The 70,110-nt window shown below is 32.8% G+C and overlaps 8 protein-coding genes, 1 non-coding gene and 1 pseudogene across 25 annotated transcripts in view; 7 read left to right on the top strand and 3 right to left on the bottom strand.

Annotated features, from left to right (window-relative positions):
- LOC100037476 (granule-bound starch synthase) overlaps positions 1 to 1,815 on the bottom strand; it is a 4,520-nt gene extending 2,705 nt beyond the window's left edge. Inside the window, exons 1-5 of one of the 3 annotated variants that reach the window (XM_006582757.4) lie at positions 1,648 to 1,815; positions 973 to 1,338; positions 811 to 891; positions 592 to 690; positions 423 to 512 (exon numbers count right to left, since the gene is read on the bottom strand). In XM_006582757.4, the coding sequence (XP_006582820.1) occupies positions 423 to 512; positions 592 to 690; positions 811 to 891; positions 973 to 1,329 (627 nt within the window). In that variant the 5' untranslated portion in view covers positions 1,330 to 1,338; positions 1,648 to 1,815. Of the gene's footprint in view, positions 1 to 422; positions 513 to 591; positions 691 to 810; positions 892 to 972; positions 1,342 to 1,647 lie in introns of those variants that run through there. The other 2 variants (XM_006582756.4, NM_001249437.1) reach the window with 2 other exon arrangements.
- Positions 1,816 to 4,633: 2,818 nt separating this feature from the next.
- LOC100781953 (zinc finger MYM-type protein 1-like) lies at positions 4,634 to 6,999 on the bottom strand (annotated as a pseudogene).
- Positions 7,000 to 12,158: 5,159 nt separating this feature from the next.
- Positions 12,159 to 25,208, top strand: LOC100780869 (vacuolar protein sorting-associated protein 8 homolog). Its single transcript, XM_006583141.4, has 19 exons — positions 12,159 to 13,549; positions 14,886 to 15,197; positions 15,327 to 15,566; positions 15,683 to 15,800; positions 16,862 to 17,019; positions 17,170 to 17,803; positions 18,867 to 18,931; positions 19,075 to 19,176; positions 19,267 to 19,409; positions 20,093 to 20,148; positions 20,594 to 21,258; positions 21,368 to 21,558; positions 21,688 to 21,994; positions 22,352 to 22,639; positions 22,766 to 22,875; positions 23,100 to 23,430; positions 23,964 to 24,380; positions 24,485 to 24,725; positions 24,803 to 25,208. The coding sequence occupies exons 1-19, from the start codon at positions 12,212 to 12,214 to the stop codon at positions 24,826 to 24,828; spliced, it is 5,742 nt and encodes a 1,913-aa protein (XP_006583204.1). The 5' UTR covers positions 12,159 to 12,211; the 3' UTR covers positions 24,829 to 25,208.
- A 796-nt stretch (positions 25,209 to 26,004) lies between these two features.
- On the bottom strand, positions 26,005 to 26,076 carry TRNAC-GCA (transfer RNA cysteine (anticodon GCA)). Its single transcript has one exon. It is a non-coding gene; the product is annotated as a tRNA-Cys (tRNA).
- A 3,774-nt stretch (positions 26,077 to 29,850) lies between these two features.
- Positions 29,851 to 33,424, top strand: LOC100793091 (pyruvate dehydrogenase E1 component subunit alpha-3, chloroplastic). The gene is made up of 3 exons (XM_014777731.3): positions 29,851 to 30,299; positions 31,057 to 31,837; positions 32,926 to 33,424. The coding sequence occupies exons 1-3, from the start codon at positions 30,060 to 30,062 to the stop codon at positions 33,201 to 33,203; spliced, it is 1,299 nt and encodes a 432-aa protein (XP_014633217.1). The 5' UTR covers positions 29,851 to 30,059; the 3' UTR covers positions 33,204 to 33,424.
- Positions 33,425 to 34,550: 1,126 nt separating this feature from the next.
- Positions 34,551 to 37,154, top strand: LOC100792560 (33 kDa ribonucleoprotein, chloroplastic). Its single transcript, XM_003528718.5, has 4 exons — positions 34,551 to 35,014; positions 36,174 to 36,275; positions 36,367 to 36,672; positions 36,752 to 37,154. The coding sequence occupies exons 1-4, from the start codon at positions 34,646 to 34,648 to the stop codon at positions 36,806 to 36,808; spliced, it is 834 nt and encodes a 277-aa protein (XP_003528766.1). The 5' UTR covers positions 34,551 to 34,645; the 3' UTR covers positions 36,809 to 37,154.
- Positions 37,155 to 39,064: 1,910 nt separating this feature from the next.
- On the top strand, positions 39,065 to 43,739 carry LOC100791698 (two-component response regulator-like APRR9). 10 transcript variants are annotated; one of them, XM_041017274.1, is made up of 9 exons: positions 39,065 to 39,216; positions 39,316 to 39,529; positions 39,941 to 40,102; positions 40,191 to 40,321; positions 40,454 to 40,600; positions 40,974 to 41,187; positions 41,308 to 41,701; positions 42,406 to 43,174; positions 43,316 to 43,739. In XM_041017274.1, exons 2-9 carry the CDS (start codon positions 39,367 to 39,369, stop codon positions 43,421 to 43,423), a joined length of 2,088 nt encoding a protein of 695 aa, XP_040873208.1. In that variant the 5' UTR covers positions 39,065 to 39,216; positions 39,316 to 39,366; the 3' UTR covers positions 43,424 to 43,739. The 10 variants fall into 10 exon arrangements, with proteins under 10 accessions (XP_040873208.1, XP_014633216.1, XP_014633215.1 ...); XM_014777730.2 differs by having other exon boundaries at positions 41,284 to 41,701; XM_014777729.2 differs by having other exon boundaries at positions 40,917 to 41,187.
- A 3,090-nt stretch (positions 43,740 to 46,829) lies between these two features.
- LOC100780333 (NDR1/HIN1-like protein 12) lies at positions 46,830 to 48,683 on the top strand. The gene has a single exon (XM_003529821.4). The coding sequence runs from the start codon at positions 47,582 to 47,584 to the stop codon at positions 48,338 to 48,340; it is 759 nt and encodes a 252-aa protein (XP_003529869.1). The 5' UTR covers positions 46,830 to 47,581; the 3' UTR covers positions 48,341 to 48,683.
- Positions 48,684 to 52,650: 3,967 nt separating this feature from the next.
- On the top strand, positions 52,651 to 57,291 carry LOC100790458 (cation efflux superfamily protein). Of its 6 annotated transcripts, none has more exons than XM_014777347.3 (3): positions 52,651 to 52,806; positions 52,897 to 52,952; positions 55,863 to 57,225. In XM_014777347.3, exon 3 carries the CDS (start codon positions 55,863 to 55,865, stop codon positions 57,087 to 57,089), a length of 1,227 nt encoding a protein of 408 aa, XP_014632833.1. In that variant the 5' UTR covers positions 52,651 to 52,806; positions 52,897 to 52,952; the 3' UTR covers positions 57,090 to 57,225. The 6 variants fall into 6 exon arrangements, with proteins under 6 accessions (XP_014632833.1, NP_001242638.2, XP_040872799.1 ...); NM_001255709.3 differs by having other exon boundaries at positions 52,652 to 52,809; positions 55,863 to 57,291; XM_041016865.1 differs by having other exon boundaries at positions 52,666 to 52,809; positions 52,897 to 53,064.
- A 7,999-nt stretch (positions 57,292 to 65,290) lies between these two features.
- Positions 65,291 to 68,447, top strand: LOC100789928 (transcription factor bHLH57). Its single transcript, XM_003528713.5, has 4 exons — positions 65,291 to 65,942; positions 66,400 to 67,008; positions 67,337 to 67,765; positions 68,100 to 68,447. Exons 1-4 carry the CDS (start codon positions 65,910 to 65,912, stop codon positions 68,181 to 68,183), a joined length of 1,155 nt encoding a protein of 384 aa, XP_003528761.1. The 5' UTR covers positions 65,291 to 65,909; the 3' UTR covers positions 68,184 to 68,447.
- Positions 68,448 to 70,110: the final 1,663 nt, after the last annotated feature.

The raw sequence follows: 70,110 nt of genomic DNA, 5'->3' as shown, positions 1-70,110 counted from the left end.
AGAAAAAAATAAGGAAAGGGAAGAGTAGACATTAGATGGATATTAATAAAGAGCACATATTACAATATCCATCATATAACTCAAATGCAAGTAGCCTTCTTGCACTCAGAACTGCCTATTACTACTAAAAAATATGCTGCAAAAGAGAGTATTTCCAGTGACAAACTACATGTATTCTTATATCAATTAAAATGTGTCATACCGCCATGGAAATGATATTATGCCTACTAATTTATGTAGCTAGTACAACTGTTAAATCCCATGCCCCCTCCTCCCAAGTTGAAACATATATCTCAGGCAAAATAGTAGTTTTTTTTTATTCTTTTCTGGTAGCAAAGAAATAGTTTTCTACCAAATGTATTATAAAAACTGCAATATTTGTGAACAGAACTCTTGCAATCAAAAGGATACCAATATAGAACCTGGCAAAAGAGGCTAAAACGCAGTTGGTTGTCTTCGTAATCATTTCCAGTAGTTGGTCCATAAAGTTTTTGTCCAGTTTTCCCCCATACCTTGAAGTTCAGTCACACTAATCAGTATCTGAAAGCAAAGCAGTGAGTATATAGTAGAAAAAATAAGGAATATTCCAACCTTTTCAAGAAACCAAGGGTGATCCACAAAGACACGATCAACTCCCCTCTTATAACAATGGAAGAAGCGAACCTTTTCTGTTCTATCTCCTACTTTCACCTGTAATAGTAAGCAGCAGAACACAATGCATTTAACTATAGAACAACACAATTAGGCGAAAACCTCTTCTACCAAGATAAAATTAAAAACATGACTTCTTATATATAGTCAAGAATATACCTCAATTACAACACTTGTATCCCATGCATCTTTGTACTGGTCATAGCGCGGCACAATAGTCATTACTCGATGCCCAAAACCCTAGAGAAGGACTGATTAGAGAGAGTCTTGCACTCACTGAACACCAATATGTCAATTAATAAACAATAACAGTAAGCTTACTGCCAATGCCGGTGGTAGACCTCCAAGAACATCTCCCAACCCACCAGTTTTGCACCATGGAGCCACCTCGGTTCCTATAATTATGAAAGTCATGCCACATGTGATCATGCCTTTAGGCCTGGCATTCTTGCCTTGAGGTCCCTTCCTCATAGCTTGCACTGCATTGGTTTTAATTGGGGTTCTGTTAAGTAGCTCATCCACCGGGTTCAAAATTCTTAGTCCATTATGAGTATTTGTCTGCTTCAGAGATCTAAGTCCCATTGCTACTGCTTTAGACTCATATGAAGCAGTTGTTGGTCCATGGTGGACATGAGAATTTCTAGAGACTAAGTTACTTGAAGCAGTCAATGTCGCCATCTTTGCTACCTGCTGTGAACAACAAAGATTCCTTCAGAATTAGACCAACATTAAGGTTTCTTAGTTACTTTACTCAATTGAAATTATTTTGTAGCATCACATTTGTACTTAGTGCTATGAGTTCAAAGTTCTTAACTAGTACATATATGTTCATGAATGGTAGCATAAGAATTAAGATACCATGTTACTCATGAAACTGTCTTAATTTGTTAAGAACAATTGACACTTAACAAAATGGCACATTAAATCAGGACCACACTAAGAAAAGGAAAGAAAATAAGAAAAAATAGTTGAAGTTTGGGAGTGGAACTAACTAACCAGACGCTGAAGCAGCACAACAAAGAGAGTTTGGGAGAGAGAGGTGGTAGAACCAAGTTGCAAGGTTAATCAGAAGGGCAAAGATTTAACATGAAGAATCATCATTATATTATTGAATGAATTGCTTCAAAACAAATGCACAGAAGGCTCCAACATTTGTAGTTTGGTACCGTACACGTGGCAACCATAGAACGATCCTTGTATATTGCATCGCTTAGACACCTCAAACGTTATTTGAGGCCTACAGCACTTTGAGATCATTGAAGTTTTGTGGGGCCATGTTGCTACCTCTGAATAATTGGGATATTTTTTTGTTTTTGATGACAGAATAATTGGAATATGCCCTCGTGAGTACTAAAGCCTTAAAATATATAAAGATTTTTTTCGGGGGATTCTTTAACTTTGATAATTAAAATCATTTTTTTACAAAATAATTATAAAAAAAGTTTAGAGGAAGGCTTTTTTTTTCTTGAATGATTTTAGGGGTTAAATCAATGACTCCATCGTGTTCATTGTCATTTTCTGATTTATGGTTCGTGTGTAAAGAATGAGAACAATAAAGATTCAAGATAATACTCTACTTATCAATATTATATTACTCAAACTATTCAATACTGATGGGTAAGTTAACACTTAATGGGTGATCTTGTTTCTGTTCCAAATTGACTACTTTTTTTATTTAAATAAATAGGAAAATGGAAAAGGACCATTTTGTGATTTGATTTTTTTTGGAGGATGTAAAGTGATTCAACTTTTTTTTTTTTTTTTACGGTTGTGAAGGGGTAAAGCTAAGCTTGGAGGGAAGTTGTGAAAAAGGGGAAAAGTGTGGTGGCAAAAAAGTAGAAACAAAAAATAGGCAAGTTATTATGGCTATATACCCAAAACAAAAACGTGTTTAAAGAACTTGCTAAGTGCCAACGCTCAAGTGGGAAAAGTATATATTGGTCTTAGTCGACCAGTGATTTAGCATTGATAGATATAGATATTTGAGGTGCTGATATAAAATGTTAAAAATATTAAATAAGTATTAAAAATTATTCACCAGTTATAATAGACAGTAGATCATGAACGGTCCAAAATCATTCCATAACACTCTGGTTCAATTTATCATTTTTAATATTTTTAATTTCAATTAAATTTTAATATTTTTAATAAAAATATCAATAATTATAAATGACATGATAAAATATTTATCAGAAATCTAAAATATAAATTATATGTTTAAAAATATTTGTTTATTATAAATTTTAACTATAATATAATTTATATATTTAAAAAAAAAATTAATCTCTTGGAACTTTTAGTCATATAAAATAAATATTTATATTTGTGCATTACACATATTAAAATACTAGTTATAATATAAGTATACTAATAATTTAGCTTAGCAGTTGGATCAACCTTAATTCACTAAGTTTCAAGGCTGAACCTTTCTTTTCCAACCATCCAAATCCTCCTCCGAATTGCATAGTGTTTGTTAACTACTTAACCATTATACTGACATGCAAATGGACAATTTACACTTGTTAAACCGCAGACACGAAGTTGTTGTGATGGTGACCCATAATGTACGAAAAGGAAACATAGCACAGGCTGCTAATTTAATGGAGAAATGGATTCCATACATTCACGCTTCATAAATTTGGATGGTCAAACGAAAATCAAACAATTTATATTTTTAATGTTAAATTTACTGGAATAATATATCAATCGTCTCTTCTTCATCAAATGGTTATAATCGACCGACTATGCGAACGTGTGTTTTTTCTAACTACTGGGAACTCAGATCTAATTTAAAGGTATGTTTAGTAATATATATATATATATATATTTATTTATTTATTTATGAATAATAATTAAATTTGACTTTTAAAAATAAAAATTTAAAAAAATTAACTTTTTTTAGAGTAAAATTATAATAACAATTTCTGAGAATTTTCAGTATTACTCACAACTTTTTTTTTTTTTACTTTTATGGCAATTTTATTCGCATAAGCCACGTACCAGCATAGGAAGAAAAATGCTTCTAATAGAGATGTCCCATGATAAATTGTTGAGAAAAATATAACTTAAGTGTATGTGTTCTTATGTGATTCATGTTTTTGAGATTGTTAAATAAAAAATATCATGGTTACACTAATATTTTTGGGGGTTTTAATATAGGAAAAATGAGTAAGTATGAAGAAGATTTGAGACAGACATAACAGATCTAGTACACTCAATACCTTGTTGAGAAGCTTTAAATTTAAAATTTTAAAGTATTTTGACTTTTTTTTTATTTAGGTCATATCTTGGATTTCATAATGTGATTGGTGTTATCTTAGTGTCTATAATGATTAAACAAAAATTTTACTTTCCGTGAAGAGATTATGATAAGATTTAACATGAATCATAAAAGGTTGAATCACATGCAGATATAAGTCCATCCAATAGTTGGTAAAAATTGTTTGGCAATACATTTTTCTATTTGTAATAGACAAACAACTTTCTTTCTTGTTAATGTCCTATGGATATTCTTTTTTATTCTCCCAAATAATACTTGACCAACTAGGACGGTGGAGTATTTATGAAAGTTACTACAATATTTAAGTTGAGTCTCTGAAAGTGATAAATAAGAATCAATTGTGTCTTTATCTTAATATTCACACAATTATTTATACATACCTTGATGGGTCTTAGACCTATGGGTCTCTTTCCAAGATCTCCTCTTTATGTAATCCAAGTAATCTCTTTTAAACAAGTTGTCAAAGATTGGATGAGGTTTCTCAAACATCTAATCAGATCGAATACTTAGTAGGGATGTTAGGTACCCAACTTGACTGGGTGGTTGATACCCAGAGGCGAATCTAAGACCCTGAGTCAATGGGGGCAATTTACTTTTCAAATAATATAAATTAATAATAATTATCATTATGCATATCAAGATAAAGACATAAGTACCAAAATCATAAAATTTTAATGTATTTATTCAAATAAATTACATACCTTATAGTTGTCCTCTACGTGATTTCATGTTTTGAAATCGTTGAATGATCACTTCATTGCCAATCTTATTGAACACATCTTTCTCAATATAAGTCACTAGACAATCACTCATCCATGCATCTCTCAACCGATTACGCAACCTATTTTTCACAATTTTCATGGCAGAAAAGACTCTTTCCATAGTTGATGTGGCAACAGGCAAAATCATTGCTAAGTTCAAAAGAAGGTAAACTAATGGATAAACAATATGTCTTCCAGTTTCAACCAACTTCTCCGAAAGATTTTTGATTCCTTTCAAAGATGAAAATTCTACATTGCTACGCATATCAATGATATAAGTCTCAAGTTAATTATCAAGCATCACTAAATTAATTGCAGAGAATTCAGATGGATAAAACTTTGCAAATTCAATTAGCCTTGCCTTATCAAAAGTAGAGAATAAATTGGTTGGATTCAAACAATCTATGCAAAGAAGCAACTGAGTATTTGTCTCTGTAAAATGATCATTAAGTTCCTGAAGTTGTATGTCCACAACAGTATAAAATAATCCAACACGATAATAATGCTCAGTTGTGATAGCTTGAGCTTTACCTCTACATCGTGATCTCCCCTTAAAAAAAATATATCTTCCATATTAAGAATGTTAATGAAATGCTTATTACAAAATGAATTTACTTCCTGCAGTAAAGACTCCCATCCATTATCCCTCATAGTTTGCAATCATAGCTTTGTGATGTTAACCAAGTTCATAGCATTGATGATGTCTTGATCTTTCCTTTGCAATGCCTGTGACAATTCATTTGAAATACCCAAGACATTTTTCATCAAATGCAATGTGAATGCAAAATCAAAATCTTCTAGCAAATGTAAAAGACCATTTGCTTCAGCTCTTTGATCTGCATTTGATCCATCTTCTTTTATAATTTCAAGAACATCAACTATAGAAGAATACATCAATATCAAATTGATCAAAGTTGCATAATGTGAACCCCAACGAGTATCAACAGCTCGTTTAAGACTAGTTTCTTGATTCAAACCTTGTCCACTAGGAATTTCTCCTTTTCCCAATGCCTTTCTAACATAATTTATTTGTTTTTCACGAAGCATGTCATGTCGTTTGCAAGATCCCCCAACAACATTTAATAAAGTGGACACCAAATTAAAAAGAGAGGCAACTTGAATGTGATTTTTTGCAACAGCAACTAATGTGAGTTGTAATTGATGAACAAAACAATGTACATAAAAAGCAGATGAATTCTCCTTTAAGATCAAACTTTTGAGACCAGAAAATTCCCCTTGCATGTTGCTAGCACTATCGTAACCTTGTCCACGAATTCTTGATATATTAAGCCCATGTTTACAAAATAATTCATCAATTGCCATTTTCAATGATAAAGCTGTAATATCTTTAACATGAACCATACCAAAAAAACGCTCAACAATACTTCCCTTTTTGTTAACATAACGCAAAGCAATAGCCATTTGCTCCTTGTTTGATATGTCACGTGCTTCATCAACAATGATAGCAAATAATTCATCTCTAAGATCAGTAATAATAGCATTAGTGGTTTCTAATGCAATAGCATTGACAATATCTTTTTGGATTTTTGGAGCAATTAATTGATGATTTTCAGGAGCATTTTCCAAGACATCATGATTTATTGATTCATTGTGTTCAGCAGGAAATCTAAGAAGTTCCAGGAAATTACCTTGGTTAGCAGAATTGGTTGATTCATCATGACCACAGAAAGCTAATCCTTGCTTTAATAGAAAACAAATACAATCAATTGACACTGTCAAACGCCTTCGATACAAGTCACGAACTTGTTCAGATTGCTTAGATATAACAACTTCAATATGTTGATTTTGATTCATTAAATCTTGACACTTCCTCCAAGCAATGTTATGAGCACTATTAGGACCTCCAACATGAGATGAAAGTCTTTCTTTCTTATTCCAATTTGTGAATCCCTCTATCACAAATGTATCACCACCTGATTGCTTTCCAAAATCATGCCTAAAAAGATAACAACACAAGCAAAATGCAACATCTTTTTCTATGCTATACTCCAACCAGTTGCCAAATTCATTAAACCAAGAAGGACAAAATCTTCTTAAAGACTTTCCAATTTTTCTTTGGGAAAAATTATGTAGAGTAGGTTGGCATGGTCCTCTTTGTAAATATGCTCTTCGTATCTTATCTCGATCATTAGGATAATATGCTAAAATTTTAATTCGTTTTCCTAGATCTAATGGAAAGTCTTCCAAATTAATTTCAATTCGTTGTTGTTGGAGACTTGATTCATAAGATTTTGATGAAGATTGTTGCTCATTTGATGGTAATTTCCTCTTCAAAAATCTATTCATGATCTATTTACAATTTAAAAGAAATTAATAATTCTAAATTTAAAATATCCATAAAAATTAAAAATCTATAAATTCATCAAACATAATTAATATATAATTATATTATTTATATATCAAACTTAAGGGGAAAAAAAGAAAAAGATTTGTGAAAAAACACATAACCATGAGAGACATGTTTATAAGTTATAACAGTTATCAGTAATTTTGTACCTAAATCTTTCTTTGCTTGTTGAGTTGTTGTGATTTTCCTTGTTCTTGTAGACTTGTAGAGTTGCAGTCTCATATAACCCTCATCAGCTCATGAGCTCTCTATTTTTCTAACTCCTCTATGCAAACATGTGGGAGAGTTTAAAGTAAAAGCAGAACAACCCACTAGAAAACGTGGAAAGTAGAAGTGAAAAAGACAAATAATTTAAAGTAATGAAAGAGAAACAAGAAACGTGTGGGAGAAGGAATGAAATGATAGAAAAAGACAAAAATTTACTTTGGTTAGATAAAAATAATAATAAAGAAAGAGAAACAAATAAAGTTCACCAATCATCATCACCAACATAGAAGCCATAAATCTCTTTCTTTATTCAATGGGTGCACCTGCCCACCCTGGGATACACGTGGGTCTGCCATTGTTGATACCACAATGGGTGTTAGGTATTCTGCCAAATGGGATACCTGATACCATGGGTGATGACGGTACTCAACTAGGTCTAGTACTTGTTATTATAAATGGTACTAGGTACTCGACCTTGGACTCAATACCTATTGTCTCTTAGGATTAAACCTTATGAAATAATGAAATTATGGTGTTTGTGTATTTGACAGATTTGAATGTTGGAATCTATCATAGAATGTACTCCGGTGTTCCAAAAGGTATTATTGGAGTATAATGGGTATTCGACTAATACCTATAATGGGTATCCATCCAACAATTGGCAAAAATCACCCAACTTTGGCTTCGCTTTAAAATCTAAAAAAAATAAAACTCGAGCATCTTCGTTCAATGCCCCTGTGTGCATATTTGCATCCTCAATAGGTGCAAAAAACAAAAAGACTTTAGGGTAATCTTTGGACTCTTTAATCAACAAAACTGAATGAGACTATTATTAGCTATGAAGGATTTTCATCCCTTTTTTCTCTCGTGTATTTTCTTGTCAATTTATGCTTCTTATTCATGGCTGACTAAATTTCATAGATAGGATTATAGTGTAATTTTACCTTACAAAACCTTAATTCTTAATTTTATTTGAATTCATGGTTTATTCTATTAAATAGATTGTCTTGTTGTTTTGATTCCTGGTAAAAAGTGATCAACCTTAGCATTATGAATCAATTAATTGAACAAAATCCACACTACAAATTGTTGATGAACTTATAAGACAATTAAGTGATCAAACTATTTTTCTAAGCTTTTAATTAGATTTTAATTTTATTAATCATCCGCTTTTGTTCCATGTTTTCTGGGTTGAACTTCTACATATATGAACAAATATGAATTTAATTTAGGAAAAAATATTAATAGTTCATGACCAATAATTATTGATAAAAGTTAGAGGGAAAAAACCAGTATTTAAAGTTAATGTGGGATTATGGCAAAACTTGTTGAGGCATAGGGGTCATGGTCCCCCAAACTTTTTACAAAAATATTTATATTCTTAGTTGATCTTAATAAGAAATTTATAATATATTTAAAGTTATTTATTCTTTTATTATTATTTATTTTTTTATCCATAGAAATAAAATATAATGTGAGGAGTTTTCAATAAAAGAATATAAAAAGTTTAATTATAAATTTTTAGTGTAAAAAAGGTAATTTTTAGTCATTTATTATTATTAAAAGTTTCACAAATTAAAAGAATATAAAAAGTTTAATTATAAATTTTTAGTGTAAAGAAGGTAATTTTTAGTCATTTATTATTATTAAAAGTTTCACAAATTAAGGCAATTTTCTTCTACATTCAGGAAAATTACAATGATAAATTAGCCAATAATTTTTTAAATCACAATAAAAAAGACAATGGTAATCCTCTATGATGCAATTACAACAACCTTCCAACACTTATCCATCCTCTGGCTCTTTGCCTCATCAAGCTTCCTCGACAAATTCTTCAATTTTACCTTAACATCAAACCATTCAAAAGGCTGCATTGTTTTTTCTCCAACATTGAACAAATACATGTTTAGTTTCCCATCCAATTGTCTTTAAATGACTCTAAAAGATTCTATGACAGAATAATTTTATTTTGTATTTTATGTTTTACTAGAGTATAAATATATATAAGAGAGTTACACTAAAATATCATAAGATTAAACTATACATATTGATTCTCCAAATAAAACTTATAAGATTACATTTAAATTAAATAAATTGATTTACATGATCACAAGCTAATAATAAGGGATAATAATTATACACAGTTTCTGTTATCTCATCATGATCTCATTAGACTCACTTACCCATAACCATAAAAATAATGCTCGAGATTTCCTTTCGACCAAGAAGACAACAATAGAGCATTAATGTCCCCAACAACATTGTTACCTCCTCCTTACAATGTGCAATCTTGAATACAATGCAAAAGAAACTTTCGACATTTAACTCTGGCCTTCATGGTTCTTGCCGTTGAAGAAATGATTACCCAAATGTGTGAATTATTGTTCTACCAAGCTCTTACAATGGAGATTTGTGCGGGATGACCTTTTTATACAAAACCTTAACATAAGAAAAGAAAGAAAGGAAAAAAGATGGGTTGGTCTTTTAATGATAGTATTTCACGTTAAAATCCTTTTTTTATTAATTTTTATTTTATTTAGAAAAATAAAATTGTATTAAAATAAAGTCAAAGATACAAGATTTGTTGGATGGTTAAGGGAGAAGGAAAAAATGAAAAAGGTCATCCCACACAAATAAGAAGTTAGTCACTTAAAAATGTTTCTTATCACAGTAAGTTAGTGATTTTTTATTTTTGTTTCCTATAAATTTTTTTTTTACCTTTCATTCTTGTAAGTTGACATTTTTTTTATTTTAGTCCCTATAAGATATTTTGTTTATTTTTAGTTTATGTAAGTTTGTATTTTTTTAAATTTGATTATTGTAAAATTATAATTTTTTATGTATAGTGTTCATAAATCCGGGCTTACATGGACCAAAATTACAAATTTATAAGAACTAAAAATAAATAAATTATATTATAAGGATGAAAATAAAAAAAACATAAATTTACAAAAAATAAAATTAAAAAATAAACTTACAAGGGACAAAAAATAAATAAAAATTAAATTATAAGAAAAAAATACATTTAGGCAAAAAATTTATTTGGAGACAAAGAGTGTGCTTATTCATGTGGAAACTCATGCACGATCATCATCTTACAAATGAGGAGAGAAAACGAGGTCATATGACGAATGGTGATAGTTGTCCTAGATGTAATTGGGGTTCTAAATCTACCATGCACACCATCCGGGACTGTGACGATATTCTGCGGCTTTGGTACGTCCAATTTCATCCCACCAAATGTTTGAGCAAAATTCTTTAGTATTGCTTACATGAATGGATATCTCTTGGAACTTGAATACCAAGGAAATCACCTCCTCCAAAGGATCATGGCCAAGTTTTTTTGGCCTTAAAATTTATCATCTATGGATAGATAGAAACAAATTGGCTTTTTCAAACCAAACAACCTTGGCCTCTGGCTTAATGCAGCATGTGCTTGCTGAAGTCAAATTTATCAAAACAAACCTTGACAAACAAACCTTCTCTTAGAATCCTAAACCATAAAATCATAGTTTAAAAATTTGATCAAACCGGTCCAATTGGAACCTGATAACATAATCGGATCAGTTTGGTTATTGAACCGGTTATGTATTTAGTCTGGGATGACCCGGTTAGACTTAGTCGGTTTGGGATAAATTCAACGACTCAGATCAATTTTAAAAACTCGGTTCACGTAAAAAAAATACTAAAAAAAATCCAAACTTGTGTATTTGTGTTATTAAATTATTATTTGTACACTTGTATTATCAACTTTAATATTTCAATTGTTATTTTTTATTTTAGAATATGAATGAATTTTTCTTAATTAAATAATATTAATCATATACTTAATATAATAAATACATATATAATTTTGATTTTTTTAACATATACCGAGTTAATCCGAATCAATTAATGATCTATGAGTTAGATTAGTGATCCATTACATCAACCACGTCAATAATAACCGAATTTCATAACTTTGTGTAAAATAGTTCATACAAAGCTTCTTCTAGTAAGGCCGCCTGAGGTGGGCTAATCAAAGATATGCATGGAAGAGTCATTTGGTGCTTCCACTCCAATATAGGTATGTGCAATTCTTTCTAGGCAGAACTTTGGGGTTTGAAACTAGGTAACAAACTAGCGAAAACCTTAAATCTGCACACTGTCATTTTCGAAATGGATTCTATGGTTGTTGTCCATAAGATCCGGACTGGGGTTATAAGATCTTAGAGTTAGAAGCTTATGATCCAGGAGTTAATTGAGATGTTGAATAACCAAGACTAGATAGAGAACCTCAATTATCCATGTGCATAGGGAAGCAAATAGTTGTGCTGATTTCGATCCTTGACAATTTGGGCCATGGAACGACTTCTTTCTTTACCATTGTTGATGTTATCCCTCTGTTAGCCATGCATGTTGCGCCTGATGCTATAGGTTGTAAGTTTACCCCTTTGATGGGCTCTTAGTTTCATTTTCCCTTGTCACCAAAAGAAAATGTTCACCAGTTTTGTGAAACTTTGAGAATAAAAAATATACAATCAAGTCTAAAATCGAATAGTTGACACAACTAAAATTTTGAAAGAATCACGGCTGTGAAATGCCGGAAAAAAAGTAACATTTACATATATTGTATGATTAACTTGTGAATGAAGAAAAAATTCAGAAAAACAAAGAAAACATATATGAAAAACATAAAATTATTTTGATGTTTTAGTTTTTAAAATATTATTTCAGAACAAGTTTCCAAAATTTCAAACAACAACAATGGAAGTAGTCCGTAAAAAAAAAATAGAAGTAGTTATTAACTTATTATTATTATTTTTAAATTTTTAAATAAAACTATTTTTTTTAAAAAATTATTCAAGACCTAAAACTATATAAGATTTGTTTTTCTTAAAATTGTATATGTGAAAATAATAAAGGAACTGAGAGTTGGTACGTTACCACCGTGGAGCACACACCATGGAGCTCGACCTCCGTTCATTCCTTCACTCTCCGACCTCCACCTCCTCCTCCGACGCCGACGCCGACGACGGCGCTCCTCCCCGCACCATCGATGATATTCTCAACGACTGTGACACTTCCTCTTCCTCACCCTCCCCTCCTTCTTCTCCCTCTCACTCACTCTCCAACAATTCCCGCCCTCAAAACCCCACACTCCAACAAAAACCACTCCAACCCGCACCCGATTCGTTTTCTCGGGTCAAACCCGCTGAATTCTCCGACCGCGCACGCGTTTCGCGCCCGTTCTCCTCTCTCCTGCACGGCGTCAGGTCCAATGCCAAGCCCGGCGCGGCGCTCGCCGCGGCGGCGGCGGCGTCTCGATCCGTTCCTACGCCGCACGCGGCGGCGATCATCTCCCGTAGGAAATCCGCGGCTGCGAATATTGTCGAATCGAGTTCGATCGCTGCCACCGGCGATGTTTCTTCCAAAGGCGAGTTGGGCGAGCCTAGCGAGAAATTCGATCCAGTGCCGCCGAAAATCGAGACTCCGTCTAGTGAAAGTGCTTCTGCTATTGGTGAACGTTTTGAGATTGATGCGGAAATTGTCACTGATTTGAAGGCTGGCAGTGATGACATTCAGGTGCACACTGATAATAATAATAATAATGCTGATGATGATGATGATAATGATAATGATTCTTCTATCGTGAGTGAGGAAAAGAGGGATTTAGATGAGGTTGACCGTGATCATGAGAAGGATATGAATTCTGCACCGTTTGATGACGATGATGATCGTGGGTTTGATGGAAAAGGCGATGATGAGAGAATCACTGCTACGGGTGTAGCTGTGGAAACAGAAGAAGAAGTAGTAGTGAGTAATGATATTAGTTCTATGGAAGATGTTAAGAATGAGGTGAGTGTTGGTGGTGATGATGAGGGTAGTTCCTTAGGTGATGTTGCTGAGCTAGTGGAAGAGAGGCTTGAGGAATTGGAAAACAGAAGGGCTGCTAAGAGAGCTGAGAAGAAACGGGAGTCTTCGATGAAGCCACTTGAATTGGCCGAGGAACTGGAGAAGAAGCGTGCTTCAACTGGTTTGCATTTGGAAGAGGGTGCTGCTGCCCAGCCAATGAGGCTTGAGGGCGTTCGGAGAGGGTCCACGACATTGGGATACTTTGATGTTGATGCTGGTAATGCGTTCACAAGGGCAATTTCGTCCCAAACATTCAGGCGTGAGCAAGGTTCCACCCGAGCCTTGGCAGTTCATGCTAATTACATTGCAGTAGGAATGTCAAAAGGGCTCATTGTTGTGTTTCCCAGTAAATATTCCATTCACCATGCTGACAACTCTGATGGAAAGGTTGGTGCCTGATTCAATCAAACTTTTTGATCTAGCTCAAGTTCAAAGTTCAATGAGTTATGGAAATTTACATCTTTGGCTGCAAATATATGCCTAGTTTGATATCGAAAGTAATAAAAATTAATGTAACTATTAGAATTTGGGCTTATGGCTTAATTTAACCTCACAGAACTGGTGAGACTAAATACACCCCATCACACCTAGGCACCTAGTACCATTGTTGGTAAATAGCCGCTATAGTGCTTTTGCATTGTGGAATTCTTCGGATTTGCAATCTTGACTCCATCTGCTATTGCAGCATGTGTCCTGCATCCTCTTGTCATCTCTGGCAAGTCTCAAGCCAATTAAGCTTCTGAGTTAATATTATGCCAATTTTATGCATTTTATTTTATTTGCATGTAACTTAATTTTTTGTACGTATATAATCGATATATATCATACATTTCAACGGCTATGTGACTTCTGCTGTTTGCCCGCAATACTATCTATTATATGGTATAGTGGATTATTGACTTTCCACCATTTCCTGCCATCCGCAATTGATAACACTGCCTAGTACAATGAAGGTGCTAGAGGCTGCAATGAAGGCAGACGAAAGAGGCTGCAATTAAGGTGACTTTCCAACACACGCCTCATGCTTAGGGCTATGGGCCTGGAGTGTGGACCATGTTGGTGACCCAACAATGGATAGGGTAGACTTTGATATTTTCTTAAATTTAGGCGTAGGCTTAATTCAACTCCACAAAATTGACTTGTAAGGTGAGGACTGACTGAGCCTTAAGCACCACTTAGGTCATATCATTAGGTGATGTAGGAACATACCCCCTCACACCTAGTACTATGAAGGTGCTGGAGGCGACAATGAAGGCAGACCAAAGAGGCCACAATTAAGGCAAGCTAGGTGTGGCCACAATTAAGTCGGCTTTCCAGCCATAATGTATGTTTAATGCTATCTTTTAACTTCCAAAGTCTTTCTATTATATTTCATGTTAAAGCAGATTCTATCAGATTGGACTGAAATATCCGAGTTGCTTGACAAAATGAATGAGAAACAAAATATGGCAATGCACAAGTTTTTTGTTTTTATTTATGATAAAATTAAGAATTAAAATGAGAGAATAAAACTATCTCACAAATAAATAAATAAACAAACCATGCCTCCCCAACACGCATGCATACACTATTGGTGGTGTAGCATTAAGATGCTCTTTGAATGACCATTTGTCAATGCACACAAATCGGTAATGTTGATGCTTTATAATTTCAAGCATTTATTTGATTGAGTTTTGGTATCAGCTGTTACTTCATTTATCAATATATGCTGTTTACTTGTTAGATGATGATGCTTGCTATACAAGGTGATCGGTTGCATGCTCCAGTGACATCCATGTCTTTCAATCAACAAGGAGACCTTCTTTTAGCTGGTTATGGTGATGGCCATCTTACCCTGTGGGATGTACAGAAAGGGGTAGTGGCAAAAGTTATTAGTGGTGAACATACAGCACCAGTAGTACATACATTGTTTCTAGGACAGGATCCTCAGAATACTCGTCAATTTAAAGCAGTTACTGGTGATTGTAAGGGTCTGGTTCTCTTCCACATCATCTCAGTGGTTCCTTTGTTTAGTAGATTCTCCATCAAAACTCAGGTATATAATATTTTTCGTTAATGTGCAATGGGTTGAGTCTAGCATTGCGCTATAAAGGGGACATGAGTTATTTTAATATTCGATTATCTCGCATTTTTCTTCTTTGTTGAACTTGTGTTAATTTTGTAGTGTCTTCTTGATGGGCAAAGTACGGGCTTGGTGCTTTCAGCTTCACCACTCCTTTTTGATGACTTCAGTGGAAGTGCTTCGCCTTATACCCAGGGAAACACCTCAGCCCCAGCCAGCAGTATAAGCAGCATGATGGGAGGTGTTGTTGGCGGAGATGCAGGTTGGAAACTCTTCAATGAAGCCCCTTCTTTGGTTGAAGAAGGTGTGGTTGTATTTGTCACCCATCAAACTGCTTTGGTGGTATGAAAATCTGATGTCTGTGCTGGTTCAATGTACCTTTTGTGCTGTAATTTTTCCTTCATCTTTGTTTAGACTTCTTCTGCATTGTTTATCAAGATACTAAATCTTTGTCATAGGTACGGCTGAGCCCTACGTTGCAAGTTTATGCTCAGCTCTCTAGGCCAGATGGAGTTCGGGAGGGTTCCATGCCATATACTGCATGGAAATACATGACACAAATATGTAGTTCTACTGGTACGGATTCATTTTGTTTTTTTTTTGGAAGGCGAAATATATATTATATTATTGATTTAGATAAAACAGTACAAGTGGTACTTAACAAAGGAAATACAAAGCACCTCTGGTGCTGCCTCCCAAAATAACCCAAACTAACCCATCAAGAAAACATCACCACATAGGTTAACCAAAGGACTCCGATATGTTAGAGGACCAATGGTTGAAACTAATGTTGAAGCCTTTCTCTCTAGCTTTTAGCCAAGACCAAGCTGTAAACATAGCCTCCTCCATGACTTTAGAGTAATCAAAATGCTTTCCTTGAAAGATCAAGGTATTCCTATGTTGCCATATGGTACTAGTTAGAGCCACCCACCACCCACACCATCTGCTTTGGTTTATATTAACTCCAAATCCTTCACAAAATTGAGCTAAATGGCTTGCTGGGGAAGCTGGAAGAGGTCCTACAGCCCTGACCCATCCCATGGATTCCCACCACAGGGGCATTATCCTTTTGCAATTAAAAAAGAGGTGACCCACTTCCTCCTGCTCTTGACCACAGAGAGGGCACCCTACATCTTGGAGAAGCACATTTCTTCTTAGCAGATTACCCTTAGTGGGTAACCTGTCCTTAAGAAGCCTCCAAGTGAAGACTGCTGCTCTTGGAGGAACTTTCAACTTCCAAATTAATTTGAAAATGCTGACATCCGAACCTGAGGCATTGTTGTTCAGCATTGATCTATAAGCTGACTTGGTGGAGTACACACCACTAGATTCAGCTTTCCACCTCATAGTGTCCTGCAAGTATCTCTGGATAAGAATAGAATTAATTTCCTCCATAAAGTTGACTGCCAAATCATTTTCATGGTCAAATAAATTCCTCCTCCATTTGAAATCCCATCTCCAGCTATCTTCATAGAAGGTCCCCATCTTTGAAATGATACTATGCTGCTGTCTGCTAATCATATAGAGTGGATTATACTTCTGCTGCAGAGTGTATTCTTCCCCTAACCAGCTGTCTGTCCCCATCTTTGTTATAATTGATGTTGACTTCTTTCTAAATATTTCTTGCTCTCTTGTAGAAAATATGTCTGCAGAAGCTGTTGAAAGAGTTTCATTGCTTGCAATTGCTTGGGAACGGAAGGTTTTGGTTGCAAAGTTGGTCAAATCAGAATTAAAAGTATATGGAAGATGGTCTCTTGATGGTGCGGCTTTAGGTCTAGCATGGTTGGATGATCAGGTATTATATCATCTTCTGTCTACCTATATTAGCTAGAAGTTTGGGCACTTCTTTTTGTTTGTGTACTGTTGTTTCCTTTTACACTCCCTATTGTATCTCTTTGCTTCTTAGCTATAAGGTTAGTTAAATTTATTTATTTTACTTGCTCAGATGCTGGTAGTTCTCACTTCAAGTGGACAACTGTATTTATTTTCCAAGGATGGAACTGTGATTCACCAAACAAGTTTTTCTGTAGATGGTATTGGAGGAGATGATCTAGTCTCTTATCATACTCACTTCATCAATATATTTGGAAATCCTGAGAAAGCTTATCATAACTCTGTTGCTGTAAGAGGAGCTTCTATTTATATACTGGGCCCAACACATCTTCTTGTTTCTCGTCTTCTCCCTTGGAAAGAGCGTATTTCTGTTTTGCGGAAAGCAGGTGACTGGATGGGTGCCTTGAACATGGGAATGACTCTTTATGATGGCCATGCTCATGGAGTTGTTGACCTTCCTAGAACCTTGGATGCTGTACATGAAGCCATAATGCCCTTCTTGATGGAGTTGCTTACATCATATGTTGATGAAGTGTTCTCCTATATTTCAGTGGCATTCTGCAATCAAATTGGAAAACTGGACCAATCCAATGATTCAAATAGTAGAAGCAATTCAGTGCATTCTGAGATAAAGGAGCAATATGCCCGTGTTGGTGGAGTTGCCGTTGAATTTTGCTGTCATATCAAACGGACAGACATTCTTTTTGATGAAATTTTCAACAAGTTCGTGGATGTTCAACAGAGAGGTAACCCATTGTCTTAGTGTTGTGCGGTAGTATCTCTTTTCATTTCAGTTCTTGTTTTGATCCTTTTCAGCACCCAGCTTCAATTATTTCTTTTGGTTAACAACTTATTTTAGTCTAATAACTCAATGATTTTTTAAATTGACATCGAATAGCTCTAAAGAAGGGGATGCAGTGAAAAAAACTAATCCACTTTGTAATTTAATGTTGGTAGAAGCTCATTCTGTACTCACCAAACAAAAGAGTAATCATAACATCTTATGATATATTTGGTTGTTCTCTCTCTCTCTCTCCATGATTGAAACAAATGCTCTGAATTCAAAAACATAAAAACCAAAAATCTTCATTGCCCTGTATCATCTTCCTCTGGCAATGCAAAGAATATTGTAATCTATTATGAGCTAATTAATTTTGTCTCAGTAATATATTCATTGTTATCGGTTGGCAAAAAATAGTTTTGTTGAAGACCAGGTCCTCAAAGTGGATATTTAGATCTAATTCCTTTTTAATGGTTTCACTTAAGAGTTTTTTTCTTGGTTTTCTTCTACCATTTATGATTAACTTTCTTATGGGGCTTCTATTAATCTTCTTCTTACCTGGCTGAACCATCTTTTAGGCACGATTCTATTCTACCATTTATTCCTCAATGGCTCAATCTGTGTTACTCCTTTTCTCTCTTTGATGCATTTATTTGTGATCTTAGCTAATGCATTCTCTTCTTTTCAACATTGAGATTATGCTCTTATTGGCACTTTACTTCCCAGGTGCCAAACATTCAGTAGCAAACAAAGACCTAAAAATAATCATGGAAAGAAAACCAATTGAAGATTGAAGATTCATTTGGAATGATTACATTGTCACCAATAGTTTAATTCTCTTACTTTTCACTGGTTCATGGCTGTGCTAGTTAAAAAGATGCTGACTAAAGCTATTTTTCACAATAAATTTATTAAGTTTACTTGCACCAGGAAAGATGAATAGTTTGTGTAGATGCTCTTACATTATTAATCTAGTCTTTTCCAACTTCAGATGGATACCAGTGCCAATAATTTGTAATTTTTTCCAGAAACATTTTTGGAGCTTCTGGAGCCCTATATTTTGAAGGACATGCTTGGATCTCTACCTCCCGAGGTATTGGACCATGTCAGGCTTTTTTGGCATAGTTGAATACTACGTTATCAATATTAACTTTTTTACTTTTAAATGTATATTCTCAACTGTTAGTTCTTACAATATCTTTTTTCCTTTTTATGTTTTGTCACATTTTTGTCTAGATTATGCAAGAACTGGTAGAGTATTATAGCACCAAAGGGTGGTTACAGCGGGTTGAGCAATGTGTACTTCACATGGATATATCATCCTTGGATTTTAATCAGGTTCTTGTTAGATCTTTTGAAACATTTTTCCTTGCCATGAATTTTTTTATTGGCACAACTGTCAAATGATTACTTTGGTACTTTCTTTAGGTTGTCAGATTATGCCGGGAGCATGGACTATATAGTGCCCTGGTGTATGTCTTCAATAAAGGATTAGATGATTTTAGGGCACCTCTGGAGGAGTTGTTTGCTGTCTTACAAAATAGCCAAAAGGAAAGTGCTACTGCGCTTGGGTATGTTGTCGTTCTCCTTATTATTCTGGTATACCTATTTTGCTTTCTCTGTATCCATTGTATTATTTGTGAATGCCAAGTCACTGGAGAATGCCAATATGCGGATTTTTGTGAAATTTGTGGATTTTGTTTGTATTCTCCTTAGTTAAAAAAAATATGCCAAGTCACCAGAGAATGCCAATATGAGCAGTGTAACTATGAGTATAGTTAGAAAAAAAACTGAGGTGGTGGCAGTGCTAGTAACCTAAATAATGATGGGAATCTCTGTAAAACATTCCTAGTTCAAACATTACCCCCCATTCCAACTTCCCACGGGAACGTAAAAAAGGAGAGGACTATTTCTAATTCATTGGTAGCCTACAATTACAAAAGAAAGATCATATTGAAAATGTATTTTAATGCAAATGAACTTTATAGCTACATGCAACCTTTATGTCCATTGACCTTATTTGGCTCCAGTTCTGATCTTTCTTGAAGCCTTCATAAACAATTTTTAGACATTTATTTTAATTAGAAAATTGAATTGATTACAATTACTCAATGGCTCTCTCTAACGTGTACAAGAAAACGGACAGCAAACAGTTTATTCATTAAATTTCTTCAAAGTGAAAATTGTTAGTTTTTTCTAAGTTCATTAAAAGTGTCTAAATATGTATTTTTCTCCTTGCCTCTTCTTTTAACAGGTATCGAATGCTGGTTTATCTCAAGTACTGCTTTACAGGTCTTCCCTTTCCACCAGGTAATATTTTCCCCTGATCTTTAATATCTCTATTTTTTTTTTTTTTTTGAAAGACCAATAAAAAACTTCGTACCCCATTGCCCAGAGGCTCTTCGCTATGCGAAGGTATGGGGGAGGGATATTGTACGCAGCCTTACCCTTGCATATGCAAAGAGGCTGTTTTCGGATTCGAACCCATGACCAACAAGTCACCAAGGCACAACTTTACCGCTGCACCAGGGCTCGCCCTCTTAATTTGAAAGACCAATGTTAGATATTAATTTGTTAGTGGGAGGGATTTGAACCCACGACCTCTTCCTCCTCCCTTCTCCCTTCAACCACCAAGCCAACCTTATAACTCCCTTTAATCTCTTTATTTATTTATATTTGTTTTCTGCTTTAAAAATATTCCAATAATACTACATAAATGATGATTCATCTGTTATTCTGTTGCATAAAATTGTAGGCCGTGGAAGTATTCCTCCCTCACGTTTACCATCTCTTAGAAGAGAACTTGTAGAGTTTTTGTTAAAGGACACCTGTACTCCGAAATCACAGACAGTTTCAGACTTTGTGTACAGACGACCACACCTGAATCTTTATCTTCTCTTAAAGTTAGACACTGAAGCTACATTAGATGTCCTCAGATGTGCTTTCATGGAAGATGGAATTTCAAATGCCAGCTCATCTTCACCAGATTCAGCCAATAAACCTATAACGGAAGCAAAAAAGGAAAATGATAATGTTAACAAAACTCAAAATGCTTTGGTTCAGAACACAGTTGATGCTCTCATTCAAATAATTGATATGAATATTGTTCCCACAGATAAAACCTCTAGTAGTGGTGATGATGGGTTGATAAAAGATTGTCCTTCCAAGGACATAGGTTATTTGTTTGAGTTCATTGCATATTATGTTGCTCTCCAAAGGGCTAAGATTTCAAAGGGTGTGCTTTGTCAAATATTGGAATATTTGACATCAGATAGTCAGTTTTCAACTAATGTTTCTGTTCAAGGATCATCTCCAAAAAATAGAGAGAAGCAAGTGCTTGCACTTTTGGAAATACTTCCTGAATCAGACTGGGATGCATCATTTGTGCTAGATCTATGCGAGAGAGCAAAATATCATCAGGTAGTACATTGACCATTTTTGGTGATAGTGTCTTCAGAAGCATAGTGGTACCAAATATTGACTTTTTGTCTAATTGAGTAATCTTACCAGCTCTTTTGTTTGGTTTTAGGTTTGCGGATTGATTCATAGTATCAGACATGAATATGTGGCGGCATTGGATAGTTATATGAAAGATGCAGATGAGCCTGTTCATGCTTTCTCCTTTATTAACAGAGCATTCTCACAGTTGACTGACAATGATCATGCAGCTTTTCGGTCAGCAGTCATATTTCGAATTCCTGAGTTGGTTGAACTAAGCAGGTAATCCTCCTTATTATCTTTACTCAAGTTGGATTCTTTTGGAAGGTTATTCAGCATTTATGATTTCTATATTTCAATATATTTAACCAATAATATTAATTTACATTTACTCTATTTGATTGCTTGTAGGGAGGGCGCATTCCATATGGTTATCAGTCATTTTAGCAATGAAAGTTCCCGTATCATAACTGATCTTCACTGTCATCCAAGAAGTCTTTTCCTTTATTTAAAGACACTCATTGAGCTTCATTTATTTGGCACCCTAGACCTGTCTAATTTGAGAAAAGATGGTACTATGAATCCCCTTAATGGAAGGCAGGTTAAGGATCACCCACAAGGAGTCAGAGATTACTTAGAGAATATATCTAATTTCCCCAAGTACATGCGTGAAAATCCTATTCGAGTTCCTGATGATCTTATTGAGCTTTACCTTGAGGTGAGTTTTTGTACCAATGCCTTTGTAAGGACAAAGAAAGAATAATTTGATTTTTTTAAGTTGTTGTTTTTGCCATCTAGAACTAACTATTAAGGCATAGTGTTGCTATGTGTTCTTTGTTCTTTTTGGGATGTCTCATGCACCAAATTGTGTGGTTAGTGGTTACTGCTTTCTATCTCTTTAAAACTTAATGTCTCTTGAGGAATGGGGCTGGAGATACAGACATCATTTCTCATTTATTTATTTAGCCATCTTTATCATTTCAAGTTTGTCTAAATTGTTTTTTATTGAGGGAATATGTTGCTGTAATTGTAGCAGGAACTTAGTTTTTTTTTCTGCCATGTTTTAATATTGCAGTTATTATGCAAGTATGAAGGTGGTTCAGTTCTCAAGTTTCTGGAAATGTTTGATAGCTATCGAGTTGAACATTGTTTACGCCTGTGCCAAGAATATGGCATTATAGATGCATCTGCGTTCTTATTAGAAAGGGTTGGTGATGTTGGTAGTGCTCTTTCACTTACACTTTCTGATCTATATGATAAATTTGTTGAGCTTGATACCGCTGTGGAAGCTGTAGTTTTAAACCATCGCAGAGTTGGTTCTTCACATATGGAAGTATTCAACAGTGTTTTGAAAACAAAGGAGGTTTGTTTATCTGTTCCCGAAACATTTTAATGAACCTCCAAAGATGCAACTATGCTTTGATTGGTGTGCTTGTATGTTTGTATTTACTAGGTGACCTAATACTTTTAATGGTTACTAATCCAATAGGTAAGTGACATCCACAATTTATTGCGTGCCTGTATTGGTCTGTGTCAGCGGAACACCCCTCGTCTAAATCCTGAGGAGTCAGAGGCACATTGGTTTAAATTACTTGACTCGTGAGTTTAATATCAATTTACATTTCCATCCTTTCATGTGTTTTATTTTTTTTATTTTTGAGAAAGTATAGCTGTGTTTTTTCATGTAAAACAATAATACTATGACTCTGTAATAATCAAATGAACTAAATAAATGTCTGAAGAACAAGCTTTCCTAAATTTTTGTTCCTGACATTTGGGAGCTTGCTGTGGTAACTACCCTATTTCCTTTGATTGTTATTCAGGTTTTGTGATCCATTGATGGATTCAAATGTTGAAGAGAGAGCATATGAAAGTAAGAGTTATTTTGGAATGCTAGCTGGATCAGCAGATTCACAACAGGACAAAGACACCCATAAAAGCAGTTGGAAAATTTCAAAGTCCTGGACTGGTCATATCTTGAAAAAATTGCTATCCCAGTTCATTAAAGAGATTGTTGAGGGAATGATCGGTTTTGTTCACCTTCCAACTATCATGTCTAAACTCCTGTCTGATAATGGTAGTCAAGAATTTGGTGATTTTAAACTTACAATATTGGGAATGCTGGGAACATATGGCTTTGAAAGAAGAATTCTGGTAAGGTTAACTCGTTTATATTTTTAATTTGATTCTCTGATCAAGCTTTACTAAGTGTATTAATCGTCGTACTTTAAAAAACTGCTTTAAAAAACGTGACAAGATGCATTCAAGCTAAGTTCTTACTCTATATTCTTGTTGTATTTGTTAGCAATTCTTTAGGAGTCAAAGTATTGTTCTAACCTTGGACCGGTACATGAGTTTTTATCTTGCATGGGTTTGAAGAATGCCACTAACTTGCTTTGTGCATTTTATTTATCTCATTCACCATGATAATTCCTTAATTTTTCTTTGCTGCATTGTTATTTCTCTAGATATTTGTAAACTTGTGGCATTTCAAAGAACAAAATGAACTTTCTTAACTAGACACATAAATATAACTTCCTTTGGTATGGAATATAAAATATAAAATATTATTGGACAAATTACTGTCTCTTCTTCCAAGACAGTAACAGATAATTTGAATTTTTTTTCATCCTAAAGGGATTTTATGTTTTGTCTTGATTCTCTTCTATTGCTACTTCTGCACTTAGGATGCTGCCAAATCATTAATAGAGGATGATTCTTTTTATACTATGAGTTTACTCAAAAAAGGGGCCTCCCATGGATACGCTCCCAGGAGTCTCGTGTGCTGTGTTTGTAATTGCCCTCTTACAAAGAACTCTGTTAGCTCTGGAATTCGGATTTTCAACTGTGGCCATGCAATTCATCTCCAATGTGAAGTTTCGGAAATTGAGGGATCGAGCAAAACATCTTCATCTGGATGCCCTGTATGCCCTGTATGCATGCCCAACCAGAAATCCCAGCAGTCTAGAAACAAATCAATCATTGCAGCAAATGGCTTGGTCAATAAATTCTCATCAAGGCCTCAATACCCCCATGGAAGTTCCATTCATCCTCATGACAGTGATTTATCAGATAATATGTATGGACAACAACAGATATCACGGGTAAATATAAACAAACCTCTATATCATCTCTTCTATTTAATTCTCATCAAGGCCCCAATACCCCCATGCTTTCAAGACATTTATATTAAATCTTGCTTCTGCAGTTCGAGATCTTGAGCAGCTTGCAGAAGAATCGGAGATTTATGCAAATAGAAAACTTGCCTCCATTGAAGCTTGCCCCACCTGCTGTGTACCATGAAAAGGTAAGTAAAGTGGCAAACTTTCTGACTGGCGAAAGTAGCAATAGTTCCAGTGCTATTGAGAAACAAAGTAGAAGCAAGCAAAATCGGGAGCTGAGAGTTAAGGGTTCATCAATTCGATTTCCTTTAAAATCAAGCATATTTGGTGAGTAATCTTATTTAAGAAAATTATGCTTCTCTATAGTAATGCTTAATTCTGACACAAGGCAAACTTGTTTGCAGGCAAGGAGAAGACCAATAAGCGGTGACTAACTGTTTTTTAAGAACAAGAGGACTTTTTTTTATAGGCAAATGTTAGTTTTGTTAGAAATGTTAGTTGGGGAGATTCAAACCCGTGACCTCTCCTCCATCCCTTCTCAATTACAAGACCAACCGTATATCTCCAATAACAAGAGAACTGTGTAGGCGAGAGAGACGAGACACTAACAAATGTACAGATTAACAATAGATATCTTCCCCCATTAGTTCTTCAGTGTAGGCTGTGTAGCTACCAGATTTGGTGTAGCTCAACCAATTGTTATTCTTTTGTATTTTATTATACTTCATGTACATTTTACTGACTGTTGTATATGTATGTTATACACTAAGTTCTGTGCGTGTACAATAGAAAAAACCATTTTAGTGAGTTCAAGATATTCGAATCATGCGATGAGCAAACCTTGGCCTTTTTTTTTTCTCTCTCTTTTCCTTTCCTTTTCTATCCCGCATCTTTGACTTTTTTTTTTTATAAAAAAAAGCCATTCTTTTTCTTTCCCGAACCATGTACTTTTAATAGTTTGGGGTGAATGTACCATAGGTTGATGATTATTCAGCCTAGGATTTACTTAAAAAAAAAAGTCCTAAAATGCTTAAGTTGTGCGTAATAATATCTTGTAAGCACTGACATATATATTTTTCACAAAAATTGTAGGATATAATGGGGCAAAATTATGGGCAACTTGTAGTTGGAATTTGTGTCCAACTCAAGTATTGTGTATATCCCAAAAGCCAAAAGCGTTAAGCCATTGGATGTAAGGGGAAAAAATGAAGGTACGGAAAATAAACAGAAAAACCGTAATGTTTTGAGGAATCGGTATTTTTCGTTTATATTTTACCCTTTTATTGCAAAATATGATAAAAAAAATTAAATAAAAAAGGTTGGGCAGCCTGAGTTTTACATGCAAAAAATGTCCTCAAATGCGGAAGTTGTGCGTAATATTTTCTTGTAATCAATTAGATTTTTTTTCTCACAAAAATTGTAGGATATATTTTATAATTCGAAAACTTGGTTAGCTCAAATATTCTCTATATATGTTCTGAAAAGCTTAGAGCCATTACAGTTAAAAAAGAAAAAAAGAAAAAAGAGCCATTGAATCAAATGGGAAAAGATGGAGTTCATACATTCAGTTATTGATTCCAAAATGTGAAAAGATTTAGAAAATCAAAGGGCCCAACCGGGTTCGAACCGGTGACCTCTTGATCTGCAGTCAAATGCTCTACCACTGAGCTATGGACCCCATTTCTTAATTGTTTTGAGACATTTAATAACATATAGTTAATAAGAAAAGTGAGTCCAAGGGAAATCATACTAATGGCTTCTAAATAAAATATGGGAATATCTAGTCTTAGAAAATAATAGGACTTGCCTGTTGAAGGGTTTGCCGTGGAACCTTTTGTTGGGTACAACAAAACGTTAGTATGGTTTTCCTTGGACTCACTTGTCTATTTCATTTTTCTCCCCCTTTCCTATTTTTGTCATTGCAGTTATATAACGGCCTGCTATTGCTGTTCCCATAGTAGAAGTTATTGTGGCTTGATGGGTGATAGTTGCTTGTTTAATTGTGCTGTATTAATTAATTATTACTAGTATAGTTACTTTGTGGATTTGACTCTTTATATTACTCTGTTTGTAGTAAAAAGGTTAATCAATTCAAGGCGGGAAAGCCAAATATTATCATGCACGGGAAAGTGACCCATATATCTAACAAGAGAGACCCAAGTTCATCTCCTCTTTGCATGTTTGAGTTATGCATAAGAGAGAGATATTAATTGTACAGTGAGGACTGAGGAAATTAAGGAAGAGAGGAACCATGGATGTATAATAAACTTGCTGCTCCCTCAAATAGTAAAAGTTAGAATTTAATCTTTAAATAAATTTTGTCATAATAGAGTTGTTCTTTTTTAAGATAATAAAATAAGGTTGGGCAGCCGGAGTTTTACATGCAAAAAATGTCCTCAAATACTAAGTTGTGCGTTATACTTTCTTGTAAGCACCGAGATGTATATATATTTTTTTTCCTCACAAAAATTGTAGGATATTATGGGGGCAAATAGTGGACAATTTATAATTCGCAAATGTGGTTAGCTCAAATACCCTATATTCTGAAAAGCTTAGAGCCAATGGATCTAATTAACGGGAAAAGATGGAGTTTATATATTCAATCAATGAGTCCAAAATATGATAAAAGTTTATGAAAAAGAAGGACCCAACCGGGTTCAAACTGGTGACTTTTTTATCTGCAGTTAAATGCTCTACCACTGAAGTATTGACCCCTTTGATAATTAATTAAGACATTTTACTAAATTATGATTACCATAAGTATAAATTGTATAATATGTACGATGTACGATAACTTGTTTTCTTAAAATTCTTTTTGACTATAATTATTGGTTTTTAATCCTCTGAAATTTCACTTCGGATCAATTTCTGCCTAATATTTTTTATAAAAAAATGATTTGGTTACACTAACTTTTAAATGATAAAATGAATATCAAATGAGTTTTTTTTTTTTCAGTATGTATATCTCCAACCTTGGAGTCTAAGTCTTTTCGTGAAGTAATGATGGGATGGCTCAGAGAGACCCAAAAGAAGATGATTAAGCAATTCAAAGATTATATAGGATGAAGTTAGATATTTATAAATTATAACTTTTATTTTATTGATGTTAAAATAACATCATGTTGATACTTAAATAATTATTATTCACTGATTGATATCATTTAAGACTATATAAATATATTCATTTTTACCTATTATCATCAATGAGCGAGAAATATGAATGTTTATCCTTTAGTTTTTCTTTGTAACTTTAATGGTAGAATGTATGAGTAATAATAACAAAGTTTTTTGGTGTTTATCACATAAATATCATCAAAATAGATTTTATTTTTCCTTATAAAATTTTCTTTTGTCAAGAAAAAAAACTTTTTTATATACACAATCAAGATAAAAAATCAAACATTTAACAACATATTTAAGGAACTCAATTATTTACAAATGACCTTGTTAGTACCAAATAATTGGTTTAGTCTTTACTAATATAGTTCAAATATCTAAAAACTTTCTTAACAAAATTTTGTTCTGAAATTGATAGTTAGCTCATTCCTATAAAATACTCCGTTCCCATTTATGAATCGAGGATACTTGTTGTAAATTTCTTAACCTATTCTGAAATTGGTACTATAGAATAAATAGATAAACAATAAATTAAAATATAATAGCATTTTCTTTATTTTAATAATAATAAGCATTTTTTGTCATTACAAATAAAATTAATTTTAGCAATATGCAATCCTTGTATATATACTAGAAAAAAGAAAGCTAGGTATAGATAAGTTGAGGATTAGAACAGAAGAAGAAGGGACACGTATTTGCGAGGTGAAAAGGACTTGGATATGCAGTGCCAGTTCGGCAGGTAATGAGGTTCACATGATCATTCCATTCCACTGCCATGAACTTCTTGTAAGTATTCAGTTCAATTTTCAACATTCTCTCTCATAGTCAAGCATCAATCCTTAAATTCATCAACAATGATATCATTCACAGCAGCCCCTGAATTATCCAAAATAAAAATGGTTCTAACAAAACCAAATATGCTGCAATATAACTATAAACACATGTCTTAATTTAGATTAAATGTCATATAGAGGAAAATGCTGTCCAAATATGAAGCAACCAATCACATATCATCATCACTTGCTTTATATTTGCTCCAATTAAATTATTTGGAGATGTGATGTAATAGTAATAACGAGTATTTATGCACAAGCATCCGAAACCTTTCCTATCTGAGAAAAAAGAAAACATAAGAATACTGTAGTATTGCATTAAAACACCAATTTTATTAGCTATATACAAAATTATATATATATATATATATATATATATATATATATATATATATATATATATATATATATAAAACAGTTGTACTCTCTCTTTTTTCCCTTTGCTCCCCAAGTCAGAAAGAATAATAAAAGATTTCATTGTTTTTTTAAAGAAGAAAAGTGATTTTGTATACGTTTTAGATTTTGTAATTATACTACATTACAATGACATCAAAATAGCCGTTGTTTCAAACTTTCCGTGACATGAATTTCAATGAGTTTTTTTTTTTTAAAAAAATATCAATTTCAATGAGTTTAATTTCACTTTAAGTTTTTATACAAGTAATATGGTTTAACAATTTTTTAAACTCTCTAAATTTTTTAAGCAGTTTTGTTCTCTAATAATCTTAAATAACAATTAAGAAATTGTAATTTTTATATTATGTTAAAATAAATATTATAAAAGTCAATATTTTAACATATATGACAATTTACAATGTTGGTGTAAAAAAATTTGCATTTGTTAAAATATTTATATTTTGATTCAATTAATTAATATATCATTGATTTAAGTAAAATTATGTTCAAATCTTTTAAGTAAAGTTTAAGGTTTAAACATTGTGAATAAAATTGGAAAGGATTTTCTGTATAGAAAGATAAAATGACTTCAATTTTATTCATGTTCAATTGCAAGTGTCGTCCAAATACTTTTATATAATTTTTATAAATATATATATATATATATATATATTATATGAGAGAGATATTTTATTCTAATAAGAGAAATAAAATTGAATAATATAATAATATCAACGATCAATATCAAGTGAGTTTTTTAGAAAGTTATATGATTTTTTAATATTAAATCTTAATAGTTCATATATAATTATATGATTCAAATTAATTATTTCACTCTCATATAAAATATTTTTTCTTATAAAATATGTCATATTAAAGAGATAACAAACTCTATCATCTATTAAATTATTTATAACTTAAATTTATATATCTACAACTTAAATTTAAATTATAAGAATTTAATAAATTATTTTATCATATCAATATTCTAACATTCGACTGATAACTAATTGTAATTGTGATTAGTTAGTAAAATTGATGAATACGCAATAAATAAAATATTATTGTTTGTTTATAGTCATAGAAAACATTGCATTACATAGGCAAAAGCAAAAGCCACTCAACCCAACACGCCTAAGACGGTTATCTCCAAGTCTCAGTCCCTCGTTTCTTCCGCCCCCTTCACTCACCTTCTTTCTGCCACTTCTCTTCTATATAATAACACCCACTTCTTTGGTTCAACTTCCCTTCAATTCATCACATAATAACAACACTATAAACATTGATTTTGGCTCTTTGTTGCAGCGAGACCAAAATGTCTTTCACTGCAACCAAGTTTTCACCTTCTCCTCTCCCTCTCACTTCCACCACCCCCAGATCCAATGACAAGCCTCTCTCTTTCTCCTTCGATCACTCCAAACCCAACCCTTCTTCCTCCTTCCTTGGATCCACTCGCAAGCTTCTTCGCTTCAATGCTCTCGCTAGGCCTCATGCTCACCCTCGTGCTTCTTCTTCCCCTGCTGCTGCTGTTCTTCTCGAACGAACCTCCAATCTGGTGACCCTTTGTCCTTGTCTCTTCGTTTTTGCTTGAAAAATCTCTGCTTTCTGTGGATGGATATAGATTCTCTCAAATGGGTTTGGTTCAAAAAGTTAATTTTTTCCACTCAATTCAGCTCATTTGAGGTGGACACATTTGGATTTTTGAGCTGCGTGATTCAAATGTGGATGCTTTTTATTAATTTGTTATTTGGGTTGATGTTTATTCTCTTTCAGATGTGTAGTTACTTAACAGTTCAATTGGGTTAAAAAATTAAAATTTCACTCAATTAAGCTCATTGGAATTGGACCCGATTGGGTTTATGAGAGATGAATGATTCAAATGTCGATGCTTTTATTTATTTATTATTTGGGTTACTGTTTATTCTCTTTCAGATGTCTAGTTACTTCACACTATGATGATGTATATTTATAGGACAAAACTTAGATGTTCTGTAAGTGTTTTCGGTGCTGTTTTTCAATCAGAATTGGAGTTTTGCATTGGTAATCTATTCTCACCTTTAATGGAAAATTTTATTGCACAAATTAGCGATGTGAAATTCCATTTCTGATTGGAAAACAACACCAAAAGCACCGTATTTAAGTTGTCTTATTTTATATGGGTTTAGTTTTGTGTGTTATTTGCCCAATTGGATTCAGAAGTTCAGATTATTAAAAATAGTGGTGTTTTGCTACTGATAATATATGTAAGTTTGGAATTTTTTGTTTGGGTATAAGTGTTTTGAGATTTTTTTTGTCTGGATTTATGAATGCAGCTTGTCACAAAAGAGGAAGGGTTGGAACTCTATGAAGACATGATATTAGGGAGGTTTTTTGAGGACAAGTGCGCTGAGATGTATTATAGGGGCAAAATGTTTGGTTTTGTTCACTTGTACAATGGCCAAGAGGCTGTGTCAACTGGGTTCATCAAGCTTCTGAAGAAGGAAGATTCTGTAGTGAGCACCTACAGAGATCATGTTCATGCATTGAGTAAGGGGGTCCCATCTCGGCAAGTGATGAGTGAACTGTTTGGGAAGGCGACAGGGTGCTGCCGAGGTCAAGGTGGTTCAATGCATATGTTCTCAAAAGAGCACAACTTGCTTGGTGGATTTGCCTTCATTGGTGAAGGAATTCCGGTGGCCACCGGGGCTGCATTTTCGAGCAAGTACAGAAGAGAGGTGTTGAAGCAGGCAGATTGTGATCATGTGACATTGGCATTTTTTGGAGATGGGACTTGTAATAATGGGCAGTTCTATGAATGCCTGAACATGGCAGCTCTGTGGAAATTGCCAATTGTGTTTGTGGTGGAGAATAATTTGTGGGCTATTGGGATGTCGCATCTCAGGGCAACTTCAGATCCTCAGATATGGAAGAAAGGGCCGGCATTTGGAATGCCAGGGGTTCATGTAGATGGGATGGATGTTTTGAAGGTCAGAGAGGTGGCAAAGGAGGCAGTTGAAAGGGCTAGAAGAGGAGATGGACCAACTCTAGTGGAATGTGAGACCTATAGATTTAGAGGGCATTCATTGGCTGATCCCGATGAGCTTCGTGACCCTGGTGAGCATCTATTTAGATAATATATTCTCTCCCTATGTTCTTAATTTTGAAGTACATGTGCTGATGTTTCTTTGCATTTCTGGTCGTATTTATCTTCAGTTGCACTGTGCATAATCCATTTACTATATATTTTTTTCCTTAACTTAGTCTTAGATTAGCAATATTAATTGATGGAGTTGAACTTGCGGTTGCATTCTAAACCTTTTAACAGTGTAAAAGTATTATGCTTAATTGGTGAAGAGTTCAATGGCCTAAACAAACAATTTCTTGAACTTTAGTTATTATCCTCAAATTTGGAATAGTTTTTCAAAAAATGTTTAGGCTTGACTACAATACATTTTGATTCCTTAGCTACATATCTTCATTAAAAAAAAGTTTTAAAAGCCAATTGTAAGTGGAGTTGAAACGAAGATTACTGCTGTTATTAACCTGGCTGAGAGTATACATAAAATTATAAATATGGTCTTCATTTAAAGGAGAAGATTTATGTGAATGCTGAACCAATTCGTATAAGCATTTATATATTCTACCCCAAGCTATGTAAATTAAGATTTGATTGGTTTGCCATTTAGCCAAAAAATGGATAACCAACTCATTCGATATACTCGCACAGTATATTTCATCTCTAGCACTGGTTCATTGATGGTACTGAGCACACAAGATTTTGTTTCCTTTATTGTTATCAGGCTTTTTTTCTCTAAGTAGTATTTTATAAAAAGAAAAAAAAATGAAACTAAAAAAACAAATCAATCAACCTTGTTGCAAGGGTTTGCAGTTACCTGGGATATAAAAGTAAGACTCCAGTCTGGATAGTTTGAACTTTTGTATTGTAATCCAACTCCATATTTCAGTGTTGGCTGAAGAGTAGTGATTGTTTATTCTGTTAGTTTGGTTTCAGTTGTTTTTACTGGCCATTTTTATGCCTTTATGTTATTCAAATTACACTGAAATGTGAAGGTTTCAGTTTCTTAGTTGTTCTAGCATGGTACCCTTTTAAGCTGTGCTCCTAAATAAATAACCATGTTTTCTACTTATGTATGACTAGTGTTAATAACTATTGAATCGTTAATCTGTTTCTGCTTTGGCAGCTGAGAAGGAACACTATGCTGGTAGGGACCCCATCACCGCATTGAAGCAATACCTTATTGAGAACAATTTAGCCAATGAGCAAGAATTGAAGGCCATAGAGAAGAAAATCGACGAGATCCTCGAGGACGCTGTTGAGTTTGCAGACAGCAGCCCTCTTCCACCCCGCAGTCAGCTTCTGGAGAATGTCTTTGCTGATCCGAAAGGCTTTGGAATCGGACCAGATGGCAGGTATAGATGTGAGGATCCAAAATTCACTGAAGGCACAGCTCATGTCTAATCTTTCAGTATTGTATGAGTGTTCTTTTCATATGGCTTATTTAGTGATCAAATGTTACACAATGTCTAATATAAACAGGATTTGTTCTTTAGGTTGGTAATTTGGTTTTACGTGTCTTATATTTATCATTGTTTGTGGAACTAGTGGCAAGAATGACAATCTCCAGAATTAGATTGTAGCCTCTACCAACGCTGTATAATAAAATTTTAGTTGTTCCTCTTTGTTCTTGTTTTCTATCAATTTATTCGTGAACTCGTCTTGGTCTATCTACACACTACACTGCAACACTTGATGTTTTTTCTTGTTTATGTATTTAAAATAGCTTATAATTAAAATGTTGTGGGTCTTTTTGAAAAAATAAGAATGTTTCTTATAAATGAATGAGAACCAAACATGTATTAAGTAGCAAGTTGCACTGTTCAGTGTTCTATGCTTTTGGCCTTTGCTAAAACACGGCAATGAAACTTAGGGTTTTTCTTTTTTGCAATAATTAAAGTTACTTTTGGGGTACTAGTACTACTCAACAATGTTAGTTTTTTTGTTTTTACTGATCTCAACAATGTTAGTTAAATAGATTTTTTTTGCATCAATTCTCATCAACTTTTGTTTGATAGTAATTGAATAATTGAAACATAAATTTTGATTAGGTTTGACTTTTCAGTTAGAAAAACCAAACCTCACACTATAGTAATTCAAAAAAAAAAAACACATCATTAATAATTGGTGTTAAAAAATGTGTTAATATCACTACAAATATGTCATTATAGGTCTAATAGATTATCACCCAAAATTATTTTTGTAAGATTTTTATGAGACTTTAAGAAGGGGAAAATAATTCTTAGATGAATTAGTTTAGTCATTTGTTAGAACCACTTAAAAATTTGATGAAGGACAAAGAATTGTTAAAAACTAATTAGTAACAAAATTCGTTTTCTTATTTTTCCTATTTATTATTTATTGAAGAGTACTTCTAAGTTCTAAATAAATAAAGTTAATATATAAGATTTACGTACAAAATGTTGCTATTCATACTTTTATTAACTCTTATCTTTAAAGTTAAAGTTAACTTTTTTTAAAATACATGTAATGTTTAAAAAATATCTAATTGGTACTAATTTAATTGTAAATAAATCATATTTCATAAACTTTCACACCAAATTAAACAAATATTTATTTATTTTTCCATTCAACAATACATATAACAAAATACTTATAATTTATCACCAAAACATATTTCTGTCAATTAAAATAAATTTCCAAAATAATTTTTAATTTGCATTTTCCATATTTTATTTATATTTTACAAATACTGATATATAATAGTAATAATAAATGGGGAGATAGTGAACTGCTTAACGTTACGGGTGCCTTAAACTTATCCTCCGCTTCTCTAATTCTCATCCTTTCCTTTTAGTTTTGGGTGGGTAAAACAAAAAAAGAAAATGCCACCCTTCGTTGTTACACCCTCTTCTTCTTCTTCTTCCGTGCTCACCCCGAAACTGTGCAATCCTCAAGTGAAACGATTCGTTTTGCAGTTCGCGTATCCAAAGCGTTCGCGCACATTTCTAGAACCTTCTTCTTCTTCTTCTTTCTCTCCTATGAGGAAAACTAAGGAGGAGGTGGTTGAAGAACGGCTTTACAGAGAAGAATATGTCCACCCTCGAAACGATGACGTTTTGGAGGACGAAGAAGAACGAGACAAGAGGCTTGGAAAAGCGTGTGAAGTGTACGTGTGCAACCTGCCCCGAAGATGTGACGCAACATACTTGCTTGATATGTTCAGGCCCTATGGAACCATTCTATCTGTCGAGGTTCACTTCCCTTCTTTTTTAATTTCCACCTCATTTACTCTTATTTTTCTCAATACAAACAACTTTAAATAATAAATCTCCACCAATAATGTTTTTATCGCAAAATAACTTTTTATGAGTGACAAGCAACTTTAAATAATTATATGTGTTATTTTTTTATTAATTTAATAATGTAAACTAATGTTGCTTTACCTAGCAATTGTGTCGAGGAAGCCGTAGCGTGGCGGTTGCTTTGGTAGCAATGTTGCTTCCAATACCCAGTTGCTTTGCAAGCATCCGATGGAAACGTTATAATACTCTGTCTCAAAAGACTTTCTTTATGATTTTTTAGAATTTATTGAATATTATTAATTTTGCTAAATTTGTTTCTTATTTAATATAAATAAATCCAGAGAGAAAATCATTCAATGAAAAATAAAATCTATCAAAAATTATAATTTTCAATTAATTATAGCCCATCATAAGCAAAATCTTGTAAAGAGAGTTTCAGATAAAGTACTATTAACATTTCTCATTTTGAGGATTTTTAATATCAATTTCTTTTGCGATTATATATATATATATAATACGTTAGCTCGCCCAATTTAGCAAAATAAAAAAGTCTTATGTTTTTGTTTCAAATTTTAGTTTATGTATTTTTCTGAAATAATCCTAAAATGTTACTTTTATTCCTGTTTTTAAATTTTCTTTTACAACATTTTCAAAACATGAACTAAGGTGGTGTTTTTCATTCAATTATGAATAATTTTATTTTTCCTTTTCATTGTTGATAATGCAAGGTTCGCACTTTCACAGCTTCTTCCATTTAGTTATTCTTTTGGTTTCTCTTATTTATTCAATTATATTAGTGTGTTTCCATCTTCACAGAGGCTCAGACTCAAGTGTCATAGTCCTTTAGAGGTGTTACTCCAAGAGTCTAGTTGGCAAAATATAATTTAATCATTAAACACCTAATTAGTAATGTCTGACAAGTGTAAATGTGTCCAACATTGGGAAGAAGCGTCCGTGCTCATATCATAGGTTACAAGATTTTCATTATCAAATTTTGCTTGTCCAATTTGAAAATTGTGTGATAAAGTAAAGTTTCTAATCATTATAATCTGAATTCTGAATCATCATTTGGTCTTGTCTTTATTGTGTTGTACTTGCTTTACTTCAGGTTTGCCGGGATGCTGAGACTAATGAAAGTAAGGGGTGTGGTTATGTGACACTGGGATCTATATATTCAGCAAGAAATGCAGTTGCTGCATTGGATGGATCAGTTAGTAGTGTGAAGCTGTCTCTCCCTTGCTTATATTAGATTCATCATGCCCTAGGTGTTTGATTCAAATTTTTTTTGTTTTTGACTGAAGGATGTTGGTGGGCGCGAATTGCGGGTTAGATTTTCAATTGAGATGAATTCTAAAAGGAGGAGTTTTAATAAAATGAACTCTTCCACCAAGAGAATTTCATACTATGAATCACCTCATAAGCTGTATGTTGGCAATCTTGCCAAGACTGTTAGACCTGAACAGTTGAGAGATCTCTTTAGCAGATTTGGAAATGTGGTTAGTGCAAGAGTGTTGCATGATTTTAAACAAGGGAACAGCCGAGTCTATGCCTTTCTCTCCTTTCAATCAGAGGCAGAACGTGATGCAGCAATGTCTCTCAATGGAACAGTAAAATCTGCTTCCAACCACTTTATGATTTTGTTTCATTTGTTACTGTTTTTTTTAATTAGTTTGGTCTTTCTTGCAGGAATATTATGGACGTACACTAATCGTTAAAGAGGGTGTAGAGAGGAGTGAGGACTGAGCCTTAACTGGAGCTTTAGTGTCTGCATAATGATGGCAGCAATTTTGGTTTTTTACATGAATGAAGACTTCTAGTGTGTATAGCTGAGGCATATTTGTGGGACTTCTTCCTGAACTAGAAAATGCTATATCAAAGAAGAGGTGAGCCTGACATTTCGGCAGTTCAGTAAAAATATGGATTCATTCTATTTTACTTCTCTTGTATTTCAAGTTGCAGTGAGTGATATCAAAGTATTGTAGTTGAGTCAGTTTGAGTTTTGAATTTAACCATGGCATGAATACTACTACCATTGCTACAACTGTTGCAGAGAATTGTGAAAATGGGGAAGTGAATAACCTTATGCAGAGTAAAGCTATTACACTAAGTAACAGATGCCTTATATAGGTCATCACAATGGCATGTGTGATTGTGTTTAGAAATGCGTTTGCAAGACAATTTATCTCGTCCAATGGCTAAAAAACACAGAAACTATAATTAATAGTCTGTTTGGATTGGCGTCTCAACTCTTAAGCATAATGCTTCTGTGTGTTTTTTTTAAAAAAAACATTTTATGTGATTTACATTAAAATGTGGCTCCTCAACTCGGATCCAAACACGCTGTAAGTAGTTTCCTGTGAGACGTGAAAAATCACATAAAATATATTTCTAGAAGCATATCCAAACATGCTGTGAATAGCCCTGTAACAGTAGTTCGAGTTGGATATAATAGCAGCTTTGCTTTTCTAACATTGGCGTGGAAGTAGGAAAAACTGTGCTTTCTAGCTAGACCATTGAAGACTTTTTCCTTTATACTTTCTCAGCAACACACGATAAACAGGTTAAACTTGGTTCTATAAGGATGACATTATCACAAGCATAGGATATTATTCAATAAAGAATTTTATGATAAATATTAATTGCTAATTTGTTAAATTTTATTAGGAGCTCACAAGACTTCTCTCTCTCCTTTTTTTCCCTTCACACTAAGTCAACTTTATATCTTTTTGGTGTATTTATTTTGAAGGAGAAAAATAATATACAAAAGAAATTTTATATTTATTCTATAGAATTCACATCTTTTACACATTATTTTAATTTAAAATTTTCTCTTTCATTTCTCTCTTCTAAACTAAATACATCCTTAGAATGCATTTGTTAATATCTATCACTTTTAATAACTTTTTTATAGTAAATTATGAATAGCTAAAAATAATATTATATAATAAATACATAATATAAATTATTTACTATAAATTTAAAATATAATTTATATGTTTAAATTATTGCAAATAAAAAAATATTACTAAATTATTTATAATATAATTTACATATTTAAAAATATATAAATTTTAGTTATATAAAATAAATATTTATTATGTGAAATTAAAATATTTATTTCTATTAACAAAAAAATATACTAATCTATGTCTTGTCTATACACATGTCATCAATCTATATACTGTATGAGCTACTGTTTGTTTTTTTTAATCTTTTTCCGCTTTACTATTTTCCCTTCTCTTTTTTCCTTTTCCTCCTTTTCTCTCCCTGGCCATGCATATGCAGGAACTGCCTAGTTCTTTTTTTTCTTTTCCGAGGGAGAGAACACTGCCCAGTTCCAATTAAACTAAACAACGTGCAACTTAAATATAAGCTTAATTATTAATTTGATTCGTACCTTATTTTAAATAGTTGAATTTGGTATTTAAATTAAAAAAATTCATCAAATTTTTATAAATAAATTAATTTAGTCTTTAAATTTTTAAGAGATTCAATTTAATCTTAAAATTAGAAAAAGAAAAAAAACAAATCAATTTAATCTACAAATTATTTTAAATAATTCTTGTTCTTAAGTTTTAAAAATTTTAAAAATAAATTGACTCAATTTTAAGAATTTGAGAATCAAATTAAATTTTTAAATTTTTTTAAGAATAAATTAATTTAGTTTAAAAATTTGAGGATCAAATTGAATCTTTTAAAAATCAAATTAAGTCATTTAAAATAATTTAGAAAATAAATTAAATTGTTAAAAATAATTAAACCTAAATATAATTAATGTAGCAAAAAGAGAATGTGAAAATGAAGAAAGGAACAAGAAAAAAAACTGAATTAAATTTGGGATGCTCCACGTGTTAGGCTGTACACCACGAGATCAAAGTATTATAAAATAAAAACCGGATATGACTGTGCAGAAAAATATCGGCCGGGAGAGAAGACGTAGCGTCGCCACATGTCCATTGGGTGGACCCCATGTGCAAATATTAAAATAATAACGGATGGTTGAAATGGTGCCACGTCATGACGAGAGTAGCGATGATCTAGTGAGGAGATTTTGGTGGGAAGATATTTTCGACGATTTTCGCGGTTGTGGGCGAAAGCTGGCTGCCAGCGATAGTGAATCAGAATCGTAAGCTCGACAAAGAAGCAAGCAAGTAAAGGGCGGTTTCAATTTTTTTATTATATATATTGAGGATGAAGTCAATTTCATTTACTCTGTTTTCTTCTTCGTTTGGTTCCTTGTGATCGATTAGGGTTATTATTCTTTGTGGTTGCGGAACGAAGCATGCTGTTGCTGTTCGAGAATGGATGAGTTGAACGGCGCCATGACGACGGAGAATAGCAATGCGGAGGTGGTTCGATGGGAGAGGTTTCTGCCGCGGATGGTGCTCAGAGTGCTGCTTGTAGAAGCTGATCATTCCACGCGCCAAATCATCGCCGCGCTTCTTCGCAAATGCAGTTACACAGGTTTTTCTTCTTTTTAATTCTCGAGTTTTTATTTTTTTTTAATGATTTCTCTGTTTATGTCGTTTTTCCTGTGGCATTGTATTACTTAATTAGTTGCGAAAATTTAATTTGTGTTCTGCCGTTTTGATTCTGGTCTCTGAATTACTTTACGTGTATAATTGCGGTAGCATCATCATCATTCTAAGGAGGCTTCTGTTTAATTTTCCACTTGTTGGATTTGGTCATCCCCAAAATGATCCTCTTCAGTTTTGCATCTTATGTAGTAATTTGGTATCATAGAATGGAATACCATACAAAGATTTTTTATTTTTTGGATCTGATAATGCAAAATATTATGGATGATCCAATTTCAGATTGACATTATTGTTTTCATGGTTTATTACTTAATGGTATTCTTTTTACTCGATGTAGTTATTGCGGTTCCGGATGGATTAAAGGCATGGGAAACGTTGAAGAAGAAGGCACCTGAGCTAGATCTCATATTAACAGAAGTGGAGCTACCAGCAATATCTGGATTTGCACTTCTTTCTTTGATCATGGAGCATGACATTTGTAAAAACATTCCAGTCATAAGTATGTTGACATTATGTATTTGTATTCTTAGTCTCGATGTTAGATCGAAATGGCTAATGAACTCATGTCTATTCTCATGGGTGTGCAGTGATGTCTTCTCATGATTCGGTTAGCATGGCATTGAAATGCATGTTAAAAGGGGCAGTTGATTTTCTTATAAAACCCATTCGGAAGAATGAGCTTAGGAACTTGTGGCAACATGTATGGAGAAGGCACGCTGTATGTCATATTTTCAGTCCTGTTTAAAGAGATAATTTTTTGTATTTTTTTTTCTTCTTTTATCTTGGCTTGCTATTTTAGCGTATATTTACTTATTCTTTCTATCCTCTCTGCTGTATAATATTTATTCAGATTAGCACTCCTACTCAAAATACAACCTTTTCACCGAAAAAACTTAAAACTGCCTCAGAAGACAATTCTGCAAGCAATAAATCTAGTGGTTCTGTGGCTTCCTCAAAGAAAAACAACGAATGCAGCGAGAGATTAAGTGAGGCTCAAGTAAGTTTCTCTGCCTCAATTTTGCCAAATTTGTCTTGTGACATGATTCTTGGATATGTCAATTTTGAATTTTCTTAGACTTCGGTGTGTTGAGGGTGAAGTGATTGACTTTTAATTTGGTCAATTTTATTTCTGAAATTCTATCGACATTTTTCACTCAGTGCTTGGCTTGAGTAACAAATAAAGACATGGAACCTAAAATCTATTGCACAATGCAATCACAAAGCTGCTTAGCTGGAGGAAAATATTCTTTCTAGATTAGTTTTGCTTCATGAAATTTCACATAGAAACTACAAGCTTGCAAACTCTTGTGCAGAGCACTTGTACATCACCAATTTTCGAAGCTGAGAGTACATACGTGGAAAATATGCAGGATGTGCCCCAGTATGTACATTGCCAAGTTATGCAAACTCTTGTGCAGAGCACTTGTACATCCCCTATTTTTGAAGCCAAGAGTACATATGTGGAAAATATGCAGGATGTGCCCCCGCTGAAAAGTTCTAAACTGAACAAAATTGATATGGTGAAGCATGAAAAGTTTGCCCAATTTGAAAGGGAATCAGCTGAGCATAATGATGAAACAGAAGGTATGCGAATTTTATTTTACACTTTGATTAGAATTTGTTTTTATGTTGTTTTAATGTACGGACTGTTGTGTCGTCTATGAAAAACATTTAATGCAGATAAATCAGTTACAATTGTATCAGATGCTGCAAGGTGCGACAAAACTTCTGAATTAACAGAGTTAAGGCCAGAACAAGACTGTGGTGTTGCTGAACCTGAAACTGAAAACGAGGATGAAATCTTAAAATCTGAGTTAGACGGAGACAATTCTCATGTTAGTATGATGCAAGGATGCAGTGCTGAGCGGGTGAAACCTTCTAAAGGAGCTATTGACTTGATTGCCACAGTTGGAAATCTTCCAAAGCACCTTGATGAAAACTGTAGTCTCAATGGTGGTAATACAACCAAGTTTGATTGTGAAACGCAATTGGAACTTTCCTTAAGAAGTGATTTTCCTGGCAGCTCAGGTAATCAAGCAAGTGAAGCAACTGAGGAATCTCAAAGATTGAACCATTCAAATACTTCTGCCTTTTCTTGGTGAGTTCAGTGTTTTCTTGACTTCTTTAGTTCTTAAAATGATATCTAACAAAACCAGATGCCATACAATATTTCCTCTGACCATCAAAGAAACAAATTTTAATCAGCAGAAGGAAGTTCTTCATGGAATTTTATTATTTTAATTTTAACCTGTACTTTCATGTCTTTCCTCAGTCTTGTTTATGCTGTTCTATATGTAGGATTAGTATTGGTGAAAGCTGAGTAAATGGTGATTTAGACGGAAACATAATTTTGAGAGCCTATAATCTATGGAAGGATCCAAATGATGGTAAATATAGTTATGCTTCTAAAATCTAAAAGATTGAAGACCACAGATATGTGGGTGTTTTTGTGCACAGTTATCATCAATAAGAGAAATTCTTCAAAGAGGCTTTGTTAATAATCAATTGGGATTGTTTCCTTTTAAGTTTATAGATCAAATCATCTCTATGTAAAAACTATTGAGGTTTGGCCCCTTTTTTAATCAAACATTAAATCTCTGCACTCTTATGGTTCCCCCTCCCCCACCACCCAAAAATAAAGGCCATGTTTAACCTTTCATCCTTCGATAATGAGAAATCAATATCCAGTATTTCATTCTAAAGTATTTTTTTTTTCCTTTTGAGTATTGACTCATTCAAAAAATCAACATGCATTGTGATTACACAAATTTTCTGACAATGGATGACAATTTCTATATGCAGGTATAGTAATAGTAAATTGTTGCAGCCTCATTTTTCAACACCATCGATTACATTTCCTGAAGTAAACAACCTCAGTTGGGATTCTCATGAATCCCATAAATTATCTGGAATTACTTCTGGAAATTGTCAGTATGGTGGCTCAAATCAGAACCTGGAGAATATGATCGGTACAGTCATTTGTCAGTATGGACAAGTTACACCAAAATTATCAAACAGTCAATGTGGACTCTTACCTGTTTCTGGGGTTATCTCCAACCTTAAGTCTGAGGGACATGGTAATGTTTTCACTTCTTTGTTCTATGCACAATCTGGTATTCACCCTATGTCGAGTCCAAAACCTGTCTGCCAGAATGAGAGTTCTCCCTTTCCCACAAGTACCTCCACCCAGTCCTATCCTGAAAGCCACAACTCAGATCAACTACATGACTGCTCCAATGATGCTACTTGTCTTAATCAAAATGTAAAGGATAATACTGATTCAGATCACGCAAGGCATGATTCTCCTGTTGCTGATCAGAGTGCTGGTAATAGTTTATGCCATGATGCTGCAAATCATGTCAATAGTAGTGCATATGGAAGCATGGACAGTGGAAATGATGGAAATGCTACTTCAGCTATAGTATCCAAGAACGCCCCAGATGGTTTCAGTGATAGTGGTTGTCATAATTATGATGGATTTAGAGTGACAGATCCTCATCGCTCCAGTCAAAGAGAAGCAGTGCTAGTGAAGTTTCGACTGAAGCGGAAAGAGAGATGCTTCGAGAAAAAGGTATTATAACCAGCACTAAGTAAAAGGCTACTTTAAGATTATTTATGGTGAATTTATATCTATGATTGCAGTTGGCTTGGAAACTCCTATAGCATGTTTCACTAAAGATATTATTAACAAGCACTCTAATTTCTTGTATAGGTTCGATATCAAAGCCGGAAAAGACTGGCAGAGCAGCGGCCTCGGGTGAAGGGGCAGTTTGTACGTCAACATGATCATCCTGTCGCTGAGGCTGGTGGTGATTCATGAACTTTGTTCTTTTTAGGTTTCGTGTAGTATTAAATTACAGCTGACTGTAACACTGATTGTGTCAACAAGGATTAGCTGTAGGGTGGTGTCTGTGTATGTGTTGTTGGAATCTGTTTATCCATTAGGCAAAAGAAGAGTAGGCCAGTAGGGAGATTTATATTTGGACTGCCACTTACAAATTTAGGATTGCAATTATTTAGTGGGTTTGGTTTGGATTTTACCTGTGTATATGTTTTCTTGGTTGAATACTAATATGGGTCTGTAAAAAATCCCCTCTAGAACCTCTGGTTTTGCAATTGAGTGATCTTTCTTTGCATTCGGCATTTTAGCATTGTTTTAAACTCGCCACGTATTTGCCCCATCTATTTCAATTCGCAATTGTTACCTATACTAATTTTCTGTTTCCTCGATACATAGCAATAAGTGTCCAAAAGTAAGATTGCATACCTGTAAGAAGCTAACGGCCCCTGAAGTCCCCATGTTATTTGGAAGGTGATATAGTATCCAAATAAAAAAAATTATGCCTATAACACTGTTATGGTTCCCCTTGCATGCTCATGCTCTACAGTTTTCTTCTCGTCTCACTTTCAAGCTATTTCTTCGTCTCTAATGGAGAGATTGCGACGCAGATTAAATGGAATGCTGAATGTTGATGGACATAATGATTGAAAGCACTCATTCATATTGAAGAGTGGTCCTTGATGAAACCAGCGCATGAACTTCCACAGGGAAAGCATCAATAATGTGCACTTGTGGGACACACTTGGTTAGGATGATGTGGGACTTGAAGACGCATAATCCAAACTCCAAAAAGGATTTGAATTAACAAGTGCAGGATTGAAGTGAAGACACGTTAGCAGTAATCAACACATCTTTGCGTTGCAAGCAGAAATGATATTTTAATTTGGAGATTTGTCTCGAAAGTGTGATACCTTTAACTGTCATTTAAATAATTTTTTCAAATCATTTATCATTAAATTTATAATATTTAAGAATCAATTTAAAAATAAGTTATATTTTTTTTAAATATAAATTTAATATTAAATTGTAAAATTTGAAAATTAATTTATTATTAACTTGTTTACATTATTGATTTATTACAATTCTTTTATATATTGAGATTAAATTTCAAATTTAACGTTTAATCTCAAATCGAGCCACGTCACCTTCGACTATTTCTGGTTGTTCATCCTTGGCATCTTCTCTCTTCGGGCTCATTCTGAGCTGTCACTATCTTCACTTTTAATATTTTGCTTATTTTTGTGAATAAAATAAGGCATAATCAACACTCACCACTACTGTTTCACATTATAAGGTTCTTTGAAGAATAGAAAAGGAAAGAAAAAAGCATTTCTAATTTTCCATCAAGAACTTACATGAACAAGCAGTGAACTTTTTGGCTTGGCTCCACGAGTTTTATCAGGTTTGATTTGACTGTAGGGATCAAATGGCAAAAACAGGGAGAAATGCTTACCCGTGAAGATTTTAATGGGGTATGACTTAAACAGGTATTTTTTAAAATGAGTTGCTTGAGATTGAGCTAAATTACAACTTTCACACCTAAATTATACGGGAAAACCTAGTAAAAGAAATATATAAATTCGATTGTTATAGCACTACTCATAATAAAATGGACTGTAATTTTGGGGTAAATAACATGATTATCCTTGCGTATTTCTTTTTATAGGAGTATTGTCAAATAATTTTACTTGATGTATTTTAGACATTTTATTTCCTAGTAAAAACAGATAGATTTAAAATATTTATTGATGACCAACAACTAATAGAATACTTGAAAACTGATTGACATTTATTTAAGTGAAAATAAAAATAATTTTATAATCAAATTTGTAGTATTTTTCTCACAATTTTTTTGGCTACTGAGAAAAACAGAGAAAATAATTTTTATAATTTTTTAAAGCGTACTTTTAATTTTTTTTAAAAGCTCAAATTAATGGCCCTAATGAAGCACGTGATACCCTTAAAACAGTTAACGGCTTAGCGCTCCAATTACCAAGTAGATGTAAGGTCCACAAGAAACTGAAATCAATTATTTTCGAGGCATGTCTTGTTCCTTACAATTAAAAAAATATAACTATTAAAAAAATCTTTTAAATAGCGAGTTTGGAATTTTTTTTCTTAGGACATACAATTGAGAGAAAACCAAACGGACATATAAAGGAGACAAATTATTTTATGCTGTCTCTTTTCTTGTCGCTCCAATAAACAATGACACATCTTTAAAAAGATTTTCTTTAAATATCAATATTTTGTTGTTTTATGTTAAGGTGTTATGTTTTTATTGAAAAGAGACGAAAGGAAACATAAATGGGGACTGGTGATTAATTTGGTTTTACCAACGGGTTGAAATTAAGGGTGTGAAGGAAAAATAGCTTTCTAATCGATTCGGTTAAAACCCGAATAAGTTTTTCTTTTTTTAATAAAATGTAGTTCAGAAACCTGAAACTAATTCGATTATTAAAATTAGCTTAAGACTAGTTCAAAATTAATTTAGTTTAAAATCAATTTTTAAAATAAATTCCATTCCAAACTGATTTTCCAAAACATATTGAATTTTTAAATTTAAAATCGAACAGTGATTCATAAACGATTCTTTTTTTTTTTGCTGACTCTGCACATCCCTAGCTGAATTTAAAGAGCCTAGGTTTTTGAATACTAAAAAACTTTATTAACACCTTTTTATTTTTTTTTGTTTATTTCTCTCATCACATTATATATTAATCACTTATTTCTCATATTTAACTATCTCTTTGTAAGTGGCTACACTTGGATGTCCAAATATTTTTTCCTGCATTTATTTATCTCATTTATTTTTCATTTTTGTTTCTCTAATTAGATAAATGTCATATGTTAAAAATTTATCATTCTTTAAATATCAAACATTTTATTAGTTTTATTTATTTAATTTATTTCGTGGATGTGTGTTTCATTGGAGTGACAAAAAATATACAAAGGAGATGTTTGCCCATCGTGGGGAGCCTAAAACATCAAGGAGATCTCCCATCAAGAGGTAAGACGCATCATTACATTAATGAAATATCACATTAAATCTAAAACCTTAAGACATAAGCATCTTTAATGTAGTTAATTGCTAATTGACTTATTAAAGTTAAACAATGTTATTTAACTAAGTTCACCATTGGAGTAAATGGAGTGGAGTTCTTATACAATCAGTGCTTGTATAACTACAACTAATGCTGGTTAACAATTAATAAATCAATTTTCCTAGTTTAGATATCTAACAGAAAGAGGAGGGATTAACACATGAAGAACATGAAGAAGCAAGATAATCACAAGTTCAAAAAAAAAAATCACAAATCGCCACAAACCCAACACCCACATAAAAAAAATCACAAAAACCCAGCAAAAAAAAAAAAAAAAACATCCTTTGTCCCTTTTCTTGTCCTTTCTAGTTTCAACATGACATTAAAAACTTCTCACTTTTAAATGGTAGTAACATTTTATTAGTTTTCTTTGTTGAGGTGTCTTCAATTTCGGGTCCAAGGGAACGAATTGAAGCAGGCAAAGAAGTGAATGCAAATGCAACTGATGCTGATGCATGCAAATCCTCCTTACGTCATCCATCCGCATTTAAGTTGATTTATATATGTTTTTGTTGTTATTTTCATGCATGCAAATGCAACTGTTTTATAAACCACCACCCACGTACTGTATGTTTGTTTGGCATGGAAAAGAGATTTTTCTCTTATTCTCTCAATGAAAGAGAGAGAGAGAGAGTGAGAGTCTCTCTACCATGTATTCAGTCATCTAACATTGTTAGTTTACGGGTTGCTTATTCACATTACGTTAGTAAAAGCATATAAAGGAAAAAAAAAAGCTTGGATAAAGACAAAGCAAGGCATAAAACAGGAAAAAAAAAGTAAAACACATGTAGAGTACAGTAGTGAGGTGATCAATGATCAGCCATTGATCTAATAAAACTAAAAGAAAAACTCGCCCTTATACTTGGATTCCAAGTTTCCCCTTTTATTCCATCTCATATAGATTTCCTTTAACTTTTTTCTCTTGTTCTCTATATCCACAACCCCCACCATTTCTTGCTGTCACTACAGAGTCATATCATTATTCATACACACACAACACAACTTCTTTAACTAGAGATCAACGAGTCCTCCCATGGCAGAAATGCAGATACAACATCAAGAAGACCATAACCATAACCCTAATCACATCCTTCGCCCTAACCCTAACCCTAACCCTAACCCTACACAATACACACATTACCGCTTCCCTGGCAAAGTTCCCCACCACCAACACCAAGTCCACAACATGGACAAAGGCGCAGCTTCACGCTTCAAACCCAATGCCCCCAAACGTGAACACTGCATTTGCATCACCGTTTTCCTCCTCCTACTCGGCATCATACTCCTCGTTCTCTGGCTGGCCTACCACCCTACCAAGCCGCGCTTCACGGTGGCCAGCGCCGCCGTCTACGGCCTCAACGCCACCTCGCCGCCACTCATGTCAATCGCCATGCAGTTCAACATGGTCATAAGAAACCCTAACAGGCGCGTCTCAATTTCCTTTGACAGGCTCTCCGCCTACGTGTCCTACCGCAACCAGCCCGTTACGCCGCATGTCATGCTTCCGCCGCTCTTCATAGAGAAGCACAGCGCCGTGTCGCTGTCCCCGGAGATCGGAGGCGTGCCGGTGCCGGTGTCGGAGGACGTCAGCAATGGACTGGCCATGGACGAGAATTATGGGGTGGTGGGCGTGAAACTTGTGTTGTTTGGAAGGTTGAGGTGGAGAGCTGGTGACATAAACTCTGCACATTATGGATTGTATGTCAAGTGTGATGTTTTGATGGGTTTGAGGAAAGGTTTTGTGGGTCAGGTTCCTCTTCTTGGTGCTCCAGTTTGTGATGTTAATACATGATAATTGTCTTACAATAGGCTTGTATCTGATTAATAAAGTACAATGTGTGCATACATGCATGGATGTATCTTAGTGATCTTAATTATTCCTATTACATTTTAATATTTTTGTCAAAAATTAAACCAGCAATTACATATAGAAAGTTGGATTTTGTATTTTGGGAACTTCGTATTTTGTGTTTGAGTGACATGTAATATGTAAAAGAAAAGTAGAGATTTGACTATTTGAAGTATTTTGAGTCACATTGTGTACAATGTCATGTTATGGATAGAGAGAGAGAGAGAGAGAGAGAGAAATTAAACAAGAATTATGAATATTATGAATGTGTGCATATTAATTTGGATTTTGCCATTGTTGTTGGATATGTTTGTGGGCCGGAAATGATGAATTACCTGCATTTACATATTTACACAATGGTAGATGTAAATAGTCTGATTTAATCAAATAGTTAATATTTTAAAGATTGTTTTAAAGTTAAGTTTATTAAAATAATTTACGAACTATTATATCTTCATTAAACGATTCTAATAATTTCACTGCGTGATTTATATATGGCTGGAAGGGATCCGGATCCCTGTTTGTGGCACAGGGGAATCAAGGTTTGGACGCGTGGGGAGTTCATGCAGCAAAGAAAGCACTAGCTAGCCAGTAGCTACTTGTCTCTTGTCTCTATCTCACATAAAGTGCTTTGCTTTTGTAAAGCCAGATCAGACGAACATATATACTACTTATCAATTTAGAAGCTCTTCATGTCTTTACTTGTTGAAAAGGAAAGAGATTAAAATTTAACTTGTTCACTAAGAAAAGAAAAGAAGATGACATGGGTAAGTCTTTTATCAAGGTATTATTGATCACAACACTGGAAAACTAAGTAAAAATTAAGAAAGCCGAGTTTCGGAAGAAATGGTTTGATTTTCTTGGCTAGTTATGTGTTTAATATCTTGTAATAATATTTTTTTTTTTTTATTCCTAGCTTGTAACAATGTATACTTTCTCATTCACTTTAAAGTTATTTATATGTCATTGATTTTTGAAATTTCTTTGGCCATACTATTGTATTTTTATAAAATAATCTTTACATAATTGATTTTTAATTAACGAGTTTAATTGTAAATGTTAACGGTTTCTTAAATATGATTAAAAATTATTATTTATGGTTTGAATGGTTAAAATATTTTTTACATTAATATTAATGTTTTGTAGCTGACATCCAACAGCAAGCATTGTCTTGAAAATTGAACTGGATTCTTCCGATCTAACGATTGGTCCATTAACTTAAAAAATTCAGTTCATCTCAAAATTGGTAGGAACTGGTCCAAAACTTATAAGAAACCATTGCAGAAAATTAGTTTGTGAAATGGTTACCCGTTTTCATCCTTTCAAAGTCAACTTTTTAATATGATGAGAAGAATCTTTCAAAAGGTCTCACGTTAAATAAAGCTCTAGAATCAACTATTTAGATATTTTTCATCACCAATAAAAAAATTCTTTCTCTTCGTTTAAGGCCACAGTCGTATAGTGGTTAATTTATTCTTCCATTTTCCTGGGTTTTATTTGATGATGGATTGTTCTAACCTTCTAATCCCTCTTTAATAATTCACACTCTTACTTCTTGTGACCATCTTTCCCACAATAAAAACAAGTCAGACCTTTGATAAAGGCTTGAATCTTCCTTATAATTTTCAATGGCTTCTTTTACCTCCATATATATACTCACTCCCTCTATTCTCAACAATATTGGCTTTGAAGCAACTACTCAATCCTTTCTCTCTCTCTCTCTGTCTTTTTTCTTTTTTTTGGATTCTTCATTTAGCATGTTATCTATATAATAGTATCGATGTTAAGCATTTTTTTAAATAATTATTTTTAAAAAAACATATTTATCATAAGTTATAATTAATTAATGATATAAAAAAATTATAATAAATCAATAAATTTATCATATATAATAATTTATAACTAGATAATAATATAAAATAATCTCTTTATACTATTTGAACATATACTCAATTTATTTAATTACACATTGAATTACATATATCATTTGAAATAAGACATAAAATTAATTTCATTCAGAACAAAATTACTCTCTAATAGAGGAGTGTATGCTAAAAAATTTATTTTGTAAATTATAGAAATTAGTAAAAAATTGCGTGACTAACTTACTAAAATTACTAATAATATTTATAATTAATTTTACTCAATTACTAGTCAAGTTAATATATTTTTTTTGAAAAAAAAAAGTTTTATTTTGAAATTAAATTTGCTTACAACACCCAACATCGCAGGATATAGTCAATATATAATTTTGCTCCTGGTGAATGATTCAATCCTAAAGTTCATATATATGAAAAAAAATACATATTATATATAAGATGTCAATTTCTTAAATAAATATTAATACTTAAAAGAATTAGTCATTTTCTTTAGTTTGAAGTTAGATCAGGTTCATCCAAAACTTTACTTACAACATGATAAATTTTTTTCTCATTCTTAATTAAGAAATATGAATAAATACCATGAAAATTCAATAAAATCATAACAATAATCGTCTAAACAAGAAAAAAGTAAATAAAATAAAAAGAAGAAAAAATATTTTTTTCTTCTTGTATAATTATTAGAAAAAATGGGTTAAATTATTTTTATATCCTTCATAATATAATGGTTAATAGGTGAATAAATAAGTATAATTATATTTTTATTTATTCTTTTTTCTCTATTTTTCTCAACTAAAAGGATATTTTTTATTGAGTCTATGTGATCTTTTATAATTTATTTTCTATTAACCAAATGATAAATAATTTATTTTGTTTTCAATTTTATATTTTTATCCATTTTTACTCCAATAAAAAAAGCTTATTATTTATTCGCATTTATCTAATCCGTTTTTTCAATTTAATATTACAATATTCACCTTTAGCTTAATATTTTTAGATAAGAAATACACTATGTGATTAATTATGTGGTATACATCAAGCATTAGATAGGATTGAGCTTATCATATTCTTTTGGTTTGGTATCATATCTTATCATATTCATCAGATAAGAAATACACGATTATTTTGATGCAAGGCATGTGTAAATAAAATTTTCAATAAATGGTAAATAAAAAATAAGGAGTAAACTTTAAACAAAATTTTAAGTGGGAATGAGTCATCAACTTGAGCATAAAAGGGAGAAAATACTATAAATAAATAAAATTAAAGTCATAACAAACACGTGAGAGAGACGCCATGGAAAAAAAAGATAGTGATTTTATTTTTAACCTTTCAAACACTGTTAAATTTTAATATATATATATATATATATATATATATATATATATATATATATATATATATATATATATATATATATAACAATTTTTTTATGGTAGGCACATGTCAATATATAGAGTTTGTGCAAAACTCTCCGTTTATTATGAGCATTTACTTCTGGAAATTTTTATATTTGGCCAAGTCAAACTATTCTGAAATCCGGGAATTATAAAATAAACAAAAAAAAATGAGCCATAAATTTTTTAAATAGATCTTATATTAATCTTATATATAAAATAAATTAATTTTTCAGTAAATGTCATATTTAATTTTTCTTAACAATAAAAGTATCAAACTCCTAAAAAAACGATAAATGTGTCAATTGATATTTTCTTGCACTTTCAATAAAATTTTGTCATGAACAGAGTATAAAAAGTACATATCCTTTCTAATAACTAAAAACACAATTATTTTTTAAAAAAATTACAGAGACTGGTCTTCGTGTATGTGGATATCTTCCACATGTACCATCACTTTTTAATTAACTACACAACTGTTATAAGCCATAAATTTATTATTTTTGTGAATATTTAACACAAGACATGGCTCATTTTGGAATTTATCGGTTTAATTAGAATAATTCAGCTGCTTTGTAAAATTTAAAGATGGATAAAAATATGTGTCTCAGTATCACAAAAGAAAAGTCAAATTCGATTTTAGTTCTTTAAATATATATTTTTATTTTTTTCTTTTCAATTAGAAATACTCAAATTTTCTCCTCAAATCAAAGCGTATTTTTTAATAATTATAATATAAAAATCTTGACGACTAAAAGTAAATTATTTCTAAATTAAGAAAAACTAAATTGGAACAATATGAGAAGGAAAAAAAAGATATATTTTTTAGGAAAAAAGATATTGTATTTTATTCTTTAAAACTCAAAAACTAATACTAATATAGCACCAATATGCATTTATTTTAAACATTTCATCAATATTTTTAATTACGTCATGAGCCTGCAATATAATATCCATATGTTTCCTCTATTGTAGCATAATATCTGAACACGAAACATTTTTTTATTACGAAATGATTGAAAATGGAAATTGATTTGTGAAAATTTTGGCTGGCAACTAGTAGCAACCTTCTTTAAACAAAGCAGAAGGAAGAAGGTGAGAGAGATCCAGAACGATCACGCCCATTGGAGTAGCAGTGCGTCCATTCCATTATTATTATTTATTCTCTTCTACCTTTTTCTTATCTCCTTTATCTTCTTTCTTATACCCTTTTTTTTCACAGAATCGCGTTTCGATTCTCACGACGGAAGAAAGCACGGCGCAGCCTCAAAAAACCAAGTGAGTCATACTAGCATTTTTCGCGGCAAGATAACCAGCAAACACGTTTTTCTCGTTTCACCCTGTTTATGATTTCGAGGCTGTGTCGATTGCTGGATCGTTCCTTTCTTTGGTGTGAAATTATTGTTTCATAATCTTTTGGTATTAGTTTTTAATCTGGTTTAGGTGAACCCTCGTTGTTGTTTTGCTTTTGCAATTTTTTTGTTTGTTAGGTTCCTAGAAGGTTCTATTCTGTGTCAGAACATGATGTGTGTGCAGGAGATTCAGTCACCTAATCAATTGAATGCTTCATATTTTTTTGGCCCGGGCGTCGCACGGGCAAAAGACTAGTTTATGTTTATATAGCTATATTCAGCTCCTGGCGGCTGAGTTCACTGTTCTTGTGTTGACTTATGACATTCTCCACTTAATAAATAGTCTTGCTCTCTGCAGCTGACTTGATTATTTTGCAATTTTTTTTATTTTTATTTTTGTGCTTCTAGGATTCTAAGAAGTCAAGTTGTTAGGTTGTTTTCTTTTTTTTCTCTAAAACTTGTTAATATTCTTTATATTGTGCAAGGAGGTCTCCGTGTAGGTTCATGTTATATTTTAATTTCAATTTTGGAGTATAGTGGTGATTAGTTGACCTTGTTGCACTTGTGGTTACTTTGTGTCTTTGTTCCATATTTTTTTGAATATTGAATAATTCGTTGAAAAGGAACTCATGTTTGTGACTGATGCGTATGCATTTTCCTTCATTTGTGAAACTATTTGTCCAATCCTTACTTGGAGTGTGAATGTGAACCTTGGTTAGGGCCTGTCAATTATTAAAATATCACTGATATCTGCTTGAAGTAAAGCTCATCTCATTTGAAGTTTTTTTTCTTTCTGAGTTTCTTTGTTTTGGAAAACATTAGTATAGTTTTGCTCTTTACTTGCAAGTTACAAGTTGTTTGCATTTAATTATTTGTTTTGTAAATGAATTCTTCAGACCTGGGTTTTAAATCCGTTTTACGTGTTAGTTCATTTAAATTAGTCATTCATAGTGAGATTATCGTGTTTCAGTTATGGAATTATAAAGAAACTCTCTCTCTCTATATATAATATATATTAGTTGTGTAAATTCATTAGTTAATCATATTGTTGTAATTATTGTCAGGCATCAACAGCCCAGTGATTGGTTAATTTTCTGATGCATATCAATGCATTAATCAATGGATCGTTACATCATAAAGCTGTTACTTTTATAAGTATTTTAGCTGGGATTGTTGTTTCAACCAGGCTTTCCTAGGCTTTCGGATTTGATGGATTATTAGTTATGTTCTGATCAATTCCTAATGTATCTTTCTTTAGTAGGAATTTCATTATACTCATTTTCTCACCTCAGGTTTAGAAGGACTTCCTTTGTTCTTAAGCTTCATCACCTGAGAAAATCAGAATTTCCAATCTTCTCCACTGTTCATCTGAATAATGGTTCTGTGCTGTCTCTGTTGTTTTTTCTTGAAGCATCCCCTTCATTCAATCCTTCTTTGCCTCCTCCCAACTGATTTTAGGCAGATCTGAAACCTGACTGTTGCAGCATAACAGAATCCCCAGTATCTCATTGAACTTTCTCTATCTTCCTGACCTGTAGATCCTAGGCCTCACACTCTCTTCCTGTGCCTCCATTCTCCATTTCTAATGTCTTCTCCGTGGCTTCTATATGCAATTCCATTCTTGTGTTTGGCATCCAAAACCCCCATTTGAAGTATGGGGTTTTAGTGTGGGGTTTATAAGGTCTAGGTCTCTCTAACACCAACAACTAACTTTTTGTGGTGTAGTTCTCCCGAGGTTCTTATCAATTTACTTTGAACCATGGTTTTGATGTTTAGGTTCTATTGCCTGTAGTTGAGCATAGAGACACAAGTATCTTTCAAATGCAAAAAGAATATATCTTTGTTTTTTTTTGTTCTATTCATAGTCCAAAGGAATATTTATATATGTAGATTGCAATGTTGTCCTTCGGTTTCTTATTGTTTCTTTTCTGTCTTGTGAATAATGTTTTCCACTTTTCCCTGCTGTGAAGTGATTTGACATATATATTGTTTTGAATATTTCTAAATCCTCGTATGTACCCTTCCTAACAGTCCTTTTTTTTTGGGTGAAAACCTAACAATCCTTTTTTTTTTGGTGAAAACCAAACAATCCTTTTATTTGGTGAAAACCTAACAATCATTCTAATCAAGAAGATATTAAATGCTTTTATGTTTCCAAAATATTAAATATTTTTATTTTTCATTTAGTACTTTATTTATAAGGTAGTATTAGGTGGGTTTGTAGAAGGATGTGTTGGGAGGATATAGCATTACTCAATTGTTTAAGCACTATTGCTTGAGGTCTACTTATTTTGCTACTGCTTTCAATTATCATCTGTTAGTCTAGTAATAGTTGTGCTACAATGTTACTCATTCGGCTCAGCCTGTATGAGATTGTATCTAACTCTTTTAACTGAAAAAAATTACATACTATTCTTTCATACAAAAAGGGTTTTATTTGACTTTGATTTTCATGAGATTACTCAAATTGTTGCCTATTAATTAAGGCTAAGCACAGACACATAGATATGGGCTATTGATTTAAAGAACCATGTTAGCCAAATATTAACGAATGTCATTGAGAGCTCCACTTGATTTATAACACCATTGCAACTAATATAGGGCTTAGATGTACAATTGGATAATACATCTGCTCATATCAAACCTTACTTTTTGGCCTGATTTCTTTTAATTACTTGTTCTACTTCTGGAGCAGTGTCCTGTGGGATCAAATTGTCCCAGATATGCTGTAAAAAGTTATTGATGGCTGATATAATTCTTGTTTCTGTTTAATGCTAGGAAGAGTTTATGGTTTTTCTCTAACTCAAGAAATGTTACATTTTTGTATATATTGTAGATGGAAGCACAAAGCTCTCAGCATACACAAGTTATTGAGATCAGTGGTGATTTTCCTGATGGTGGAAGGAAGATTTGTGGGGAAGCACCGTGTGGGTTTGCAGATGCTGGATCCATCTCTAAGGATTCTGAAGAAAGATCAACTTCTATGCGAAAGCTTTTCATGGCAGTGGTCCTTTGTGTTATTTTCATGACTGTTGAAGTGGTTGGTGGCATCAAAGCTAACAGTCTTGCTATATTGACTGATGCAGCTCATTTGCTTTCAGATGTTGCATCCTTTGCCATCTCCTTATTTTCATTATGGGCTGCTGGATGGGAAGCTACACCTCGCCAGTCATATGGATTTTTCCGAATAGAGATTCTTGGTGCTTTGGTTTCTATTCAAATGATATGGTTGCTTGCTGGGATTCTGGTATATGAAGCCATTGATAGAATCATTGCTGGTCCTAAAAATGTGGATGGTTTTTTAATGTTTTTAGTTTCTGCATTTGGTCTTGTGGTTAATATCATCATGGCATTGTTATTGGGTCATGATCATGGCCACAGACATGCTGGTCACAGTCACGGACACGGACATGATGGTCATGGCCACAGTCATGGATTTACAATGTCTACCCATTGTGATGCAAAGCATACCAAAGATCAGCACCATCACACACACCATCATGATGAAAACCATCCAAAAGATGCTCACCATCATACTGATGAAGATCACTTGCACCATCATGCTCACAAAGAGGTTACTGAACTGCTTCTTGGTGAGTCAAAAGGTGGAACTAAGAAGAAGAAGCAATGGAACATAAATGTACAGGGGGCTTATCTCCATGTTCTTGGGGACTCTATCCAAAGTATTGGGGTAATGATTGGGGGAGCAGTCATATGGTATAACCCTCGTTGGCAAATTGTTGATTTAATCTGCACTCTAATCTTTTCAGTAATTGTTATGGGGACAACCATCAACATGCTGCGAAACATTTTGGAAGTCCTGATGGAGAGCACACCTCGTGAGATAGATGCTACTAAGCTTGAAAGGGGGCTGTTGGATATGGAAGATGTAGTGGCCGTTCATGAACTGCATATATGGGCCATTACAGTGGGAAAGGTTTTGCTTGCATGTCATGTTAAGATCAGACGTGAAGCAGATGCAGACTTGGTGCTGGACAAGGTTATAGACTATATCAAAAGGGTTTATAACATCAGCCATGTCACCATACAGATAGAGCGTTAGAATTTTTCTTCTTTAATTGACTATTTTCTGGTAGTAAAGATTAGAGGGGAAGGATTTAGTTGGACTTGAGGAATTGTTCTGGAACTCAAATTTGTCGATGTTCTTATATTCTTCTATCTAGAAGTTTAAGAGTGCAGATATGAGCATTGAATATTTACATGCCAAATTTTTATTATCTGTGATATTATTGTCAAATACTTCACTGCTACTCAGCTTTTTTTTTTCTTTCAGATTTATAGGAATTTTATTAATTCGTTTAAAACTTCTTTTGGTACAATCTAATACAAGTTTGCCTTGGTCACCTTAATGCATCAATGATGTTAAATACAAAAGGGTCCCTTCCGAACCAGATGAGCAACTGTATTGTGTTTTGGAGTGTATTACCGACAAGTTTTGCGCTTCACAAGCACAAGATTGTAAAGGTTTTCAGCTGTCTTGAATTTGTTGATGCTATAACTATTGGTGATCGAAACTCTTTTAACATGACTTTGTTTGGCTATCCGATTGTACACGTTACCAAAGACAAAATGTGAAAAGAAATTTTTTTGTATTTTTTTGTGTGTGTTTAATGGTCATACCGAGGTTTAAACCTATGATCTCATGTATATTACCTTAAATCTCCCACCACTAAGAAATTTTTCTGTATTGATCATAGGTTCTATTCCAACAAATACACTCTATTTTGACGAATCACCAAGTTACATAATCTGTCCCCATTCTCCACCTTCCGTGGTGTCCTTGGTGAACAACGACAAGATTCTGAAGTCAACGTTGGACAGTGTAAGAGTTAAAATAGTTTTCAAACTCTGAATGAGAGTAGTACTGACTAGAGACGAATTGTAAGTTTTGCACGGTTCTAGAGTTGGAGAATACTTACTAATTACTATGATTGTTATTGAAACTCGAAAGGGTGTAATTACTATGCAAGATATTATATTTATACCTGTAATAAGATGCCGTGAGTGAGGTTTAGTGGGTGTAGCTTAATTGATTGCGTAAAGTGAGTGAGTTCATCTTTAATTTTTATCGATAAAAAAAATGCCATAAGTGAGATGACTACAAATGTACGAGTAATTCTAAGAGTAGTCACATGTGCGGGACATTGAGTCCTTATGGGTTCAGACAAAGGAAAACATCCCCAAACTGTTCCTGCCCCAAGAGCGAAGGCATCTACAGTATACCCTCAATTAATAATTTAATGTGTTTGAAGGAGTATTTTGTAAAATTAATTTTAAAAAAGTTATTTATTATTTGAATAATTCTAACCCACAATATTTTTTATTCGATTAAAATGTTATCTATGGTTGATTTAACTCAAAATTAAATTTAGACTCAGAACTAATTTGTCAATGTGAATTAAGCATGTGAAGATTTACTTAAAACTACACAGGTAAGTATTTTATTACGATTTTGGATGTTTCAATTTGAAATACTAAAAGAATATAATAAAGCAATTTTAGTTTTCACACCCATATATATAATAGTATTTACTTTACATTTGTAGGAAATTAAAATGCTAATTTATTCCCTAAAAGATAGGGACAATCAGTTACTCCGCTTATGGGTTGATTATGGAACATCAAGTTGTGTTCAAGGAAGATGAAGACCCAGATGTTATCCAATTTGCTTCATACAGTGTAGAAAGGATAAGATTCTGGCATCGATCGAGTGGAATATGATGTATAAGGATTTTACTCATTTAAAGTGAATAATATACTAAGGCTTAGAGTTGATAAAATAGATGAGGTCAATCGGTTGCTCCGTTAGCTTGTCGGATCACATTAAGTTGAATTAAGAAAATATTAATCCAAATAAAATCAGGTTAAGTTAGACTTAAGAAATATAGGCTTGAATTTAATCGGACTTATTTTGGCCGAATAATTTTTTAATTTTTTCTTTTTTTTGAATTTATATAAATTTAGACAAAAAAAAAAAAGATGAGTCAATATGGGTCAACAGGTCTAGTTAAACTTTAAAAAATGAAGCTCGTATAAAATATGGATTGGCTCAGTCAAATCCATCTTTCATTCTTGATCCGATGAATCGATTTGACTTAGATCGGTCATTTTGCCGATTCTATTAAGACTGATATTCAATGGGTATAGATGAATTGGTAAGATATGTTATGTTTGTGAGAGAAGACTTAAGTTTGATTTCCTTAAGAGTTATAAGGTTATTTTGATGATAAAAAAAAGAAATGAGAGAGAGAAAGGTCATGAGCTTGATTGTCCTTTTCAACAAAATTCTAACCTTTGTCAATAAAAAATTTGATTCTCACAAAATATCTTAAGATCCCACCAAAGAATCAAATTTTAATTATGGAGGTTCTACTTAATTTTTTTTCCTTCTATCAAAGTAATCAAAATACCCTATTTACAAAGATTTCTATAGTATCATCTAATTGGAATCGGTAAAAAAAAAAATCAACTAATTAGAATAATTTTAAAGTAATTATTATAATACATGTTGATTTTAATCAAATAAAATAAAAAAATGAAAATAAATAAGGCTATTTTAGTCCCTAATAAGTGAATTTTGATTTTAGTTCCTAAGTATTTTTTTTTCATTTCTCAAAATTTGAAATCACTTGTTTAAAATGAACAAAATTTGACTTCTTAAAACTTTTTTCTTTGATTTCCGTCCCTCCAAAATTTATAATTACTATTTTTTCCCTGTTCATTTTAAGATAGATAAGAAATATTTATTCTAAGATTTAGAAATATTTTTAGAGGTATCATATGTTGACATGATACTGAAAATATTAGTATACCATCTAGGATGACTATTTTGAGTTTTTATTAAAACACGCAAATAATTAAGTGTCACGTAATCATAAGAAAAAAATAATTTCACATATTTTAGAGATGAAAACTAAAAAACTTTCTTTTTTAACAAAAAAAAACTAAAATCAAAATTTACTCACTTTACATGGACTAAACACGTAATACATATGGTATATTATCTCAAGTCCATTATATCATTTAAGGTCACTACATCTAATATATATTATCCGCTTTAACGATAGTTTAAGGTCATTAAAAAGTTGTTTATAAACTACCTACCTTAGTTTCGATTTATAAGCAATGTAAAACTAAAAATAATTTTATTTAGATACTGTCAAAATTTTTTGGGTGTGTAATAGTGACACTGAAATTAGAATATATGAGGAAATGTTGAATTTGTAAAATCTGGACAAATTATGCATCCTGATAATGCCTACGACTAGGAGGGTATTACCTAAAGAGAGGGAAATACAAGAAACTGAAAATCGCCTTATACGACAGAAACAGAATACTACCTTGTGGAACAGTGAACCGCGTGAGTGGCTTGGCTTGACATCATGATAGCAATCCAAGTAAGAAACGTGATATACATTGGATTTTCCATGCACATGCTTTGTCTTTATTTGGCCTCTCTACGCAAACTGAGTTGGAGATTTTGGGCAGGATCTTGATATTGCCTTCACAATCACAAGACACCAAGATAATGTGTGTATCCTTTGAGGCCTACTATTGGTCTGTGCCATTTCCCTCACTTGACATATACGTGGTTAATACCAGGTTATCCAAAATCTACTGTGCTACCCTCCACACTTTTTCTATCTTATCAAGAGTGTAAAGTTTCAAGTTGGACCTGGGAAAACTTAACCACGTTGTGATTATAAGTGCAGGATTTGCATCATATGTAAATGATAAGGTAGTCCTACATGTTTCCCAATGCCAATTATTAGTGATTAATTGGTTGGCGTAGATAAAACAAAATCAAACAATCTATTTTATTCTATTATTGAAATGAAATTTCATTATTTTCTGAGATTTATCTAAAGCATTCCTCTGTTTTACTGGGCGTCACCCATATAACAGAATACACTACATTTTCATATCATATTCTAACTCATTTATTAAACGAATGAAAACACTTGTTTTGTTATAATATGTTAATGATTAATGGAAGAAAAGTGGCACCAGGATAACTTAACTATCACCAGAACAACTTGTAACTGAATCTTGGACTAAAGTATGTGTTCATTTTTTTTGTTTAAAAAGAATTTGATGTTCATTTTTTAAGAAATGAGTAATTGTTATTTTTCTATTCACATGTTTAGAAATTTATGATAAAGAAAAATCAAATACATTCTTAGAAGTCTGGCCACACAGTGGGATTCCATTAAAACAAGTTCACACAAAAACTACATCAAGACATGCTGAATGCTAAACTAAAAAGCCTGGCTGCTGGCATGGGCCCCAGTCCAAATTTTGACAACAATTTATTTGAACCAAAAAACACAACAGGTGCAGGGCCTGACATGTAAATGAGACAACAAGGACGGTAGGCGCGTTTGTGAATTGTGAAAAGTGATTTTTAACCAACTCTCTTATTCTAGACTTGAGACGCAGCCAAATACAAAAATGCTCACTAGAAACTGTATGCTGTATGCAATAGAAATGAAGATGATGAGAGTTTTTTCAGATTTCAGGGCAAAAGCTGCCACGGGCCAGGCCCTATGGCTCTGTGTGTTACAAAGTTACACTTGCCTTAATTTTTTAGGCACATCTTATATGGAGTATTTGTTAGGAAACTTTATTTAAAGGTTTTAAGATGAAATTTAATTTGCTATTAGCCTCTTAGGGTCAGTATAGTATGTCTCTTTGTATGTATCATCTATTTTAGCAAGCATTTGGAAGAGTACTGTTAAAAAGTTTCACATGCCTCCATTTCTAGGATGTAACTTTTATATATATATAATATAATTTCACTTCATCTCAATTGATTTTTAGGATGTAACTTTATTTCTCTTATATATATAGTTATGGGGATGACTAGTCATGTCAAACCAATAAGAGAAACTTAGATAATAAAATGAGATAACAAAGAAAAGACAAAGCGAGAAGAAGGATGTGATAAAAGATTAAAAAAAGGATATATACGTAATAAGTGAGAGAAGTGGCGAGGGAGGAAATCATAAAGAATGAAAGGGTAAAATCAAAGGATTAATTTGTCAAATAAAATTCTTATAGAGAAATGTTAACAAGTGCTTTAAAAACTTAAAAAAGATATTTTAATTAAGAGATAAAAAAAATTATTTATAAAAAAAATTATATTATCTTATGATTTATATAATAAATATTTACTTTAATTCTTTAACCAATATCTTAAAAATACTGATTAATCATACCCTAAAACAAATACTTAATTTTTTTGTGAGCATTTTTACTATCAACTCATGTCTATTAACACAAAGACCACTTTTTTATTAAAAAAACACAAAGAACACTTTTATTGGTAAATTAAACTTTTGGTGATCCCTTTGATCATTTCTATTAATTTTCAGAGATTAATTTCATCGACTCCTTCATTTTTAGGCTAAAATAATGTTTTACTCACTTTTTAAAATATAACTATATTTCAAATGATTTGTCAATTGTATTTTAATGCAAATTTAGTTTTTAACTATTCATATTTCTAACCTTTCAAATTTTCATTTTAATTTTTCATTATTTTTTATTTAAAAAGAGAAACTAATAGTGAACTAATTTTAATAGAGTAAATCAGAAAAAATATATTATATAACTCCTTAATAGGAAGAAAATAAAAAAAGTATTCATGTTATATTCATTAATTACTATTTTTCTCTTATTTGTAAATTCTATTTTCTTTTAATGCTTTACATATGACATTTAAATTCCCTGTTTATTTTTTTCTTATTATAAAACAATTCAAGGTTAGTTAAAAAATAAAATTTGAAAATTGAAATATTTAAAATACGTAAAAGTAAAACTCAAAAAATTTATAGATGACATAAATGAAATGATAAAAATTAAAAAAATTCACGTGATAACTTTATAATTGTTAGATAAATTATATATATATATATATATATATATATATATATATATATATATATATATATATATATATATATATATATATATATATCATAATGACAAATATTAAATAAAAAAATTGTAATTTTTTAAGTTACATCACACGGATAAAAAAAACAGTTATTTTCTTAACTAAAAAAGGTAATGTCTATAAACAACTCAAGTTATCCGTGATTTTATTTTTATCTTCAAAAAATGAACGAGATAAACAACGATAAAGAAACTCGTGTAAACTTAGTTAATTATCAACATAATTATATTTTTAAGTTTTAACTAGAAGGTTTATAAATCAATCTGGTTCGAGTAACAGAAATCGTAATGTGCATCAAAACCGAATATAGGTTAGTGACAGTATTATCATGTCGCACAATTAATGAACAAGAAAGAGGCTTTACCTTCGTACTTGCACGGTAGCTCTCCATGCGCAGTATAAATTGACTACTTGAACTACTACGGGGTAAAGAAGCCATGTCCTCTGGATAAAGTTATGCTCTGAAAACTGTTACATAAATTATTGAAATCTCGATGGGCTTCAAGAACTAATAATGCCGTATTAATAATTATCAGACACAAAAATACAAAAAATAATAGCATATTATTTAACATAAATGATTAAGAATTCAGAGTTAACTTTTATACTTTTATGGTTGTGCTTAAGCAGTTAAGCCTTTGTCTGGTCCCAAAAAGAAAGTATAGGAAAGAAAGTGAATAAAAAGCAAGAAAAAAGAACGGAAGATTGAAATGATTTTTAGATTGTTTGATTGGAAAGAAAATAAAAAGAAAGAGTTATAAATTCTTTTCTTTGTTTGTGTAAAAAAAAAGTTTGCATCTACAATGACATAAAAATTCTTAAATAAATATAGAGGTGTGTAAAATAAAGGTAAATTGATGTTTTAAATAGTACAAAAAAGTTTCAATCGGTCTCCGTCCAAATTGACAGGATCCCAAAAGTAATGAGTCTCACAAGTTTTTCTTTTACATTGTCTTTCTTCCCGATTGTGTAAGAAAGGTTGGAAGGATGGTTAATAATAATTTTATATGATTTAAATAAAATTATCTTCAGTAGAAGATATTTATGATTTTGAAAAATGAAAAATAAACAAAGCGTTAAAAGGATTACTCTTTATCCGTGCTTTTTGTTTCCCATTTTTCATTTGTTCCAAACATTGTCAGATTCCCTTTTGAACTACTAAAATTCTTCTTGATGAATAGTTCTTTTTAGGAAGATCTCTTGTTCTCTTGGGCCTAATTGAATAGTTACAATTGAATAAAAAATGAGAAAAAGGTTATAAATTGAGAGTATAAAAAGTTTTATATCATTATTTATTTATAATCTAACATATATCATAAATTTTATTTATATGATTTTTTATGTTAAATTATTATTTTATATAATAATTACTTTAAAAATCATATTAACAATGAATTATGATTAGATTAAAATATTTTATATTATTAGTGTAAGACCATTAAACTTATAAAAGTACTTATAATTTAGATTTGTGCAATAATTTAAGTGGTCCCAACTTATTATTATGGTTACCTATATGTTGTGTATGTCTCCATATTCTTTCACTTTTTTTATTATTATATTTTAGGTGTGAAATATATCCCTCAATAACTAATTTTTATTGAAAATCTAACTATTATTTTTAGCAGATGTGATCTAATTTCAATTACACCAAGGTAATGTTGATTGTCCAGCCCTTTTAATAACTTGGATAACAATGTTAGCATACATCTCATAATAATTAATGAGAATTGATGTATAACAATTTTTTTTCCAATTTAGTTTTTTAATATAATTTTAGTTAATTTTTGCCACTAACAAATTTTATTTTAATTTTTAATGTAATATTAACAATAAAATTATTTTTTATATTTATTATTTTCTTTAGTCAATTTCTAATTTTTCTCGATCTGTATGAAATTAAAACAATATTTTTTTTTTATTTCTCACAATCTTTTTCTTCTAAAGCAATTTTATTTGAGACAAAAGTTAGATATTAAACAGTACTTCTAAGTTCTAACAAAAATTCGAAAGTTGATTCAGACGTTAGCAACAATTATTTGAAATGAAAAAGGTATTATTTATTTAACACTAACTTGGATAACAAAATATTAGAATAAATATTACGTATGTAATGTGATTTTGTTCTTATGTGTAACTAATGTTAGCCTGAATAGGAAATTGGACATGTTCCATCATCATCATGCAGACCACACAATCCACAGAAGCCCTTTCCAGAGGCCAGAGCTACTTCCTTTCCATTTTTTTTTTTAATAAAACCCTTCCTGGCTTTACCGTACTTTTTCTCTCGCATGAGAGAGAAGAGAGAGATGGGGGAGAGTCCCACAACTGTCTGTCCCCGCTGTTGGACAAAACTGCCACCGCCAATAATGCTTGGGACCTTGTAAACCAGACAACTAAGTCTAACTCCCTCACTCTCTCTCTCTCTCTCTCTTCACACACTCACCAACTCTTCCCACTACTGTTTCAAATACATATCAATCTCTAGCATATCTCTTGTAACCCCAGTTGAGAACTTTCCACCTTTCATTTCTTACCTCTTTACTCTCTCTTTGGATATATATCATACCACTCTCCCCTCCTACTCCTACTACTACTGTTTTGTGACCTGAGACTGGTTCCAAGCACATCATTTATTATTATTCTTCTATATAGTTTTATATAAGAAAGAGGGTATCAAAGCCATATCATATCAGAAAACACAAAGGAATAATATATTGCGGGGGTGTTTGTTTCTCATATGGGGTCTCGCTCTGCTTCTCCATAGGGATTACATTTATTACCATTCTTTTGTTAGCTATCACTACCATACGGAATGTTGGTCACCCTCATACACTCCCTAAGGTAGCAGCATTTAATTAACACTACTACTACTACTTTGATCACTACTGCTCAGCTTTCATCATGGAAAGGCTCCAAGGACCCCTCAATTCCTGTGTATGTAGTGTTACTTACTATTATATAACTTTGTTATTACTAATGATACTACTTTCTACTTTCTTTTCCTTACTTTCCCATCCACCGCTTTTTCTTTCTTCTTCCTTTTCCTTTTCCTCCAACCCCATTTCTAGAACCAAGAAAAGTACTGCATTTACTCCTCAAAACGCTTGCATTAAATGCATTGTGCTTCTACTTTCCTGAAAAAATACATGTATCTGCCCCCCCTTGTTGACATTCCACTTTCGTTCTTTTTTTATTGCTCACTTTTCCTGCATAGTCTTGCCCTTTTTTCTCCATTCTGACCCAACCTCAACCCCATTAATGGAACCATATATTCCTTCTTTTGAATTAAAGTTGGGGTGTATGAAAGTGAAGTACAACCAATACCTCACTCTCTCTTCTCATCCTCTTACCATTATTTTTAATTCCTTGTGATATATTCTTTCTCTTGCAGTTCTTTGGAGACCCTTTGGAAGTGAATTGTTTGGACCAAGTTCTGGTGGATGAAGAAAGCCTGAGACTAGAAGAGGAAGAGCAGTTTCTGATATCAAGCTTAGAGGACAACATGCCGTTCCTTCAGATGCTTCAGAGTGTGGAATCCCCACAGTTTTTCCCTTTGAAAGAGCCAAACTTTCAAACACTTCTGAGGCTGCAGCACATGAAGAAGCCATGGGAGGGAATAGCCTACATTCCAAGAATGGAAGCACAAGTGCAAGCAGCATTGGAGCTAGAGAGTTGTGTGACACATGACATGTTGGAGATGCAGTCACCAGTGAAGTCAGAAAGCAATGAACTCCAACACCCACTTTCAATTTCATGTTTTGAGAAAGTGAACTATGAGTGCAACCAGGAACCACAGAAAGTTTCACAAACATGCCCCAAATCTCAGCCAGCAGCAACAAGGGAAAGGAGAAAGAGAAAGAGAACAAGGCCAAGCAAGAACAAGGAAGATGTGGAGAACCAACGCATGACCCACATTGCTGTTGAACGCAACCGGCGACGCCAAATGAATGACCACCTCAGTGTCCTTAGATCCCTCATGCCACCTTCATATATTCAAAGGGTATGTGCATTATATGCAATCATTTTTTTTTAAATATATATGAAGTCCAATTCTGAACCCCATTTTCTCAAAGGACAATTTTTTTAAGTACTTTTGATGTTTACCATTTTGGAATTAAAATTTTACTTGGGTAATTTGCATAAACAGTACCAAAAATATCCAAGAAAGTGCATGTAACAAAGTTTTCTCCTTCTCAAAGTCCCTTCTCTTGCTTTATCCGTGCTAAAAATCCAATCTTTTAAAGTGTCGGGTGCTCAAAAATTATGTTTTTGTTTTTTTATCCTTTTTATTGATATTGATGTATTGAATTCTTGTTCATGGGGTATAGGGTGACCAAGCCTCAATAATTGGGGGAGCAATAGATTTTGTGAAGGAGTTGGAGCAGTTGCTTCAGTCCCTTGAGGCACAAAAAAGGATGAGAAAGAATGAAGAGGGTGGTGGTGGTTCTTCTTCTTCCACCATGTTGTGTAAGCCCCCACCACCATCGTCATTATCATCACCACATGGCTATGGAATGAGGTCATCAACTAGTGATGAAGTGAACTGTGGGGATGAAGTGAAGGCAGAAAACAAGTCAGAGGCAGCAGACATAAAAGTGACCTTGATTCAAACCCATGTGAACTTGAAAATTGAGTGCCAAAGGAGGCCAGGACAATTGTTAAAGGTCATTGTTGCTTTGGAGGACCTTAGGCTAACCATTCTGCACCTCAACATCACCTCCTCAGAGACTTCTGTCCTTTACTCCCTCAATCTCAAGGTATTACTATGTCTTTTGAGTTTTCACCTCAAAGTATTTTTATTTTTAAAAAATATGGTCAACTCTACAAAGTGGAATCAAGTCAGTGTACTATTCTTTTCTGACTTGCAATCTAAGCAAAAACCTGCCTTCCCTATTTCCAACATTGTCTATCATTATAATTATAATTATAGAGGGAATTTCCTTTTGGACCTTTGGTAAATTACTATTCATTTAACATTAGTATATTCTTTGTGCCGTACCACAATTTACACTTTTTCTCCTTTTTTAATTTTATTTTATAATTTTTGGTGACAAATAATGGACTTTGGCGTGGTGTGTGGTTATAATGTAGATTGAAGAAGATTGTAAGCTATGTTCAGCAAGTGACATTGCAGAAGCAGTTCATCAAATATTCAGCTTCATTAATGGTAGCTAGAGACCACTAGCTCCAATCTTAGGGGGTGGTAGCAGAAGAATAAAGGACGAATCATTGCAAGGAAGATAGGGAAACGGGGAACACAGTGCACCCATTTCTTGTCTACATAACAATATGAAATGTATAATGTTAGTTGGTAACTTAGAGATAATATATGATGATGGTACTACTGAAGGAGGATAAGGCATGTGGTGATATATTATTTGCTGCTCAAATGGTTTTCTCTTGTGTTATAGATTAAAATGCAAGTTTTGTTGTATGATATTATGGTGAATTGCTTGTTAATTTGTTTTTTTGGTGCATTGAGAATTTGGATTGTGGTATGGTGGTGGGGGATAATAGAGGGTAGGGCCCATTAGAAGAAGGAGGGCCCCACTTTGAAAATTTTGGAGTTTTCATCATTACGATTTACTAGGGAGGGGAATGATGCTTCTCTTTTTATATTGACTTTGCGTGATGGCCGTATACTATAAAAGATGTTTCATAATGTATATGCTCACTTTCTGATGGGTTCTTTTCGGCCTCCTCGAGTTTATGGCAGCATGATCCAATTTGCCACTATCTAACAAAATAAATAAATAATCAAAAACAAATAAAGTAGCAACGGTATTCAAGGAAATATATATAACCAGATTGCAACCTAAGAGAGTATTTTGTATAATTTTATATGTGAGTGTAATATTTCATTTAGTTCTCATCTTAGATTTATAATGGTTTCAGTTTACATTTCTTAAGGAAAAGAAAGCATTACTTTGTAAGCACGTACAAAACTGGCCAGGGACTTTTATATTATGTGTTATATATAGAAATGCAGATGAGAGTTACAGTAAAAAAAAAAAAATTGTGTATTTGTTCTGATAGGAATGGGGAGGTTATAATGTGAATGCTATCACGATATTCCCCTTGAAAAGACAGAATGTACACTAGGAGTTGTATTGAAATAATATCATATTTATGCTGCCTATGATTGAGACATAGCTGATAATGACATGTCTCTAATCTGTATATAAAGGTTTATGTACAATGATGTTCTCAAATCTTTAATTTCTCTAATTCAAACTTATTGATTGTCGTATTTGTAAACTCCTTCCCCGCCTACTCAAAAACAAAATGTTCACAAACCCTTGTTCTAATTAATGATTGGTTAATTGACATAATAATAATGTGGCACAATCCATGTGCTATTAAACAGAATCACAATGTATTTTTGTCTTTTATAAAAATAAAAAATAAAAACTTATTGTGCTATTCAACAATTACTACAACTTTGATTGTTTCCCAACAATGGCATTACGTCTTTGTATTATCTTTGCCCACTTGGAATCCAGATTAGTGAAATTGAGAATTGAAGTAAGGGCAATGAGCCATATCGGGTGAGACACTCCTTGACACCACTGTCAGATTTGAAAATGGACTTGTTTTGCTTGCAAGCAAATGGTTCATGCATTTTTGCTCATTAGCTAGCATCATTCCAAAGCCAAGGAGAAAAAGGGCAAAAGAGGAGTGTGACGTGGTGGAAAATTCCCTATGGTGAAAGGTGTTTGACGAGAAGCTGTATCAAGGCTAACGGGGGAAGTCAACATAATGATGAAGGGGCAGTCTCAATCCCATAGCCCCACACAGCACCACCACCCTGCCTGAGGGATAATAAAATTATCATTATAATACAATATATTTGTCTCTCCCAATAGTAAAGTTATATCAAATATTTGTCTCTCCCAAAAGTAAAAGCTGTATAATATGTTTGTCTCTCCTCGAACATTTTTTAAAAATTAAACATTGGAGTGGATTAAAAAATTGTCACTTCAAGAGTGAATAGGGGTTAATTTCTTAGGACGTCATAAATGAAAGTTCAATTTTTTATTCAGTCAAATTATATTTATAACAGAATTGTCTCAGTCAATAAGAAAAAAAAAATATTCATAAT

Source organism: Glycine max, chromosome 7, assembly GCF_000004515.6.
Source record: "Glycine max cultivar Williams 82 chromosome 7, Glycine_max_v4.0, whole genome shotgun sequence".
Lineage (NCBI taxonomy): Eukaryota > Viridiplantae > Streptophyta > Magnoliopsida > Fabales > Fabaceae > Glycine > Glycine max.
This window is presented reverse-complemented; position numbering and strand designations above follow the sequence as displayed.

Excerpts from the sequence above, each read along its gene's own strand:
- LOC100780869 (XM_006583141.4), top strand. The coding sequence starts at position 12,212 with ATGGAGCTCGACCTCCGTTCATTCCTTCACTCTCCGACCTCCACCTCC. Across the intron at positions 21,995-22,351 it reads TTATTGAGCTTTACCTTGAG|TTATTATGCAAGTATGAAGG; the intron begins GTGAGTTTTTGT and ends TTAATATTGCAG. Across the intron at positions 24,726-24,802 it reads TTTAAAATCAAGCATATTTG|GCAAGGAGAAGACCAATAAG; the intron begins GTGAGTAATCTT and ends ACTTGTTTGCAG.
- LOC100793091 (XM_014777731.3), top strand. The coding sequence starts at position 30,060 with ATGTCTTTCACTGCAACCAAGTTTTCACCTTCTCCTCTCCCTCTCACT. Across the intron at positions 30,300-31,056 it reads TCGAACGAACCTCCAATCTG|CTTGTCACAAAAGAGGAAGG; the intron begins GTGACCCTTTGT and ends TTATGAATGCAG. Across the intron at positions 31,838-32,925 it reads CGATGAGCTTCGTGACCCTG|CTGAGAAGGAACACTATGCT; the intron begins GTGAGCATCTAT and ends CTGCTTTGGCAG.
- LOC100792560 (XM_003528718.5), top strand. The coding sequence starts at position 34,646 with ATGCCACCCTTCGTTGTTACACCCTCTTCTTCTTCTTCTTCCGTGCTC. Across the intron at positions 35,015-36,173 it reads GAACCATTCTATCTGTCGAG|GTTTGCCGGGATGCTGAGAC; the intron begins GTTCACTTCCCT and ends GCTTTACTTCAG. Across the intron at positions 36,276-36,366 it reads TTGCTGCATTGGATGGATCA|GATGTTGGTGGGCGCGAATT; the intron begins GTTAGTAGTGTG and ends TTTTGACTGAAG.
- LOC100791698 (XM_014777726.2), top strand. The coding sequence starts at position 39,367 with ATGGATGAGTTGAACGGCGCCATGACGACGGAGAATAGCAATGCGGAG. Across the intron at positions 40,103-40,190 it reads TAAAAACATTCCAGTCATAA|TGATGTCTTCTCATGATTCG; the intron begins GTATGTTGACAT and ends ATGGGTGTGCAG. Across the intron at positions 41,188-41,283 it reads GCATAATGATGAAACAGAAG|ATAAATCAGTTACAATTGTA; the intron begins GTATGCGAATTT and ends CATTTAATGCAG.
- LOC100780333 (XM_003529821.4), top strand. The coding sequence starts at position 47,582 with ATGGCAGAAATGCAGATACAACATCAAGAAGACCATAACCATAACCCT.
- LOC100790458 (NM_001255709.3), top strand. The coding sequence starts at position 55,863 with ATGGAAGCACAAAGCTCTCAGCATACACAAGTTATTGAGATCAGTGGT.
- LOC100789928 (XM_003528713.5), top strand. The coding sequence starts at position 65,910 with ATGGAAAGGCTCCAAGGACCCCTCAATTCCTGT. Across the intron at positions 67,009-67,336 it reads CACCTTCATATATTCAAAGG|GGTGACCAAGCCTCAATAAT; the intron begins GTATGTGCATTA and ends CATGGGGTATAG. Across the intron at positions 67,766-68,099 it reads TTTACTCCCTCAATCTCAAG|ATTGAAGAAGATTGTAAGCT; the intron begins GTATTACTATGT and ends GTTATAATGTAG.